This window comes from Parasteatoda tepidariorum, chromosome 4 (genome assembly GCF_043381705.1).
Source record: "Parasteatoda tepidariorum isolate YZ-2023 chromosome 4, CAS_Ptep_4.0, whole genome shotgun sequence".
Lineage (NCBI taxonomy): Eukaryota > Metazoa > Arthropoda > Arachnida > Araneae > Theridiidae > Parasteatoda > Parasteatoda tepidariorum.
This window is the reverse complement of record NC_092207.1, coordinates 4,452,447-4,524,535: the sequence shown is the minus strand read 5'-3', so window position 1 is coordinate 4,524,535 and position 72,089 is coordinate 4,452,447. Positions and strand designations below refer to the sequence as shown.

At 28.5% G+C, this 72,089-nt stretch overlaps 3 protein-coding genes and 1 non-coding gene across 4 annotated transcripts; 2 read left to right on the top strand and 2 right to left on the bottom strand.

Annotated features, from left to right (window-relative positions):
- The first annotated feature begins 28,685 nt into the window (after window positions 1–28,685).
- On the top strand, window positions 28,686–39,998 carry LOC107444000 (Phenylalanyl-tRNA synthetase, mitochondrial). The gene is made up of 5 exons (XM_043041351.2): window positions 28,686–29,419; window positions 30,111–30,270; window positions 33,564–33,695; window positions 34,456–34,616; window positions 39,660–39,998. The coding sequence occupies exons 1-5, from the start codon at window positions 28,814–28,816 to the stop codon at window positions 39,942–39,944; spliced, it is 1,344 nt and encodes a 447-aa protein (XP_042897285.1). The 5' UTR covers window positions 28,686–28,813; the 3' UTR covers window positions 39,945–39,998.
- Window positions 39,999–41,731: 1,733 nt separating this feature from the next.
- Window positions 41,732–48,184, top strand: LOC107444019 (astacin-like metalloprotease toxin 5). The gene is made up of 6 exons (XM_016058069.3): window positions 41,732–41,888; window positions 43,961–44,031; window positions 44,720–44,807; window positions 45,534–45,642; window positions 46,341–46,516; window positions 47,899–48,184. The coding sequence occupies exons 1-6, from the start codon at window positions 41,816–41,818 to the stop codon at window positions 48,123–48,125; spliced, it is 744 nt and encodes a 247-aa protein (XP_015913555.1). The 5' UTR covers window positions 41,732–41,815; the 3' UTR covers window positions 48,126–48,184.
- A 4,635-nt stretch (window positions 48,185–52,819) lies between these two features.
- LOC107444028 (uncharacterized) lies at window positions 52,820–60,647 on the bottom strand. The gene is made up of 3 exons (XR_011636528.1): window positions 60,520–60,647; window positions 57,107–57,222; window positions 52,820–54,503 (listed from the first exon to the last, which is right to left on the bottom strand). It is a non-coding gene; the product is annotated as an uncharacterized protein (transcript).
- A 4,365-nt stretch (window positions 60,648–65,012) lies between these two features.
- On the bottom strand, window positions 65,013–71,892 carry LOC107443922 (uncharacterized). Its single transcript, XM_043041352.2, has 4 exons — window positions 71,259–71,892; window positions 68,431–68,622; window positions 66,645–66,794; window positions 65,013–65,165 (listed from the first exon to the last, which is right to left on the bottom strand). Exons 1-3 carry the CDS (start codon window positions 71,620–71,622, stop codon window positions 66,673–66,675), a joined length of 678 nt encoding a protein of 225 aa, XP_042897286.1. The 5' UTR covers window positions 71,623–71,892; the 3' UTR covers window positions 65,013–65,165; window positions 66,645–66,672.
- Window positions 71,893–72,089: the final 197 nt, after the last annotated feature.

Below are 72,089 nucleotides of genomic sequence, written 5' to 3'. Positions count from 1 at the left end.
ACTGTACATCCAAGTTAGCTTATCTAACATTCAAAATATAGACGAATGTTAAATTTTAATTAAAAAAAAACAATAATGTTTAAAAGAATTTTTAAACTTTCTTGGTAAATTTATAAAAACTGCCTGCTCTAACACCTCCTAGAAAAGGAAAGGGCAAACTATTTTGGTCGAGGGCAAAGAATCGAAGAAAAAAAAGTTTGGTGGGCCAAGTAAAAACTTGTAAAATAAAAAAAAAATTAGGTACAAATTTTATTTTAAATATTTAATGAGTTGAATGAAATTGCGATCTCATTTTTAAAAGTTGATTATACATTGAGCTTCGAAGTGAGCTTCATCGAGTTCATATTCTTCNCGGTTGCAAAGATTATTATTTTATTGCTTCAAATTTGAATGTTATATGCATTTTTAACAACAAATATTGTTGTTATGAAATGATTGTTATTAAATGATAGAATTCACTAAAAGTATATAAATATGCAATAAATGTAATAATTTTGTTATAAAAATCATAAACGAGGTTTATCTATTGTCAATACATTGGTCACTTTCATTTACACCTGAAAAAACAGTTTAAAAACATAATTTTTGTAACTGGGCGGGGCTACCCGACACATTTTGAAGAGAGCTGAAAATTAATTTCTATTTTTTTAAGTTAAACTATTCTTTTTTGGTTTATTCTTCTTGCATTATTTAATTAGATGATAAAACAATATAAACATACAAAAATATTGATTATTACTCAATATTATACAGAAATATAAGCAATACTCCTTAAGTGAGCTGGGCTACCCGTCTCTCCCCTACTTATTTTAAGGAACGCAACATATCACTGAAGCAAACATAGCACTGTTTTTCTGGGCATGAGATATTAAATTTAGGAAACTAGCTTTTGGTAGTGGTTTGTAAAACTCAAACTTTGGCATATTTAGAAACAACTGCTTCAGATAATTGTTAGATTGCAACTCAATTAATTCAGGCTGCAAATCCGACCTCACTGTTTCACAATTTACGTTGAAAGGCATGGTAAAAAAATACCTAATTCTGATTGAATGGCGCTGAAATCTTGAAATCTGCGTTCAAATTCAAAATGGAGTTTTTTCAAGCCATCTTCATAATTTTAAGAGATTCCTTATTTACTGAGGGTATTGAATTTAACCTCGAGAAATGAGACAAGTCGTTATTAGCTAGCTGCCAGCAAACAGATTAAAATTCAGTTTAAAAGCTTTGAGATGGGCCCAAATATCATCGATGAATTAATTTTTCCCTTGCATCTTAACATTCCAGCTGTTCATGTAACAAAGAGGATCTGTTAAAAAGGCAAACTCTGAAAGCCATTCTGTATCTTCTAATATATAATTATTCTATATAAAAAAAGGTCATCAGTTCTTTGTTAAAAAAGAAAGAACAAAAATAGCTTTAAACAAAGCAGACAAGAAAATGGATGTATATTGTTTATATTCGCCACGGATCGGCAAGTTAAAATTCAATCCGGGCCGGATAAAACCTTCCGGTGGGCCACAGTTGAACCGCCAGAAGAAAGGCCTCAGCACGGATTAATTTAGCAGTTCGACTTCACGAACATAAACTGCGCAGTGGATGAAAATAAGAAAGATGTCACTACGTTCGAACTACTAAGTTGCGCAGTGGTGGTAAATAGGAAAGATATCATTACGTTTGGACTACTAAAGGATCAAATTTCTTGTTCACGGTAACCCGTGCTGAGGCCTTCTCGTTTCTAGGAGGTATTGGTCTAGCCCCCTTAGATACTAATTTAATTTTTTTCATGTTTGATTAGAGGTGTTTTATTTAAAATTACATTTTATCTTACTACATAAATAGTGAAAAAATAAAAACCATATTAGTTCAAAATATTGTGAACTTCTGCAAAAACATCAAAAGAAAAGAACTAAGTATCAATATCTTTCACGTACACGATATAAACCTGTTGTGACAAGAAATATTTTTTTACAGATTAATCAGCAACCATAGGAAACTATTACAAATAATGCATAAAATTCATTTGCATATCTTTTCAATTAACTTTTCAACTTCACTAATTCAGATTATTGCTAAACAAATTTGCATTTGGAATTAATATATTTTTTTTCAATTGCTCTATCAAACAAAGGCTAATGTGAGGCCGGAATAGCCTGGTCGGTAGGGAGCTGGGCCCATGTCCGAGAGTTCGTGGGTTCGAACCCCGCCAGCCGAAGACTCTCCGTGTAGTAAATGGTGACAGATGCACGTTAAATCTGTGGAGCTCAATGTTCCCATAACAAATCAATACCTCTGGGGGTACTGGATTGGAGATCGATCGTTCTCTGATTCAGGTCAAAATTACGATCTGTGGATGACTGAATGGATGTGTGAATGGGTCCGCCCTATAAAACGGGCTGCGTGTGTGGCTGAAGATGAATTCTTGGCCATAGGATAGCCCCGCTGAAAAGCAAGAAACTCACACTCTGCCTCAAATTTGCTCGGTTTCACCAAGCAGGCTAGCCCGTGTGGCAAGTAGAATTAGAAACAACAACAACAACAAGGCTAATGTGCCAAATTAAATTTGAAATGAAGGTGCATTGTAGAAGCGGTACACACTATATGAAAAAAGAGAAGGAGGGGTCGAAAATATGAAAAAATTAAAGTGTGACATAATTTATGCATGACTCCTTACACCAGTAAAATTTATCAAAATGTTTGTACCAGAGAGGAAAATAAATCTAGAAAGATTTAATCTCCAGGAAGAGAAACATTTTTGGTCATTTCATTGCTAAATTGCTGGAAAGAGAACACTTTTCCTTAAAATGTTTTCTGGAGTAGCAATAAAGACAAACTAAGCATTTCTAAAGAATCATATTGCAAAGAGATGTTTTCTGATAGAAGATACTATGATTTTATCGTTTACAACCACGCCGTCAGGCGGAGAAATAAGACGCCAGTTTTCTAATTATTCTATTGATTTTTATACACGCTCTCCTATATATTCATGTAGTACATTCTGAAAAAAAGAATTGCGGAAGTTCTTAAACTTGCTTACTACTTAAGTTTTGTATTTATTTTCGGAAAAGTGATACGAAAAAGTCTGTGGTAAATAGATTGGTAAATATATATAAATATATATATATATATATATCTTACACTCTAATTACAAGCAAAAATATATTTTTGTATTTATTAATAATAAAAAACAGTCTAGTAATTACTAATAAAATCTGCTAGATTATATTTGTAATAATATTATATTTAAATTAGCTTTATACCAAAATATAAAATCCAAAAAAGTAGTTTGAAATTTTTTTCCATTGATATTCAAAAATTTATCTGTGCGGGTGGGTGACCACTTGGGTAAGTCTGCGTAGGGACCGAGGGTGTGGGGTATTGGTCTTCGTTAAATTTTTCGATCGTGAAGTGCTTGACTTCCTCTGCAGGTGGTTGGGCTAACGAAGCGGGGGTGCCATCCCCTCTGCTGAGGATCAAAATTGTGATGGCAAGTTTTCGGATCATCCTCATGGTATGTTTCCCAGACCGTCGCCAATAGCCCATTGTGCAGCTCTAGTGCGACGTAAATAAACAACAAAAACAATCAAAGAATTTTTAATAATTTATTTTATGAATTAAAGAAATTTCATTGATGAATAAGTTTTTCTCTTAGATCTAAGTAATCGCAAATAAGTGCGGAAAAATTATTGTTAGGAAGTGAGTCGTGTTGTTAAGATTTTACCATTAACGAGGAAAAAGTGTTGGCTTTTTATGTAATTAATTTAGCTTTATTAAATTTTTTTAGAAACAGAAACAAATATTTATTGACAGTATAAGCGTACTCGTAACGTGCGACATTCACGTACGTTTCGTATCCAAGTTCTAAAAATTTTTATATTGCAAACCAAACAAAACATAACCACTGTTGCCATTCTTAATTTAAAATCTATACGTGCTTACAAAAGACAGGGGTGTTTCATGCTGTATTTCATAAACATAAATTGTTATAATGTTAAATATATTTTCTTTTGTTCTGACCTACATTAATACAAAATAATAAAATATAAAAAAAAATATGAAAATTGTGTGTAATAAACAATTCTGCGTCAGAGGGTTAAAAATATATTCAATTGTTTTTATTTAAAAAGACGACGAATAAAACATATCTAAGAAAAATAATTTTTGGAGATCTTAGAGTAAACAAGTTTCCTTTTCTTTTATTTAAATAGTGGCATCAGGGGTAGAAATTACTAAAAACTCATTCTCTGGTCAGAAGTCTATAATCGGTATAGTTTGTCTACGGTAGGAACTCCCCCGGCCACTAAGTCTGAGGCCGTCTGCTGCTATGGAAACAAGAATATCGCATTTCAGGGAAGGTAGCTTCTCTTCACTCTAGGGCTCACACAATAGACCGAAGAAAAAGATTCCCTTTCTCTCGCCAACCGAAGCCAAAACCTGTCCTAAGCAATGATCCCACACTCCTACTGAAATAGTTATACCTCGTTACCCTAGTCACCGCCACGGATCCAGACGAATGGCTTGGGGAGTACTTACTTCAGACAAACTATCCACATTTTCACGAGTCCGTGTATGTCGCTATTAGAAGGCTTTAAAAAAATGTTAATGAGCTTAATCCGAGCTGCGATGGCTCAGGGGATCGAGCGTTTGCCTTCCAATGAGGTGAACCGGGGTTCGATCCCGGTGATGGTTGGTCGTTACGAATTCCGCATCCGGCTTGCATGGATCACAGTGCTGAAGTGAAATATCCTCAGAGGAAGACGAATCATGGGTCAGACTCCCCTCGACGCCAGGCTAACCGTGGGAGATCTCGTAGTCTTCCTCTCCATGTAACGCGAATGAGGGTTTGTTCCATCAAAAAGTACTAAACGAAGGCAAATTTCTCCCAATACTCGATCCAGGAGTTCCCTTGTCTTCTGGATTGGGTTCAAAATTACAAGGCTACGGAGTTGTACATTAGTAGCCATAAACACAAAAATTGAGTCGGCTGTTCAACGACGGTTATGAAATCAAATGTATAATGAACCTAATCCGAATCAAGGTGTAATATCGCAACCAAAAACACAGATCAAAATATGGAATTGAAACAGTATAACATTATACTTCACATTGATTGCTAGACCATTGATAATTATTTTATGACTCGGTTTAACGGACCATCATGAATTTCCAGTCCAATTGATAGTACCCTTATTATTATTTCTCTTAGTTGAGTGAAGCATTGTATCCACTTCAACATATTTGAAATAAACACTTAATATGAATCATACGAAAAATCCTTTAAGCAGTAGCTAAAGGGAAAAAAAACTATTCATTTGGTTTTAAATATGTCTTACACTTTTCACAAAACAGAGCAGCATAAAAATTTAGATGTTCATGAGTCAAAATGTCATCAATAAATGAAGGGTTTAAATCTTGAACAAAGACAATCACTATTTGTAGCGAATTCCTTACAAAAACATCTAAACACACATTTTGCGTCTAGTTAATGCTATTTTTTTATTATTTAATATTATCATACGCTATACTAACCAATACTGGTTAAGCACACCGGTTTTCCATTAACTACGTTAATGAAAAAACTTATACAATTAGTACAATATTTATAAAAAGAAATATTTTTAAATAGACATTTGAGGATGTAATTTTTTTTTTATCTAATATTAATTTTAGTTTTTGTTACTAAGCATAATAGTTAAATCTTGCATTATGTGTTAATTGCTTGTAATGCTTAACTCCCGTTATAGAAAATCAATTAAAATCATTTTTAATTTATTTTTCAAGTCATTTTTAGTTTTTTGGACTTATAAGTTAACTATAGAAGACTTTAGCCAATAACTAAAAATGGGAATTATTACCAATAGTAAAAAATGATGAAAACTTACATGTTTTGTTCACTATTCGAAGCGTTAAACTCCTTAAGAAAGACATTTAAACGCATGTATTTCTCTAGATAATACTAATTTTAATTAGTCAGTCCTTTTTTGATTTCAAAATTATTCTACTTGCTTCGTTCCAGGTGATGTTATGACCAGCGAAGCTCTCTGAAATAGAATTTCCCTTAACATCGCCAGTTTTGACTCAAGGATGGATTTTTTTTTTCTTCTCCACTTTCACGATTTAAATTAGGAAAAGTTATAAAAATAAATTCCCTCCATTAAATAAATAAAAAAATAGGCTCATGAAATAAACACTGAAGGTTAGAAACGCATTCGAAAAAGTTCAGCAAAATATTTTAACTTAACTTTACCAAAGTTTTACCCATCGTTTTCGAAATGCGTAAGACTGTTAATTTATATTTTGACGAGCCTCTTGAACTCTCGCCAAGTTGGTCAATTAGATGAGCAATTTGTTTCATTTATGGTAACCTGTACAGTACCTTTAAGGTAAATTGATATTTCCTATTTTACTGCACATATTAAATAAAATGCATTTTGATACATATTTCTGCCATATATATAAATTTTAATTAATTTTTGCTCTTGGCTTCATTTTATTTGGCTCCAATTATTAAAAAATTGCCAGTTTTCGCCAAGGGGCACCTCTAAATATAATTTTACCGTGTATGACACAATCTAATAGAAAAATCTGACTCCTTGCAAATATTTTATTTGTTTTGTTCATTTGCGTCGCACTACAGCTGCACAATGGGCTATTGGCGACGGTCTGGGAAACCTCCCTGGGGATGATCCGAAGACATGCCATCACAATTTTGATCCTCCGCAGAGGGGATGGCACCCCCGCTTCGGTAGCCCGACGACCTGCACGCGAAGTCGAGCACTTCACGGTGGAACAGTTTAACAAGGACCAACACCGCACACCCTCGGTCCCTACGCAAACTGATCCAAGTGATCACCCACCCGCACACTGACTGCAGCCAGTGATACTTGACTTCGGTGATCTGCTAGGAACCGTGTCTTAATGATCAGTCAACTGCGGGACTCCTTGCTAATATCGATGACATTTTCTAGTGCATCAAACTAATTGGAAAATTCTCTATTAGTTTTCTATTCAGCCTGATTATCATGCTTATTACAATAAGCCAGGATGCCTTTAGGCTAATTAGAAATTTATGAAGATTTCCACAATCAGTTGGAATTAGTTTTGCATATTACAATGTGATGCGTATCATTACTGACGCTTTGAATAAAAGAGTTTAGCGAATCAGATAAATTCAAGATTGATTGATATTTTTTTCTGATAAGCGTAAAAATATCTGGACTCATTAGCAAATGGCCTTAATTAATCAGACTGATTAAGCAAGGAATGATATATATTTTCCGTTTAGACTAAATTATATAATTCCGTTGCAATATGCCAGAAAAGTGCTAGGTTGAGTAAGAAAAAAAAAAGATTCTTGAGACTTTTCCAATTAGTTTCTAAAACTTTTCCAATTAACTTAATAATTTTTTCAAAATTGACAGCAAATAGCCGGTTTTTCCAATTAGCTTACGTCGTATATGTCCCAAAAAAATTTGCCAACCTTCTACAGTCCAACGTCAAGTCTGACATGACAATGCTGGGTGAGAAGTAGAATAATAAATCTTTTGATTTTAACTTTGAAAGATCAATTAACCGCTGCATTTCTCAAGAATTAAATATTATATCGAACTTAAATAATAATAAAAAAAATCCTTTGTGCTTTCTAAATTTAAAGACGTTATAATTTTTTAATTGACTTTTAAAAGTGTTTGAACCTCAAAGGGACATCAGCTATTTGGAAGCTCTTCGCCATTTTTAGGGTTTGAAAATTTTAGTTCTTTTAAATTATAATTTACTCGTAAAAGGAAGCATTAGTCGTAAAACTGTTCTATTTCTAGTTTTTTATTAAGATAAAGTTGATAGTTATCTTTTTTTTAAGAAACCAATTTAGCATTTAGAGATCTGAAAAGGAAGATTTTTTTTTACATAGATATATTTAATTTGAAAAGTAATATGTTGTGATAGTCACAAATGCATTAAATCTTAGAAAGTCGTCTTATTATTGCTACTACATTTAAAAATTTTCCTGGTTAAACGCATGCACTAAAAATAGAACGATTTTAACTATTTAGTTCCAAACTTTGCTTTTTATTTATTTATTTTATAGAACTCTCTTTTCTCTAGACCAGAGGTCGCCAAAGTGGTCTATATAGACCCCCAGGGGTCTATTTAACATAAGCTGAGCCAGGGGGTCGAATGGGGGTCGATCCGAACCGGAAGGGTCGATTGGTCAAAAGATTATCAGTATTTTTCTGATATTTGACAATTAGAAATAAAAGAAGAAGACTTGGAAATCTATACAGGTAATCTTCAAAAATTGAGCGACGATTTTAAACTGCGTTTTGTTGATTTGGAAAACATTGACATTCCTGATTGGATTATTGTGCCATTTTCAGCTCAAATTGAAAACGTGGACATCAACCTGCAAGATGAGTTTGCTGAATTATTATCGGATCTTGAAGCTAAGACGCTTTTTAAAAATTTAACAATAAGCAAATGTTGGACAAAAATAAATTTAATGCAAAAATGTGTAAGACTTTACGAAATAGCTCAGCCATTTATGATAGCATTTCCAAGTTCCTATATGGTTGAAGCCGGTTTCAGTCACGTAAATTCAATCTTAACTAAGAACAGAAATAAATTAAATGTGGAATTTCGAGAGGATTTAAGATTAAAATTGACCAATTTTGAACCCAATATAACGAACCTTGCAAAAAAAAAAAAAAAAAAAAAAACACCAGGCACACCCATGTCATTGATTAAGAAGCAATAAATCTGTAGTTACTTTACTTATTATTTCGACTTACTTATAATTATTTGTTATTTCATAAATATTTATATTTCAACATTAATATATTTTTCATAAACTATTGTTACACTATGTACTATTACTTTAATAAATGTTCAAAATCATAAAATAAATGTACAAACACAGTATCTAATAGAGTTTTATTTTAATTAACAGAAAACTACTTTTATGAGGATCGATGGAGATTTCGAAAAATTATGTAGGGGTCGATGATCAAAAAAGTTTGGCAACCCCTGCTCTAGACAATAGTATTATGTTTCTTTCTCGAATATCTTTTTTTTTTTTTATTTTAACTTAGAATTTTTACCTATTTTTTATTTTCTGTTATTTATTTGAAAAAATTAATAATTGATAAATAAGAGAAGATTCGTAGATTAAAAATCTTTTGTTTTGACTTTTTGCGAATTAAGAAAAATTAATATTTTGTTCATATCTTTTTTTTTTTTTTTTTAATATACATAATGATTCATGGAATGGAATGCATTTGCTATGACTTTGTGAATGGAGAAAAATTAATCATAGGTAACTAATGATTTGCAGTTTAGAATTTATTTGCTATGACTTTGTGAATGGAGAAAAATTAATCATAGGTAACTAATGATTTGTAGTTTAGAATTTATTTGCTATGACTTTGTGAATGGAAAAAAATTAATCATAGGTAACAAATGATTTGTAGTTTAGAATTCATTTGCTATGACTTTGTAAACGGGGAAAAATAAATCATAGGTAATTAATGATTTTTTGTTTAGAATTAATTTGCTATGACTTAGTGAATGGAAAAATATTAATCATGGGTAACTAATGATTTGCAGTTTAGAATTCATTTGCTGTGACTTTGTAAACGGAGAAAAATTAATCATAGGTAACTACTGATTTGTTGTTTAGAATTCATTTGCTATGACTTAGCGAAAATTCATTCGCTATAACTGGCGAAAAGAGAAAAATCCAAAGAATCAAATAAAAACGGAAAATAATCGCTACAAATCGTTTCATACAGGGTCGAATTAATGTGTCACTACTACAATTTTTAAATTTATAATTAAAAAAACTGTTTAAAATTTTTAACTTTGAAAAACAGTGTTCGCTGTTATAAATGCTACAAATGGCCACCGGACAGGCACAAGATTTTCTAGTTTTGTCCCGTAAGAGAAAGGAACGCTGGTTTTAGGTTACTGGATTTAAGAGATTTTTCCTCATATTTACCTTGTTGATTAGATTTTACTGTTATTTTTTTAATCTATAAACACACATTCCTGTCAAAAAATAGCAAAACATTTTCAGGTTCGTTTACTTTTCTGTTAACAACAAAACACATCGTTCGTTTCTTGGTGAACGAGCTATATATAACTACCGAAGTAGAGAGAATGTCGTGATCTTGAATTAAAAGAGCAAAAGGTGTGAATGACCTGCACTTAAGAATGTCTACGGATCTTCTTGGCATTCTTTTTTTTAATTTCGAGAAATTCACCTTGAATTTGTTTCATGCATAAATGTTAACTCTTAACGAAATTGAAAAAAAAAATTTAAAGCTGACGTAATTGCATTCAGGAAACGATGTCTTGTTCAATATTTTTAAAACGAATTTACTTATATTTCTGATTACAGACGACATTTTTAGAATTTCCAATCTAAATATTTTTAAAATTCATTTTCAACTGGGATGCAAAAATCTTATATTGAAACCGAAGATTAAGAAAAGAAAAAAAAAATTGTCTATCTTCGATTTCTGATGTCAAAATCAATAAATAATTCCAAGTAGCATTTCTTAAAAATGTAAATTGATGACGAACCAAACCTATCATCATAACTGCATTTTGAGATGAGAATTAGAGGTTTGACAATCATTCTATTATTTCGCCATATTCTTAAAAATATTTTGAAAATTTATTACCTGTCAGACTATATTTCAGTGGTTTCAAACCAGGTTAAGTAAAAACATTTTCATATACACAATGAGATTCATATTTTAAAGTTTCAGCCATAACAATGACCGTGACTGTTTTATTCTACTTTACAAATTTATTTATCGTTCTAATAGCAGACGACAATTTTAGAATTTTCAATCCATAAGTTTTTAGCCTTCAGTTTAAAATGGGAATAAAAATTATATGCATTGAAACTAAATTTTACGAAAAAAAAAGCTGTTCATCTTCTATTTCTGAAGACGAAATCAATAAAAAATTCTATTACCATTTCTTAAAGATGTAAATGGATGATGAAACAAACCTACCATGTGTAGCGTCATGGCTGCATTTCGTGATGAGGATGAGAGGCTTACGAATCATTCGATTATTTCGCGTTGTCACCACATTCTTAAGAAAATTTTAAAGAAAAATTCCCCCGACGCACTGTCACATCGTCTCATTAATGAAATCATAAATAAATAATATTCCCCGATACAATCGATGATTAGATAATATTTAATGTTTTTGCGATAACAATGAACATGACTACTTTATTCTACTTTCCAAATTTACTAATCATTTTGATAGCAGATGATATTAATAGAATTTTTCAATCTTTTGATTCCATTTTAAAAAGAACTCGTTTCGACCACGTGTTTAACAGGAGTAATGAACGTGCCTGGCATCGATGTTTACTTGTCTAATTTGAATTCTACCCTAAAGAGTTCTCGGCCTTGACTTTCCTCAACTTCTTTCTATCTAAAATAAGATTTCGAAAAGAGCGAAGACAAGACAATAAAAGAAAATTCTTCTGGAACTTCTTGAAAATTACTTTGAAAGCATTTGCTTAATAACTTAAAATAAATAAATAAAAAAATATTAAACGGGCAGATTTTTAACAAATATTCTAACGATATTCAAGGGCACGTCTTTGAGTCCGAGAAGAAGAATATTCTAAATTCATTTTAATTAATTACCCTAACTTTAAATTTCTCTTAAACAAACTTTAAACTTAAAAAATTTAAATGTGTTAAAATCAGTCTTCAAATATTAGACAACACATGTATTCTTGCAGCATATATATTATTTTGTTTATACTTTCAGTTATTTAGCTTACAAAGCAGGGCCGAATTAAGACGCGGAACCCTAGGCCATTCAAATTTTTGGGGCCCTTAGATTAAATTTTTATCCATTCTAAGGTGGTCCCTAATCATTGGGGGCCCCAGGCCTGGCCTAGTGGGTAATCCGGCCCTTTAACAAAGACACTGTCCGTTTACTTTAGGTACATAATTAATATAATGTGATAGACGGTGAAACTGTCTTGTCTTAGCAAAATAAATACTAACATTGAAAATCTTTACTCACCGCTTTTTGCTCTTGAAAAAGAGAACTATCCTTTTAAAATAACTCAAAAGTAGGTAAGAAACTTGAGAATTTTACTGTTTCATTAATTCAATAGTACAACATAAAAACAATTCATTTAGAATAAAATTGATTGACATCAATTGCTTTTTATTTTTTAACAGACAGTGGGGAATATAAACGTTTTGATTTTAATTTCTTTAAAACGCTTTGTCTTCAAAAACGAGGAATTTCACATCGAAGTCTTCCAGTAGTTTTTTTCATGTTAAGACTTTAGTACAAATATGAGCAATAAATAAATAAATAAGTAAAATAAATAAATAATTAAGTAAAATAAACAATTAAGTAAATTAAATGAATAAAAGTAATAAATAAGTAATTAAAATAAAACAAAAATGCAATCGAAATCTAATTGCATAGCACAACACTTTTCGAAACATGGGAATTTTTTTTTACCTCTCCTCAAAGGAAAGAATTTTTCAGTTTTTTTATATTTACTGCTCTGAAGCTAAAATGCTAAATTAATTCATGGCTCCACTAAGGCAAATGAAACATTCGCCAAGACGTGAGTTGGGATTTAGTCATTTCATTAAGCACCAGTTGACGATATTGCATAACAAAACTTTATTGCAAGCCAACAAACAAAGAAAAGTCTGGAAACATCGTACGACTTTGGGAGCCATTTTCGACTTGAAACTTGACTAAAAATATCGTTTGCCACTTCTGAATCACGATGCAAAAGATGGCGTCTTTTTTTCACATTTTTTTTTTGTTGAACAATTCGAGTTAAGTAGTCAGATAGATCCCAAGAGAAATAAGTTTAAAGAAAGAACCGGAGAAATCAGCAGGTTTATGCTAAATTCTTAATGTTGTGTTTACTTTTAATTTTTTATCAAAGGAGAAAAAGATTTAAGGACTCTAGGACTCTTGAAAGCTTTACAATTTCAGTCTTGAAAAATAACTCTTAAATGTTTTCGCTTCCGAAATTGAATATTTCTTTTTAACTGCCAACATTTCATTTATGAACATATTCGTCCTAGGAGTGCATTTTTTTACTCTAGGACGAAATGCAGCATTTTGATACCCTATTAATTTTCATTAAAAAAAAAAATTTGAATCCATAATTAGAGATTCAATTTGCATTGAGAATAAAGCAATACCTGTAAAATACTATTTTAAAAAATGAATATATTGTATAGAGTTATCCCTGTTTCTCACCAAAAAATTAATATAAATAAAATAAAATAAACCATGCAGAATACCTTTAATTCTCGTGATAGGATTTTCAATGTACTAATAGGCAATCTTGGTCCAAAGAATTTACCTCAAATATTCTAACATAATTATACAATACATACAAACCATTGATTAATATAGTTCCAAAAATTAGACAAAACAACGTATAGTTTCTTAACGCTCCCTGTTTTCGACAGATTTGACAATTTCAACATTTAAAATGTGAGAAGCAATCGCTATTTATCCCAATATATGGAATAGGAGAGTGGTCTGAAGTTTGGTGCCTTTTATGTTAATTTAAATGCTTGAGTTTTACACTGTATCTCTGTAACTATTTAAACGTATCAAAAGAATTTTGCGCACAATTATAAAACTCATTTATACAAAGATTATTTCATACAAAAAAATGTTTTTTTTTTAAATATAACTATACTTATTATTTTATGTAATAATGGCGAGAAAAGTTTTAAATGGGAATGTGCGTAAAAAACAGGTGATTTTAAATAAAATAAAATTTAATGAAATTGATCAAAAATTTTCTTCATTATAAAATTTAAATTCCCACTTTTGAGGTATATAATTATTATAGAATTCTATAAAAATACGTATTCTTATCAGTTTAATTTTTTTTCCGACTGTTTTAAAATAAATTAATAAAAAAAATTATTTTTGAGTCGAATTTTCTGTGGATAACTAAGTTTTTTATTTAATGTATTGGCAAAATAAGCAAAAAAGAAAAAGTGAAATTAACATAAAGCTAAAGATGACCAAACTTTCGATAGCTTCCTGTCTGCGTTTAAAACAAATATTTCAGATTGTCACAATTCCCTCCCCCCCCCTTTTTATTTTAGTGGTTGAAAATCTTAATCTGTCGGAGGAAAAAAAATTTATTTAGAGAAAGTACTCTTTAACTGATTTTACTGCTATATTAAACAGTTGGCTTTCATTAGCACATTTAAGTTTAACCATTTACACCATTATGAATCAGAATATAAGTTATTAATCTATTATATTAGTTATTATATTCTATTACTATTTCTTATGGAGGGAGGCTGACTAAGAAATTATAACAGGAAAATCATGAGTTGGAATCATGAATTGATGTTCAATAATGCGCAAAAATATATTATTAAGTGATGGAAAATTCCTTAATGCTTTCATTATATAACGAAATCCCATCAATATATCAGTCTTTTATGAGAATCATGAAGGAAGGTAAAATTTAATTAATATTAAAATAGGTAATAAGACGTCCTTGAACTGAAAGGAAGTGGACAGCCGGTACGATTCTTCATTGTAAACTACTTGACATTTTAAAAATTAATTTTTTCAGTAGATTCCGATTGAATGGCCAACATATTTAGATTTTAAGATTATAGAGATTTCTGCGTCTCAACTCTCTCTCTCTATATATCTATATGTTACGGGCAATGTAATTATTTAGGTCAGTATTCATAATGCTTAGTTATTATGAATAATGACCATTAAAATTGGGCAATTTGATAAATTTGAATTACTTTACGATAATTTCTCACATTGCCCGGTCATTATAAATACCGCTATTATTTCTTTGGGCACTTTGATTAATTGACAGCAATGGGACAACCACGTGCGTGTGGTGTGATTCTGGCTGGCCAATGTTCACCGGTGAATGTTGACAATCAAATTAGTCGCTTTGGTGAATGTCCGAAATATTTATTACATCCAATTTGATACTAAATTATTCGTGGATATAATTACATTTATTCGATATTTTAATACTTACTGATGATAGATTAGAACAAACATCAGTGTTTGGAGTATCGGGCAAATATATACCGGGCAATGGCACTTGACTTTAAAAAAATATCAGTGTAGGGTATGCCGGGCAGTGGCACTTGACCTTAAAAAAACATCAGTGTAGAGTATACCGGGCAGTGGCACTTGACCTTAAAAAAACATCAGTGTAGGGTATACCGGGCAAATGTATACCGGACAGTGGCACTGAACCTTAAAAAAACATCGGTGTAGGGCAGAGGTGTCAAACTCGCGACCCGAGATGAACATATTTGTGGCCCAGTCAATATACCCGATGCAAAGTCAAAATAAAATAGAAATGTGAATTAGAAAGGAAACTAGCATATAAAATTATAATATACTTTATTTATAAACTATTCGGATCATTTTAAATTGTACACTCGAAAATTTAAAATTCTAATTGGCTTGCGGCACCTGCCCTTCCAGGGATACTGCATCGTATCAAAAATGCGCAGAAAAGAATTCAAATCTTAGAACAGAATTTGAAACAAGGTTTAAAGATTTTAATTTTTGGAAGTCAAATTTTGTTTGTTCTCTTCGATTTTGTCAGTAAATATAGGCTCAGTACCCAGTTGTATGCAAACGGAGTGATTGAGATTCAGTGCGACTCAAATTTGAAGGCAAAATTCATTGAAGTGGGTGTACCTAAATTTTACAAATATTTACCGGCAAGGTTAGAAAATACTTGAAAAGTCGCATATGAAATTATTTCCATGTTTGGAAGTACTTATCAGTGTGAGCAATTATTTTCTGTTATGAATGGAAATAAATCTCCTGTCCGAAACCGTATTAATAACGCTCACGTTGGGTCAATTTCGAAAGTAGTCTCGGCCAATAAAATTTCTCCCGACATAGGAGAGATAGTAGCAGAGAAGAGATGTCAAGTATCAAACAATAATTTAACTTTATATATGTTTATTACAATGTACTATTCAAAATAAAAATATTTGTGTCTATGAAGATTGATTTTTTTTTTGCGGCCCACCTAAAGTTAAGCATTGTTTATTTGGCCCAAGTTAGCTTTTGAGTTTGGCACCCCTGGTGTAGGGTATACCGGGCAGTGGCACTTGGTCTTAAAAAAACATCAGTGTAGGATATACCGGGCAACGGCACTTAACCAGACCTAGTATGACTAGACCTTTGGTAAATGTCCGAAATACATACTAAGTCTAGTGCCACTTTTGCTATAGCTTAAATATTTAAAAAAAATTAAACAAAGCGTTTGAATCAATTTTAAAATGATACCGAAATTATTGCATTAAAATTTAAAAAAAAACTATAAAAACTGCGCCAGATAAGAGTAATTGAAGTAATTGCTTTATACAGCGCATGTGCGGGAAAAAAATTATCCAGGCGCATCTAAAAGTGGATGAATATCTCAAGACACCCTGTGGATGTGTGTGTCACAAATTGCCCACTTGACTTTTAGCATTATACATAATGACCGGGCAATGTAATAATTGCAACATAATTTATCTTTTTGTCATATCCATTTGCGCACTTTTTAAATTGCCCGGGCATTATAAACAATGCCCAATTATTTACATTGCCCGTGACATATACATACATCATGCATCCTTCGACGAGGATTTAACTATCGATTATGTCAACCTTCATCTATTTAAAGGTACCTCTAGATGGAATCAAGTTAACATGTCATATATACTAGTGAATTGGTATTTAATATTTATAGTGGTAGTTACGCCACATTACATCCTACATCTTATCACGTCCACAGGTCACAATTGAGGAGATTTAATTATCGACTTTGTCAGCCTTCATCTATCCAAAGGTACCTCTAGAACAGGGGTTTCTAACTTATATGAGGCCGGGGGCGGAAATTAAAAACACCGGTCAAAAGGCGGGCCGCAACTTTATCAAAATTTTATATAGGACTTTTTTAAGTTTGAAGGAACATTAAATATTACAGTTAGATTTTTATCAAGTTGTACAAAACAAAAGTGTTATTTTGCAACACGATTATTTTTGTACTTGAATAAGTATTTTCTTGGATGCAAAACCTGATAAAATTTCTTTTTGCACCGTTGGTATGTTAAATTTCATAGAAACGGAGAAATAGTTTTTTTTTTTTTTTTTTTTAACGAAAGAAAAGTATTCTAAAGATATATAGATTTTTTACGAAAATTATCCGCAAAAAATGACAATTAATATATTTTAATTCGCGGGCCGCCAGTTGATAACTACTGCTATACTAGTGAATTGGTATTTAATATTTATAGTGGTAGTTATGCCACACTTCTTTTTCTAAATTTTTTTTGTTAAAGATACATTGTCTTTTGGATTTAATTAATTTTGTTTTTCATATAAAATTCGATTTTTTTAAACATTTTTTAAGAAAATTTATATTCAATTTAAATAATACACATTTCTATAATATAAGCAATTACCGTTAAATTAATTTGGTAATTTAACGAAATTTGAGGTAATTATGTATTAATATTTTTGGAGTGGGGAAGAGAGGGAGGGGGATCTTTTAAATTTTTTAAAGTAGAGATCTGAACATTTTACAAAATACACTACCCTACAATAATAGAATAGACACTTTCAGTTTTTGACATTTTCTAAAATCTCTCAAGCTATACTTAGAGAATTTATTTGTATTTTTAGAGTGATGTGATTTTTCATACTTAGCAATAAGGTTCAAAACTTTCAGAGATTTGAAGGACCGACAATAATTACGAAAAAAAACAAGTATTTTTGAACAACCTATGCCAGAAAATCAAACAATAAGTTTGTAACTCGCATCGATTACTTTGGTTAGTTACAATAACAGGATAAAATTTGGTAAACCTAGCTTAAATATTTACGGAGATATAGACATTTTTGTAAACAATTAATTTTTTCCTATTACGTTTTTTTTTTTTTAACAACTCAATATACGAACAAAATATTCAATATAATTTAACAATATTTTTGGAACAATTTTAAATTATGGACAAAATCATTGTTTTCAAATTTGAAAAATATTCTTCAAAAACTGAGTAAGATAGTACTTCTTTTATAATGCGCATGAGCAGAAAAATTATGAAAAAAATGTTTTATTCTCATCTTTTTGAAGTGAATCGTATTTGGCAACTAATTAAAAGAGTCTGATTTGAATATCTTAAAATTTAAAAAGTTGCAAGCGTTTTCTAAGTAGTTTTTGTAATTTTTAAAAGAAAGCTCTAATTGATAAGATGTTTTTCACATATTTCACGGTGTACCATAAGACAAAATTTAATGACAAATGATAATACCTTACAGTAATTGTCCGTACACGTAAATGTGTGGTATAAGATAAGAAAAAAAACATGATTTTCTGATGGAAGATCTCCCTTCAATGCCAGTGTCGTTTTTAATCAATCTTGTTTGATAGCACAAAATATAATTTGTGAAAAAACCCTTATCGTTTTCAGCCTTCTTTTAGAAACTACTTAGAAAATTGCTTGAAACTTTTTTAAATTTGTATGATATTCAAATCAGACTTTCTTCACTTTGCCAAATACTATTTCACTACAAAATTAAGAAATAATTTTTAATTTGTTTAGTGCAGGAGCAGTACCAGATAATTACTTTAAATACTCATATCTTGCACATTTATTTAACAATGCTTTTCTAATTTTAAAACAATAATTTTGTAAATAATTTTAAAGTGCTCCGAAAATATTGTTAAATTTTGCTGAATACTTTCAAAGTTATAATTCAAATATATACTAGAACCCCACCGCCAGTGAGGTGATTTTGTGTCCGCTTATTGGGCTACTTAAAATCGACTAAAGTTTTATTCCAGGACACCGTAAAAAAAAAAAAAAAATCCTTCTTGTTATCGAATACAAAAACAAAAATTCTAAAATATATCAAAGATCTTTATTTTACAATGCTTTATTTATTAATTTTTTTTGGAGGGGGGATCGGAGAGCCAAAACAATCCCAAATAAAAGTGCTAAAATTATAATCATAATTATATTATTATTATTGAACACGTAGGACATTGTTCTGCCACTGTGGAGGGTGGGGGTACGATTCTTATTACACCAAGCCCCTTACTAGGGCTCTATCTTCAGACCGATTGGAATAAATTGTAACATCACCACTATCGTGATGTATGTTGCAAAACTGTGGAACAAACATCACATATTTTAAAAAAAGGTGAGCTTTCTCAGATTTTCAAGACTACTATCGGCACTGAGTTAAGTTCCTGAACGCTTGCCTCACTCCCCTCACAAAAGAGGTCAGATTTTAGTTCAGAGACAATAGTCTCCTCTGTTGTCTCATTCTGAGACTCTTTAGGGTGACACAAAACTTAATTTTAAAAAACCTCACAGAGTCACCTAGATATTTACATGATGTTTCTTAATTACTGCCCTTAATATGTAAAATTTTTTTGGGAATGATTACTTTTTATATATACTTTTAAAATTCTAATCAAATATGAAGAAAAAGAAAATACACATAAGGGTGCACAAATTAATGCAGTTAAACATGGTCGCAGTGAACTGTCTGCGGATCCAGCAACAAGTTCACTATAAACAGTAGTTCACTATATCCAAATTCTTTGAAAAATTATTTTTTAGCATATGACAATAGCATTGTTGGAAATAGTGAATATGGAAATGCAGAATTTGTTTAAGAGATTATTAGCTGAATGAATGTTATAAATAAAGTATATAAAAGAAAAATTAGTGAATTAATTTTTTCATTTTATGGTAGAAATTATTACTTTTTGAGTGACTGCAATTCGATCTTTAGTAGAGTTTACCAATTTTCGTATAAACAACCAGCAAAGAATCCAGTATTTTCTGGTCCTCAGACCTTTCCCCAGGAAAAAAATAGATCTGAAGGGGAAGGAAATTTTCTTCAGACCCCTGTATCCATAATACTGCTCAGCGACCAACCACAGGACTTTCTATGCCACAGATTTTACGAGCATGTACTCAGTGGGTGTAAGCGAAGTCGATAATTGAACCCAAGACACTTTGGACCGAAGTCCGATTCTATAACCATTGGGCTACCACAGCCAAACTGACAAATGGATACCTACAGCGATATTTATGAATTCTTGTTTTCATCAAAAAAATCAAATGAGTAGTACTTAATAATTTCATTTGTGTTTTCTAAATAAAATAAGAGAAATGAATTTTCATAAACATGCCGAAAGGTCAGGAAAAATTTGCTGAATGGTGTAAATCTTTGGGAGGTTACAGGGACTTTATATTCTGGACTTTATATTACCTCTGGAAAGAGGCATTATATAAGCTTTGTTTAAATGCCTTTAATTGAGCTGAAAGATATTGTATAGTTTTAGTCAGGGTTCGTGATTTTTTTTATTTAAATCAGATTTTTTTTTTTTTATTCAAACACATTGTAAGAACTTTAATTTATGATTAAAAATACTTTATAAATGTTTAATCAAAATAAACTTAATAATAAAACAATATTATAAGAATATTTTAGAAGCTCTAACCTACTAACATAATTTTTCATTACAATACATAGCTTTGAATGCATAGCAATCATTTTGAAACAAATAATTAAAATTTGAAGACTAGATGAAATAGAGAATTTAATGAAAGTGGTCTGTCTAAGTTTTTCTGAGAGGCATTTATTTTGTGAAAATTTAGACATAATTTGTGAAAATTAAAAATAATGTTAAAAAATCAGCACAATAAAATGGATTTATTCGTTTCTTGCGAAACACAAATATAAAATTTAAAAAAAAAAGTATTTTGTGAAACTATTATTTTTCCTAAAGTTGAATTTGTAAAGGTACCCTAAGCAGTAGCAAATTTGGCTTATTAAATTAAAGTTTCATTTAGCAAACCATAATTGTAATTTAAAATTGTGTTTTTTATCTCTCTTGATTTTTAATATGACAAAATAAATGTAACTGATTGTGTTTATAAATGTAGTCATTCATCAAAAAATAAATATTTAATCGATATATTTTTATATTAAAATATTCATTTTTAATTCTATATCAAAATAGATAAGTTAAGCTAAAAAAGAAATTAGAAAATCTATGTACTCATTGGAGTTTTTTTTCACAAAATTTCTTTACAGANAGAAAATCTGATAATGTCAAAGATACTGTAAACATATTATGAGAAAAAAATACCAGTTACCAGTTAATAACTCTACTGCTTCAAATAGACTTTGAAAGGGAAGAATGACACTATATCAGGAAAAAATATCTGAATTCATTAGCCTTTTTTTCTTCTTCTATTTTTGGCATATTAGGGTAATTTCTTTTTAATATAACCTCAAGCTTTAGAAATATACATTTTCCACCAATGAAATATAATGTAGATTTTAATTCCATGCTGTTTCAATAAAAAGGTAGAATTTTACTTAGGATTTGAATTTTTTTTTTCGAAATTTATGTCTATTAATTACTTTCTACAGCTATGCAAGTCTATAATAAGACAGCATTAAATGTGTACTTTAATCTGTACTTTCAATCTCAAGAATCAAAAGATTTTTAAAAATGTAATTTCATATATGTTGGAATTTAACACACACCAAGAAAGAAAGTAATTTCGTTAACTAAAATTAATTAACGTAGCAATTTATTTAAAAGAAATTTTAAAACTAAGGAAAGAAAGAAAGAAAAGTATCAATAATTTAAAACACTGTTTTTTAATTTTAAAAATCAATATATATATATTGATTTTAAAATTGATATTAATCGGTTGATTTAAATCAATGATTTTTTTTAAAAAAAATCATTTGATTTAAATCAAGCTGATTTAAATCAACAAACCCTGGTTTTAATAACTTATAATGTTAATGATCAATTGCAAATCTTTAAATGTTTCTATAAGAAAAAAAAAGTTATTTTCAAAACTCTATTTTATGCAGGTGGAAAAAATAAACCCTCAAGGGAATTTCAATTATTATCCCCATAACATTAGGAAGAATAATTTTAAAAATATAAAATATATTTGTATAAATTTTTATTTCATATCAAATATTTATTACTGTTATTATTTTATAAAGGCATGCATAAAATTATCATTTTATTTATAGGCTACAAAATTCCTTCTCTAACAAAACATTAATTTTAAATAAAAACTTGGACATGTTAAGATTTTTTAAGTAGCTCTTAATTCACCACATTTTAATACACTATCATCAAAAGTTTGTATGCAACTAAAACAAAATTCAATATTACATAAATCTAATTTTCTTCTTTAAATCTAGTCAAAAGAAAACTATTAAAATGAAAATATTATTGTGTAATTTTTATTAGATTTTAATAAAATTTTTTTTTAACCAGTTATCATTGTTCTAACCTCCTAAAATTTAAACAGATTATAACAATGTTGGAATTATTAAATGTGGTATAATGATATGCATAAAAACGTAAAGGTGAGTAAATGTGTGTTTTAACCTATCACAGTTAAACTATCTGGTTATTATCAATCTGGTTATCTCTTAGTTCCTCAAAAATTTCATTTTTCAATTTTAAAAACTGTTAATGTTTATTTAAATTTACTTTGTTAAAAAAAAATTAGTTTAATTTTGATATAGTAAACTGAATTCTGAAGTACTTAATGAGAAACATTCTTCAAGAAGAAGGGGGAGAGAAAAAATACTGAAATTACAAGATTTCAGCTACAGGGGACGAAAAGTCCTTTGGTGTTAGACAGAGGAGATGTTTGTGTGGAGGTATAAGCTATAAATTATAAGACAAAAACTACAGCTAAATTTTCTCTTACCAAAATATTTTCCCTTAATAATTGTAATCAAGTGAATGTAATGTTTATTTTAAACTAAAATATGTAAAAAAAACTTAAATAAGTTGGGTAAAAACATCAAAGAAACTTTAAGCTGTTCAACTTCCACTTAATATTAAATTTGAAACATCTGATCATAGATTTTAAAAAAGATATCTATTAATGGTTCTATATACAAATGATCAGAACTTTTTCTTTAAAAAAAAAAAATACAAATTTTCAATTAACTTTCAAAAAAAATTATCAAAAAGGTCAGAAAATTTAATACTCTTATTGCAAAAACTTTTAAATTGTTGGACACAAAATATAGTATGAATTTCACTCTCAAGTTAAGGTAGCTCTGTCCAGATATTCATCTAATTATTAATCTAAGCAATCCTGAACTTTTAAAAAGAAATAAATCTTGAATTATTATAACTAAGTGAGTAAAATATCTTTTTTAATACATTTATATATATATATATATTTCAACAGAAAAAAAAAACAGTTATTTTAAGTGAAATTAAATATGTACTCAAATAACTAGATAAATATTCTTAGAATAACCAGAGAAATATTTTTTACATCAGGAAATATATTTTTGATTAAAATATTTTAATGAATTTTTAAATACTTAAAACGTTTTATATGGGATGATAAAACACTAAAGATAAGATGAATATTAATACAAATACACGTTTTGAATGCTTAAACCAATAATTAAATTAAATATAATCATTTAATGAATTTTCAAATGAAAATACATCATACACGATTAAATTAAAATAAAATATATACACACATATATACAATGATCAGCAAGCGGAAGACATGGCGCAGTAGATGACTCTACTTTAAAAATATTAAATTTAATAAGAGTTTTTGAAAGAGTGAAACAAATTATGCATATCTTTGCAACAAACTAACTCATATACATTAATATTTTGAGAAAAGGTCTTCAAAAATCGATCAGGTTTGTGTTTTCTTGTCCTTCAAATGTTTTTCAATTACATTTTCAGGATCCTTGAAAAGTTGACTAATTATGACCTAAAATAAGAAAATAACAATGATAGCTGTTATAATGAGATATGTTTATAGGTTTCAAAATCTAGATAAAAAGTGCATTCATTAATCAAGCCGCTAATGTCATACATAGACTAGTAGCGTTTTCGCGAATTTAAAAAAATATTTTGTTGATTTATTTGATTTGAATCGGATTTTTGAATTTTTTGAAGATATTTTAAAAACTTAAGTTCATAAATAGGTAAATTTTATAAACACAATTATAGTAATTAGATTATTACAAATAAAACATAACAATACATTTTTAACATAAAAACAAGTAACATAGTTATTGCATTACAAATTGTTGTACAGTAAGACACAATTCATGTAAATGCATGATTCAAGAGAATTGAAAATGCAATAGAAATGTATCAACTGCAACAGAAAAATTTTAATTTTTTAAATTTGAAAAGACAAAATAAAGAATGTTTTCTTACATCTTTACTTTATTGTAGGTTTACAAATATTTCTAGATTTAGAAATTAGAAAAACTTAACTAACTTAATTTATTTAAAAAAAAAAAGGGAAAAAACTATTCTTAAGATAGAGAAATATGCTTGCAATGTTAAAATAAATTGTAATTTTGAAGTTTTAAAACTACGAATTAAAAGAATATCCGTATGAAATGCAAACAAAAAGGGAAAGGGATTTTACAGCTTATCTTAAAAGTTATGTGGCTGCAAAAATCAATTCAAGGTCATTTCCCCCATTAAATGCATTAACAAGTTTGAAATGCTCTGAAATATTGTAGGAAATAGGGAAAGTGGATTTAAAAGAAAAGTTCGTTAAATAGAAAATTCATTTCGCTATTTGGAAGCTATTTTACGACTAAATTTTCAAAATGTTATTGGTTCCTCGAATAAAATCGCAAAATGGAAGTTCATTAAATAGAAGTCCGACTGTATATCATAACTGATAGGAAAGCTTTTGACTGTGGTAAGAAGTAATATTCTAGTAATTTCATAACATTAATTTATAGCTGGTGAAGATCCTTTCCATGAATATATTTGAGGATGGTGTTGAATCTCAAAAATCTTCCTCGGAATGGTAGAAGACATATTTGACATTCTTATTTTTATGAAGCAACAGAAGAAAAAATAAAGCAGCAGTTTTACTAAATGTCTCTCCTTATGAGACATTTATTTTTTATTTTCTACACATAAATCAGTTAATTTAATATTAGAAATTAACTGGCAATGTAAAGTTGTTGCATAGAAAGTCCCTGCCTTAGTTATTTTTAGAAAATTTTAAATGTATTACTACAGCATCTATTTTTATTATTTTTTTTAAAGTTTTCATTATGTTTAATCAATATTACAAAAGCATGTGTAAATCGGTAAACTTTTTTCATATTATTTTTATTTTTTTGTGAAAAATCTCTTTTCTAGTTGTTTAAACTCATCTTAATGACTTTTTTTTTTCTTTTCTGAATATGTTTGCATTCTTAAATTTGTGATGAACAGTAAATGAATAAATGTGTATTTTATTTTCATAAATTGAACAATAATTTATATTTCCAGATAGTTAATTTAATAGTTTGATTTTTAAATTGTTTTATTGCATACATATGTGAAAAAATATTTATACTAAGGACTTTAAGTAATATTTAAAATTGTACACAACTATTTCAATTACATTTAACATTCTTAAGTACATAACATTTATTTATCCATATTTAACATTTTACATTTAAACTACATGTTTCACTCTCAGAAAAAATTTTATATTCTTAAAAATTACTAGATGTCTTATAAAAAATAAAGAAGAAATCAGATTTAAACTATAAAAAATCAAACTGTTTTTATTTTTCTTAACAAAAATCATGCTTTTTAGAAATCCTNAAATAAAGTTAGTCATTATATGGAAAATATAAATTAAGCCACTTTACATTAACTAAACTTGGTCTAAAAAGGAACTTGTAGCCTTTTAACTTGTTTTCTGAACAATCTTAAATAAATAAGAATGTTATTTAAAGAAGAACATTAAAAGTAATAAAAAAATCTTTCTATTTTTTAACCTTGGAGGGAAAAAAAAATACTGTTACATCAGAAAGTTAAGCTGTCTAGTACTTTTATACTGGTCATCTGCTCATTTGCTTACAGATTATTTCAGAGCAAGCCTGAACTTGAACCATACCAATTTGTTTTGCAACTTTATTTTAAAGACATAAATTCAGAGATTGTTGTGAAAATGTTCTATTTTTATAACAATAATTTTTTTATCCATAATATCTAAAAAATACTCACAAGGAAAGACGCAATTTCATAGAATCAAATTAAACAAGAAAAACACATTAACCTTCCGCGTACGGCTCAGTTTTTATACTCTCAATAGTTCAATGACACCGAATCTCAATGTTTAAAAGGTCGAGACTTAGTCAGACTTCGCTCTCTCTCGATTTGTTTGTAAAAGTTACGATGAAAGATTCTTCTGTAGGAAGAGTCCATGCACTGGCACAAGACTCAGTCATGTGTAATTAAGGGGACCGATACTCACCCATCAAAACATTGATATGCCACAGGTTGTGCACCCCTAATAAATAATTTACTTAAGTAATGTAGAATCAAAATTTAATTGTGACAAACATAAATCAAAAACAAACAAAATGCAGTACGAAAACAAACCTGTCTTTTAATTATTTCTAGATTACTCTTGCCATATGTAATTAAATCAGCTAATTTCTCTTGATCTGTGACATCTTTGTAATCCTTGAAAGCATCTTTGATTCGACGTAAAGAGTAAGTTCTATAAAAGAATAATGCATTTTTAAGTACTTGAACTTATTAAACTTAATATTTAATAAATTTAAACACAATAAAGATTATGCGCGAAAAATAACTAAAATAATATCAATAACAAATAAATTATAATTTTAAAAGAAAATAAATATTAAATTTATACAAATAAAGTTAGTCATTATAATATGCAAGCAATAAATTATAAAATTTTAACCAAAAAAGAAAATATCATTTCTATTCCTTTGTCTTTTAGGCATAAGGAAATTCATCTTGAATGAAAAGGTTAAAAAAAATATGAAGGAAACAATATCCTTTTCTGTTAGCTACTCCCAAATCATAAATTGAATTAGCATGATATTTTTGGAAAATAATAATCTATTTAGGTATTTTTTAAAAGAATATTGGTTCCAGTTAGGTATCCATAAAATTTGAAATTCTCCTTGGTATAGAAGAGATATCTTTACCACTAAATGCTACAACATATTGTAAGCTAAATATTTAAATCTTGAAATATTTTTGGCAAAATGTACGTTATTCAGTTATAAGGTTCAAAACAAAACTATTTCATTTTAATAGTTTGATTAATGCTTAATGAACAATTTAAGATCTTTAAAAAAATATTTTTAATATGCGTTAAACTTAATTTGGTACTTTTCAGTTAGCTATATACCAGATGAAAAATCTTAGGCACGACATAAAAGTTTTAAAGTTTTGCGAAAAAAGGTAGTTAAGTAAATATAACCAGGAATATTATTACTAATTTAACTTTAAATTCATTAAATGTATTCTAGTTACAAATATTATAACAATAAACTCAAATTAATGTTGGAAAAGTTTAAGAAAAATCACCCAGTTTTATCTGGTATCTGCTAATAGATAAGTACCTAAAATTTTTATCTCCTTCCATAAAGCTCAGTTATTTTAAAGCAATATTTAAATTCCTTTTTCCAAAAAAATTAAATACCTGATATTTTTTTAAAGAATATGCCCAGATTTCTGTGATTAATGTTTATAATAAGACTATATATTATAACACAAAATTCAAGAAAACAATATGGCTAATTACAGACGACTGATACATGCATAAATGATTTGGAAGGTTTCAAACAGACTGACGCGCCAGGCAAAATTTATCCTGGCTCTGTAACTAATAATTCTTATACTAGTAATATTCATAGTTAATAATTCTTATAGTAAGAGTACTTTATGAATAGGTCTCTTATATTTAACAGAGTCTTAAAACATTCCTATTGCTTAAAGAATCTCATAAATTATGAGAGTCTTTAAACAATTCATTTTATCACCAAGATATTACCATCTTACTTTTCAAAAGATATTAATAATGATTGAAAAAAAGTCTATATTTTTCCTATCCCTTAGAAATGCTGCAAAAGTGATGAAAAATAATTAAAATTTAACTTTAAATTTACTTAATTAAGATAGCAACGAAATGAAATGAAATAAGTAGCTAAAATAAAAAGAATAAAAAAGTAATGACACTTAAAACACGGGTAAATAAACAAAATATTAGCTACAAAAAGATTGTTTTTGTCTAATTTGAGAATATCATTAAGGTGTCAAAAAGAAGATGCTCATGGTATCAAACTATAAATCAAGAATAAAGAAATTAAATTAAACACAAGAAACAATAGGCAATAAATATTTCATTCTTAAATCGCAGAAGAAATCTCCGTATGATTTTCACACTAACAGTTGGATTAATGAAATGATAAAATAGTATAATATTACAACTACAAATAAATAAAAAAAATTTATGTCAAACCTATACATATAACTAGAAAATTTTCCGGCTTCTCTTAATAAATTTTTATATAATCGTAACACTTCCATCCTGCGCGACGCCATTCAATTCAAATTGTAAACAAAAATTTTGTTGCCATATTTGTAAAGTGCTGATAGTTATATATATTATACATATATTTTTTTGTTTCTACACCAAAAATCTTTTTCAATTTTAAATATTTTTTATGAAAATATGCTTCTAATTACTAACCACAATCTATAGTTTCCAATAAATAATTTATAAAAATTATTTCCTTTCAAAAATCCCTAAGTCACTTTCACTTTCATTTGTGTGTTTTGGTTTTTGTTTATTCTATGGTTCGGTAGTTGATTGAAACAGAAAAGAAAGGTTTCTTTTAATTAATTTTCCTGATGTAAGCTATTTTAGGATAGAATCTGTCATTAATTATGTTGTCTTCATTCGTGTCTTCACTTTGTAAAGTTCACAAGGACTCATTTTTACTCTTACGATTAGTAAAACTAAATATTAGAAATGTTACAAACGATTCTACCAAATTGTCAAATACTGCAACAGCAGCAAAAAACGATATTATATCTGTGTTCGGAAACTCATATAAAGGAGATGAATTTACAAACGTTACTTCTCATATTCTTTCGTTTCTTTCAAAAGACTTGCATCATATTAAAAACCATCCTTTGCATTTAATCAAACAGAGAATAATTCGTTATATGTACGGAAATTACGTAAATTGGAGAGGTACTCCACTTTTCTCAGTTTACGATCGTCTGCTTCCAGTTGTCACCATAGAACAGAATTTTGACTCATTGTTAGTTCCTCCAGGACATCCAAGTAGAAGTAAAAGTGATTCGTATTATTTAAATTCTAATTTTCTTTTGCGACCTCATACGTCTGCTCACCAGCATGAGTTAATAAAATCAGGACTAGATCATTTTTTAGTTATCGGAGATGTTTATAGAAGAGATGAAATTGACTCAAAACATTACCCTGTTTTTCATCAATGTGAAGGTGTTCGCCTGTTATCATCTCATGAGGTTTTGTTATCAATTTTGTTATTTAAGTTTGAAAACTAATGGGAAGATTTCTGTTAGGGGTACCTACACCGAAATTTTGTAGCAACCAAGATATGGCACCTTAAAAACATCACAGAGGGGGGCAAATTTGAATGATATTTTTAATTCACCCCCTTGGAAACCACTTCCCATTTTATTTTTGCCAGCAAAAAAAAAAACTTTAGAGCTTTGGTGAAAGTAGTTGACTAGAACAGGTACCAATACAGAAATGTTCCCAAAGTTATATTTAAACTATTAATTTTTAGAAACAATTTATGTTTTATAAAAATAAAGCTGTGCAATTTTTTCATTGTGTAAGGTCGAACTTATGTGGGGGAAAAAAATGCAGGCAGGTAACATAAGGTATTTAAGATACCAAAAATTATGAATTCTGTTATTTTATTCGTGCATCTTAATTCACAATTTAAATAGCTTAAAGATGTTTTTTCAAGCTGTGTATTGATATTTTATTTTTATAACTGTTGTAGTTCTGAATAGATAATTTAGCTTTTGTTCTTGCTTCTGTTGAAATTCACATGACTTTTTAATATTTATTGAGATGAATTGATTTTTCAAATAGTCAATATTTTATAAAATTTGTTGTATGTATTTATTTGCATTTTTATAGCTTTATGAATTCCGTGTAATGTTCATTATTTTTTCTTAAAAACAGGTATTCAATAAAGTGCCTGGTGGTGAACAATTAAAGATATTTGAAAATGTTTCTAGAGATTCTATTAAACAAGGGTGTCATACTTTGGAAGCTGTTAAAGTAATGGAAAAAGACCTGAAGGACTGTTTATCTGGCTTAGTAAAAAAATTCTTTGGGAAAGGTTTGTATCCTTTTTTGTGTGTTTCAATGTGTTTAAAATTTCCAACCAATTAATTATGTTTTTTATAAAAAAAAAAAAAAATTTGCTTGTATACTATAATATATGCTATTTAAAATTTTTGCCTGTCTGAGTTTCACTTATATTTATTGTCAGAATTTGTAAATGTAATTTTTATAGTAAACTTTTAAAAAGATTGTCTGTGTGTATGGAATTTATGTGAACAAAACTTTCATGATTATTTTTAATTATTTTATAGTTTTGAAAATACCATACATTAATATTAATATTATTCTTAAATTAGAAGAGTAACTTTTATAGTGTATCAGATTTGAAATATATTTTTATTTTAAACACATAAATTATCGCTAACAATTGGACCATCAACTGTTTTTTTAATTTGACTTTTGTTTAAATTTTACTGTTCCATGATTTTAAAGGCATAACTTGTTTTAATTAATTATAGCTATTTCCCATGTATCGGATTTTTTTATTTTCCTTTTTTGAAAATTAAAGTTTGCATTAAATTATGATTTATTAACTGCTTTACTAAAAATTCAAACGGATAGTAAATATTTTATTTTTTATTAGTTTATGGAAATAATTTTGATAATGCTAGAAAAATTCTGTTCACAGAACCAAATCCTAGAATGGCAAAATATTAAGAAGGAAACAATGTGACTATATCTCAATTTTCATTACTGTTCTAGTTCTCCCAGATTCAATTAATTATTTAAAAATAAATTACTTTGCAATTAGCAAAAAAATATGATAAGCTCTTTGCACACAATGAATATGTGCTAGTAATAGTATAATACATTATATATTAGTTATAGTGTATAAAATATACACAAATTTAAAATGAAAAATCTGTACTCTAGTAATAATAAAATAAATATACATTGCTAAAGTGTTATTTTGAAATCTGCTATTGTTAACTTTGATTATTACCATTTATCTTTTAAAATTCTAGTTAATTTTGTAGCAATGATGTTATGAGAAGATATAAATTCATACTAGGTATTTAAAATTGTTTCTTCAATTTTGGCTAGATTTATTATCCATTCTATTATATTTACTATCTATCTTAGATGTTAAAATATGAGCTAATTTTTTTTAATAAGATTAGCCTGTTTTAATAGAAAAATGTAATATAAAAACATCATACAACAAAATATAGTGTAATGATTCAAGTATTGTATCATCAAATATTATAGAGTATAAACGCATTGTGTAATAAAGTATTGTATGCCGATTCAAGTATTACATCATCATATATTTGGTATTGTATGCTGATTCAAATATTACATCCTCAAATATTGCTTCACATTTTAGTATTGCATGCCTCATCAAGTAAGCTATTTTCACGGGGGGAAATGCTTTAAAGTATGGTAGGAATGAAAATACATATTTTTAATGTCTAAAACGAAGACACTGTTTTTGTTTCAATAGTTATTGCAGCCATATTTAAAACTTAAAGTAAAATTATAATTTTTAAATTTCAAAAACATTCATTATATTTTTATGTATAAATGTTATATAATGTGTAAGATCTCAAATCGTATTTACAGGAAAATATGTATCTAGTTCCAAAATAAAGTGAGACTTTAGTAAGCGGACATCCTCATATCCAAGAAAGTTACCTGCATTGGAAAGGTGTCTGCTTAAGGGCAGGACATGTTAATTGACAAAACTAATGCTTGAAACTACATAATATATATTTAAAATAATACCTACTATATAATATTTATGTAAACTTAATTCATAATATCACATTGTTTAAGATTCAAAGAAAACTGTATAAAAATAAAAATTGACATTTTGCATTGGTGCAACTGGAAAGCTGTTTGCATAGGAGACTTGCCTGTTTAAGAGCAGGATTTGTTAGTTGACAAAACTAATGCTCTTAACTAAATAATATTTATTTAAAATAATACATACATGATATTTATTTAATCTTAATACATAAAATTATATTGATCAAGATTCAAAGAAAACTTTTTAAAAATAAAGATTCACATTTTACTTTCGTGCAACTGTAAAAAAAAGAAAAAGAAAGTTGAATTATTTGCAGTTTGTTTTGAATAGTCCTGGCTCTTCAGATCAATTTGATGCATTTTCAATTCATTTAATGTTTTCTCTCCAATTTAATCATTTGGGGGAAGGAAAAGGTTCTTAACTCTTCAGTAACCTCCTGAACTATTGTTGGACATTTTATAATTGAATTATTAATGAATGATTCCAAATTTAGTACATTAACTCAAATATCTCCCTGATTAATGATATGTGTTTCAGTTTCAAAAGCAGAGGTAATACTTATCTGCTACGTATCTTTTCTCTTTCACCTTTTGGAAAAAAGCAGTTGTTGTAATGGACAATACAATCATATCAATAAGAACTTGAAATAATGCAATGTAATAAATGTCATAGTTTATATACTTTAAAATTAATATATATATATTTTTTTCTATAAGAAAATCATTTGCATTTTTAATTTCACACATATCAGAAGCAATTAAAGCAGTTATTTATGTTACAGTTTCTTGAGGAAAAAGAATGTTAACAAATTTCTTACTTTGCTTCTTAAAATGCAAATTACCATTTTAGATATTTTAATAAATTAGTTTAAAGTTATTTGAATTTTTGATCCACTAACATAGTGTTACAGTAGTTTGGACCATTTGTAATGATTTCTTAAGAGGTATTCACATTATTATCACCTTATTATTCTAACTTAATTCAAAGTGAATAATTCTTTACATTTTAAAAATAATACCTTTTCTAATTGTACTTTATCCATTTCTATTTAAAATGTAATGGTGATTCTTTATCCTCATGTTACTCTATTTTAATTAATATTTATTTTTTTTCTTATTAAAAATATTTTATTGATTGGTTAATTTGAATTGTAAGGTGCAAATTGAATTTATTTTTATACAAATACTTTTAAATGTATTGGTTACCTTTATAAAAATTGCTGGAAAAAAATTAGAAATATGAATATATTGATTAATAATAAATATTTTAGCATATGATTAAAAGTATTGTATTGAGAATGTTGAACAATTCATTGTTTTATTTCAAAGGTGATTAAAAATTCTTGTCTTCAAAATTAGACAGTGATCCAAAAAAAGATTAGAAATTTATCATATTTACTGTTCTTCTATAAAAAATATGAAACACAAAAGTTTATTTTGTTTTTACATACTAAACTATTGTTTTACTATTGTTTTTTGCATACTAAATTTTTGCTCTAATTTTTTAGAATTATTAATTACATGAAAATAACATTTCAGATATTGAGTATAAATGGACGGAGTCGTATTTCCCTTTTACACATCCTTCCTGGGAACTTGAAATATTACATGATGGGGAATGGCTGGAAATTCTTGGCTGCGGAATAATGGAACAAGAAATTCTGAACAAAGGTACATAATTACATTTGTTAGTATGTCCTTTCTTTTAAACATATTATTAATTTATTAATATTATTTTATGATTTGATATTCCATTGAACAGTGTTGTTTTCTCACAATCTTTAAAATCAAATTTTTTTATAGTTCTTTATCTCAATTTATTATCCTAGGCTATAATTTTTTTTTCTGTACAAAAATTTGTCTTCTTAGTGTAAAGTAAAATTAACAGCCACCACAAGGAGACTGAACATAAAAAATGGCAATTACCAAATTGTCTGTCAGTCACCACTCAATTGCCCCCTTTTTTTAAAATTGAAAATGCAATATCATTGTGCATTTTATTATTGTTTTTTTTTAATAAACGTGAAATTACGAGAATTTTATAATATTCTGAAAATTACTTTATAACTGCTTGTTTCTGAACAATTTTCTTCATTTTGAGAAATGCTTCTAAAGTTCTTTACATTCATTAAAAAATTGCTGATAATTATTATCAACAGTTTTTTCAATTGTATAAAAATGTTCTATCTCTTTAGTAGTGGCCACATATTTTAAAAAAGTAGCCACTGTTAAAATTGCCAACACTGGCCTCTTGCAAAACTTCCTATTTTTATCCTATATTCCTGTGTCCTCAACTTTAGAATTTCTTACAATAAATTATTTAATGTATCATCATATATGGTGTTAAGGATTCATTAATTTAACTGAGCGTTAACTTTATTTCAACATATTTTTTAAAAGGAAAAGATAATAAACAATTAATTATTTATAGCCGGTGCAACAGAAAAAATTGGATGGGCATTTGGAATCGGTCTGGAAAGATTGGCCATGAGACTGTATGACATACCAGATGTCAGACTTTTCTGGAGTCAAGATTCTGGATTTTTATCACAATTTGACGTGAAAGAGATAGATACTCCTATTCAGTACAAAGTTAGAATAAGTTTCAATTTCTTATAATTTTATTCAATTTATTTTTACTTTTTTAATATTTAGTTTATTTGAGTTTATGTACACTTAAAATTTAATGAAAATTTTAAAAATTGTTTACTTTTTTAGTTATAAAAAAGTTGATTGTTTTTGTGATATAAAAATTATTAATGAGATAATAATTTGCCCTTATAAATATTCTATTCATAAAATATTCTATTTTATGAATAGAAAAATTATTTAGACTTTTGTTTAATGTTTAAACTTTCCTGATATAATCCATTGTGGAATTTTTATTGTGTACTTCTTATTTAATATTATTTTGTAATATAATTCAAATAGGTTTGTTGTTCAAGTTGATTGTTCAAGTAGATTTGTTATTTTTCGTACATGTTGATCATTCCTAGAATTAGGTGGTGCAACAATTAGGAATTCCATAAATAATCTATGTATTAAATTAGGGAAATAAAAAACAATTTTATTTTCAATTAAGAGTTTAGGGTTTGTAATTGCCCTGATTTTCCTTATGAAAGATATTTTGACCTTATTTATCCTGAATTTTAGTTTTTTGTTCTGATTATTGTGTGTGTTTAGTATATCCCATTTTCCATGATCACAATCGCGAATTTTAAAATAATCCATATGAAAAACTCCATATTTGATAGTTCAAATTTGAGGATCCACTAACTATATACATAGCTCAGACATACATTTACACAAGATTCATTGTTTTCCAACTTTTTAGGAATTCAGACATTTTATGAACAAGAAACTCATTTAACAATTTTACATTATCAAATTTTAATGTTGATGAATTCAAGGACCATCTGCTTATTTACTATTTTCAGTAAATGCAGTAACAAATCTAGTAGGGTAGAGTTTTGTAGTTTCACAATTATTGATTCATCTCATTCTTCTTTTTTTTAAAAATTTCAATCAACAATACAGTGAATATATCATGAAATTTCTAAATTGTGAATGTATGGATTATCTACTAATTTTCTTTTCTAAAAAAATGTTTAGTAAAATATTCAGTATGTTTTTGCTTCAGTTATTTTTATTTCAAGATTATTGAAGCCCTACTTTTAAATAATGTAATTAAAAAACTCAATTGAAAAAATTTAAATATTTGTATGAGGAAATATTAAGTAATTTATGGTTATTTAATGAACTGGTCTATAAAAATTTTCTATATATTTATCTCAAACTATTATGAATTGTTTAGTGCTACATTATTAAAGTTATTCTAGAAAGTGTTTAAATTTTCTCCATTAAACAGTAATATATATTCTGAAATGAAAAATAATATACTTTTGAGGAAAAATTTGTATTTATTATACTTAAGTAGACCAAACTTTATGTTTTCTTTGTTTTATTTTCTGGCCTTTTTATAAGTAGACTTGTATATGTTCCAAAAAATGACCTAATGTTTCTAAATAAAAGAAACAAAGGAAATAAAAATATGACCACCGAAGCCGGCGTCTTCAGGGGGTACCGGCCTCGGTAGCCATTAAAAACAAAACCATTTCTAATTGAGGGAGAAGCAAATGCTTAAAATATCTCCCTCAGTACCCAGATGGTTTTGTATTGAGGTCCAGGAGAAACAAGATACATTCCTGGACCCCTATACAAAACCATCGGGGTACTGAGGGAGATATTTTAAGCATTTGCTTCTCCCTCAATTAGAAATGGTTTTGATTTTAATGGCTATCGAGGCCGGTACCCCCTGAACACGTCGGCTTCGGTGGTCATATTTTTATTTTTATTTCCTTCGTTTCTTTTATTCATACTTTTTTCTGAAATTTCTGCTGCTTATTAGCGCGTTTTTTTTTTTTTCGAAGAAGTTTTTTTCAAAGAAGTTTTATCCTTTTCGAATTTAATTATTTGTGCTTTCTTTCAATACTGATGTTTCTAAAAATATTTTGTCCCGACTTTTTCTTTTGATCACTACCAGGTATGTGAGCCTTTATTTCAAGGACACTCGCGATACGAAAATAAAATTTGTCAAAGAAAAAATGAAGAAAAAAATAGTATTAATCAAATGATTTAATAAATATCGAATTTTTCAAATAATATATTTAAAATTTTTAAAAATATATTAATAAATTATAATATTTTAAGAATTTCCTTTGGACGTATGTACTTTAGGAAAAAAATATTAAAGTTCAATGAATTGAATTGAGTGAAGTTCAATAAAATACAAAAGTTACTTTGGAAAAAGTGTTAATTAATTTAATTAGCATAATTTAATTGATTAGCATTATAAATTTGTAAAATTAATTAATATTAACATTATTTAATTAGTTAATTAATTATTTAAAATTTTGATACTGTGTCAGATTTCCTAGCCTAATTTAAAAGTAACTTTGATTAAAAAAAAAAAAGAAGTTGCACTGACATCACTTTTTTTTTAGAGAAAGAAAAACAAATAAAGCTAATAGTCTTAACTATTTGTACTCTGGTTTCCCTATAGTAGAGTTTCACTTATTAGAAATAATGTATAGCAAGAATTTTAGTAAAGTATAAAGCAATTTTAACTGCATAAAATGTTTAAAACTGATACTTTTAAATGCAAATTATAAAGTTAATAAATCCAGGTTAACCACTGAACAGGGAAATCGGAGTGAAAAGGGAAAAATTGGCGAAATTTGTACACTTAAAAATGAGAAGGAATTTAATTGAAATGCCCAAATTTGAGGTAAAAGTACCTAAAAATCCTATTTGTTGCCTATTGTACCTAAAAATCCTATTTGTTGCCTAAGTTGTTGCAAATTATTAAAAATATTTTCTGATGCCCGATTTTAGTTAAATCTATATCAATAAATAGATACCTACTAAAACATTTTTTTGTCTTATTAATGCATTATGCATTTATAAAATTTTATAAGATTATAATCAATACTTTAACAAAAAGTTAATTTAACATTCATTTGAAAGCATTGCAAACAAACAATTTTACAAATTCTGAAGATATTTTCTGGAGCTCATTTTAGGTTTAATCTATATCAATGATAGATAACTATTAAAAGTATTTTACTTATTTAAGCATTTGTGTTTATTGTATTAATAAAATTATATAAAAATTTTATCAATAATTTTTTTAGCTAAAAGTTACACACATTAGAAAATGTTTTAATTAAACAATTCAGCAAATTTTGAAAGATTTTTTCTGACGTTAAATTTTTGCTTAATTTATATCAATAAATAGATATCTATACTAAAAGTTTTTGTTTTATTAATGCATTTATATTTTTAGAATTTATAAAATAATATAAAATTTTTATCAATATTTTTTAAGGAAAATTTATTCCAACACTGACTAATCAAAACTCTTTGTCTTCAGTGTAATGAAAACAGTAAATTGTTATGGACATTTATACAAACTGACCCCAAATGTTTCCCATCTGACTAAAAATTACTTATAGCTACGACAGATTTCTTATTATTTGCAATAAATAGCAGCAGTGTGAAATTTGTTTGTGGTACACTATATCTCTGTATAGCTATCTACCTGAATCTTTCACATATCTTTCACATTCTTTTTTCAAAAAAGATTAATTTTCAAGTTCAGTAGTAAGTTAAATGTTTTATAATGTATTTCATGTGTAAGATTAAGACATGATTAAAAATTTTAAAAAGAAATCTATGCAGCAAGGTACAAAAATAATAAAACTAGGATCTTTGATAAAGTTAATCTAGAAACTCATGAAATTTTTTCTTTCTGAATTTGTACCTCCACACTAAAATTTTTACATTAAAAAGTTCTGGCTACCTCCAGGTCTAGTTTACTAATTTTTAAATAAATATTCAACTATGTACTTTAAGTATTGTTTGAACAAACATTGTTGATTTAAAATAATAATAATAATATGCTCTTACACAGATCTTACTTTTTTCTTGGATAGTTATTTTCTTGAGTTGAAATAATACCAAAATAATTTTAACCACTTTTTACCATATTTAATTCATGATTTAATATTATATTAAACTATGTATGATAGCAATCTTTTTTTATTATATAAAACAGCAAAGCTTTAGTTTTAATAAAAAAATATATATAATTTTGTGTTAAATATGTTCAAATTTATGATAGACTTCTCACTAAAAAAATTTATAAACAAATTAGTAATATTTTTATATGTATATAGGTAATCATGCATTAGTAAAAAGTAATACAAAATATGTTATGTATTCAATTTAACTATAAGAAAAAAGAAAGTTATTAACTGATATACAAAAATAATGTTTATGTAATTTGCATACTTATTTACATTATGTTAATTTAACATACTTTTGTTGTCAAATTTACCCACTTATATTTTATGCTAGATATTCAATTCAACTAAATAAAGAAAATTCAATTTAAATTCAATTAATTCAAAATTAAAATTAAATTTTAGTATAATTTCTATACTAGTTATTTCAAAACCAGTTTAAACTATATTTAAAAATTTTGCAGAAGAAACATTAAACTTCTCACTTTCTTTTATTCAAGCATATGTTATTAAACTAACGGATATAAAATGAAATAAAATGTTTTACACCATAAAAAGTTAGTTGTGGAGCAAAAAATAAATAAACTAGTTTTGAACAAATGACAGCGATGTGACTGCTTCTCTGTGTAAACCAAATTATAACAGCTAATTAGCATTTGAACGTAATTTGAAACTTATGTAATTAGCTGTGTCTGAAATTGATCCAAAAAATACTATGCTTTTTGCCAAATTTATATTTTTGGGTAAGTTTGTATAATTTCTAAGTTAATTTTTGGGCTAAATTTTTGTAATATAAAATAATAATATATTTCTGAGAGAAGTAAAATTGGCATCAAAATTATCTGATATAAATTGTTTAAAAATACTAGCAACCCACAAATTATCAGATTTTAATGAATGGAACTTCAGGTGAGATTTAAAGGAGAGAAAAAAGTTAATCACACTGGTTTCAATATGACATTCTCATTTATCTTTAATATGTTTCATATTTATAAAATTTTATTCTTCTTCCCTAAACTTTTTTTAAAGACTTAATATGATTTCGTTGCAGGAAGTCAGCAAATACCCCCAATGCACCAATGACATATCATTTTGGGTACCTAAAGACTATCACCCGAATGACTTTTATGACATTGCGAGGAGCGTCGGAGGAGAAATTATTGAACAAGTCTACAAAGTGGATGAGTTCTTCCACCCCAAACACAAGAGGCAGAGTTTCTGCTACCGCATTGTATACAGACACATGGAACGCACACTTACGCAGAAAGAAGTGAATGCAATTCACAAAGAAATTGAAGTTGCCGCTGTAAAATTATTGAAAGTAGAAATAAGGTGAAATATTTGTAACGACTGATGTTTAGGTTTAATAAAAGTGTGTTTTAATATTGTTTACGGTTGTGTTCATTTACTAAATAGCTTTATAAACATTGAACGAGTTTTATTCATTACAATATAAGATGATATTTTAAGTCCATTAGCACATCGTGTGGTTTCTTTACTGCAGTGGCATAAAAAATTTGGTGTATTCTGTAAGCAAACTGAGCAATCGTATGCCCCTGTAAAAGAAATGTTACCACTTGAGGAGACAAAAATTTTCTTTAATGAAATGAAATAAAAAAAAGTTATATATATATATATATATACAAAAATAAAAACCGGAGTCAATTGTTAAAAACCGGTTAAATTGCTTTTTTTACAAGTGGAAATGGTAAAAATCTAATTGTTAATGAAAAAATATTTATATTTTCTTTCTTTAAATGTAAACAACATTTCAATTTTATTAAGCATTATTTGTGGCCCCTCCCAGAAAATTTTTTTTAACTTTGTTTGGAAATAATACTATCTGCTTAAAAAAAATTAAACTTTGTTTGAAAATAATACTATCTGCTTAAAAAAAATTAAACTTTGTTTGGAAATAATACTATCTGATTAAAAAAAATTAAACTTTGTTTGGAAATAATACTATCTGCTTAAAAAAAATTAAACTTTGTTTGGAAATAATACTATCTGATTAAAAAAAATGATAAACAATAAGAATAATTATAACTTTAAAGTCTTTCAATTGCATGAAATGGATGACCTCTTATTGAACGAAAGCCTGGATTGGTTGCCTGCTTGACCCCTTCTTTCCTGACCACTGCTTGACTTCTAACCTTTAGATAATGAGTAAAAGTTTTCAGTAGCCACAATGGATGATATAATGCAAACAATATAACTTTACTCAAATGAAAAAACTTGAACTTGTGATGAAAAACTTAAACTTGTAACAGCTCAATTTTTTTGAAAAAAATGTAAGTTGTTTCACACAATCAATCTTCTTATGAAACAAAGCAATAATCGTTGCTGCAAGGAAAGAAATTACTTCTGTCACATTGCTCTGTAGTTCACTTTTTGTTGTTGCTGTCGTCGGCCTTTAAGGCAGAGGGTTCTTGTTTTCCAGTGGCGCCATCTGTGGCCAAGAATTCGACTTCTGCCACACCCGTTTATAGGGTGGACCTATTCATAGATCCACAGATAGTAATTTTGACCTGAACCAGAGAACAACTAATCTCCGATTCAGTACCCCCAGAGGTATAATTTGTTTTGGGAACATGGAGGACTGTGTAACCCGACAGATTTAACGTACACCATTTACTACAAGGGGAGTCTTGGTTGGATTCGAACTCCCGTTCTCACGAACGTGAGTCCAGCGCCCTGGCTATTCCGACCTTGAAGTTCACTTGTAGTAGGTATATGGTAAGGTTTCTTAAATACTATATCTTGTCTCATTTTTAAAAGATTCTTATCCATTATTTTTGTATCAATAGAATATTAGAAAGAAAAAAAAATCATTCTGAAGTTAACTCTCTAAATCATAGTATTGATCTTTCATTTTACAATAATTTTTAATAGACTCTTTTAACATCTATTGCGTTGCCAATCACCATATGCAAATATGTGCGAGTTAGAAAGTTGCTTTGAATATATATATATATATAAATTAAAATTAGTATTAAAGGGCAGAATTGATTATTTAAAAACACAGTCCTTAAATAAGAAATTGTTTAGTTATTCCGTTTTATTTTGCGCAATATACATTTTTTGTAATCGTCTTTAATGCTTCTTGATTTTCTGAGAAAAATAGCACCTGTTATTTTTTAATATGAAATCAGAGTGTAGTGATAATTATGCTACTGCATTTCAATTGATTTCCATACCAGCCGTTTGATGAAAATGCTCTTTCCAAAAATAGTGGCGATTTTCTTATCTTTATTCTGTAGAAGTTTTGGATTTCCATCCCGTAAGTTTTCAAAATGTTGCGTTAAAATGTTTGTTTAATCATTTATAGTTACGTAAAAAGCCAATTTTTTTGAAATTGTTTTTGTCTCATTCACTGCCTGTCGTTAACGTGACAATATTTATTATTATTTTGTCATTAAGGGACAAGTATTACAATCTTTTATGCAAATTTAGTAGTAAATTTAGTACTCAATTTCATCAACACTTAGAAACATGACATATTTTGGTTTACACAGGCAACCAACCTTTAATATAATTGATGTTAATTTATTCTGTAATATCTTAACATTTATTAGATATTTTAATAGATACCCAATAGATTAGGGGGGAAAATCAGTGTAGTGAATACCGGGCAATGGAACTCTTAAACATAAAAATTGAGTATACCCGTTATTATCTACACCTGCCCGTGTCCCCAACACTAAAATTATATTATTTAAAATTCAATTTCTCAGGAACAATTCAACCAATTTCGTTCAAATTTTGTATCTTACCAAGCGAAATTAGATGATTTAAAATTACGTAAAAAAATTGCACCCCTGATAATTAAAAATTTTTTTGATTAGTTTTAAATAAAATGATAAATATTTATTGAAATTTATTTTTTTAGAGAAATTTATCTTTACATAAACGAATTTTATAATTGTGTGCAGAAATTTTACAATTTTCTAAAGAAGATTTCGAGATATGGTGAAAATTGCAAAAAGTAAAAATAACATTAAGGGATCCAAACTTTGGACGGCTCTCCTGACCAAACTATTAGGACCTTATTTCCCAGATTGTGGCTGCCTCTATAAATTGGAAGTCAGAAATCCAAATCCGTCGAAAAAAAGGTTTGCTTATTCAGAGAAAGTACGTTTTTGTGTCTGATTCCTTAACTTAAAATATCGTTTTCCCTAATTAATTCAGATATTTGAGGTCATACCCCTCGAACCATTAAGATGAAGTGCTAGAAGAGGAAGATCCCATCATTAGATCAGAAGTTACTTATGGTGGTTCGTTTTTTTATTTATTTTTGCGCTCTCTACAAAGGCTATGAAACTCTCCAAAGATAATCTAAGCAGAACGTGAAGATGAAGTTATTCAAGGTTATTATAATTATTCTTTTGCACATTTAATGTAGAATTTATTTTATTTTACTTTACAACCGTCGTTGTACAGCCGACCACCCAATTTTATGGGTTTACGACTACTAATATTCAACTACGTAGCCTTGTAATTTTGAACCCAATCCAGAAGACAAAGGGAACTCTTGGATCGAGTATTGGGAGAAATTTGCCTTCGTGGAGGACTTTTTGATGGAGCTAAGACGCATTTGCGTTACATGGAGAGGATGACCATGAGAACCTCCCGCGATTAGCCTGACGGCAATCAAATCCACGATCCGTCTACCACTGAGGATATTTCACGTCAGCACTGTGGTCGGTGNTTTTGATGGAGCTAAGCCGCATTTGCGTTACATGGAGAGGATGACCATGAGAACCTCCCGCGATTAGCCTGACGGTAATCAAACCCACGATCCGTCTACCACTGAGGATATTTCACGTCAGCACTGTGGTCGGTGCAAACCGGATCCGGAATTCGTATCGACTGGGATTCGAACCCAGGCGAACGCTCTATCCCCTGAGCCATCGCGGCTCATGTAGGATTTATTGTTAACAACCCAAGTAGCACATAACATTNTTTCTAATATTAGATCATATCTTTTTGCTACCTGGGAAGAGCAGTAAACATTTATAATTGGGTAAGGTTAAAACACTCTTCTATCTACTCCGTTATAAACGCTCTCTTAAACAAGCATAAACATGAGAGTATAACAATTGCAAGATAAATACATAGATCTCATTTGTTATCAAATTTAGAAAAACGAAAAATTATTCCTATTGTAATAATAAAGACGTATTTTTCCCCTACTAACTTTTTAAAAAAAATCTTTGAGAGGCGGTGTAGGTTTTTTCTACAAGAAACGTAGCTTAACTTATCTCTCAATAAATTCTTAAATTATATACAACTTGCTTTCTAATACTTTATTACTGAAACGGAAATCTAATGATTTTTCTTTTATTCTTGAAGCGCATCTTGGAAACCTACCTTTGGAAAATCCAGATTTGTTGGGTGGTGATATCCTTGGAATTCCAGACTTCGTAAGAATCTTTTTAATAAGAACTTTTTTTAATTTCGATCTGACGATCTTAAGGTGAAGGAAAAGAATAAATATGAAGGAGGTGGAAAATTTATGAATAATTTCTTATCTTAACTATTTCATTAGTTTTATAAAGTTTTTTTTCCACAAGAATTTAAATTATAAAATCACTTGGCAATACCCTCCAACTATTACGGAACCTCCGTAGTTTCAGAAATTATTTTTTATAAAAGGTAACAAATGAAATGCATTATTTTTTTTTTTTAAATGAAAAGAATTTTGTTTATTATTGTGTATACGTTTAACAGATATGTGAAATATCAAACTGACAAATGGTCACGTTCTTGATTTGATAACGGCATGTCACCATAAGACGCGCCATTCTTAGAGATCCAATCAAATCCAATACTCAAGTGTCGTCATATAGTTGTTTTTTTTCTCAAGAACGAATGTTCTCTTTATTTATGGAAATATGTCGCCAAGTTTAGGGTTCCAGTAAGGCTGCGAAACTACTATAATCTTTTTGTTTAATAATTCTATGTTATATATCGTAAGAGATAGCACTGATTAAATTTCTGTGAGGCGAGTTTAAAAGCTTTTAGATTGTTTTGAAAGCATATTCATGTAATTTGATAACTAAATAAAACGACTATGTTGTTTGAATCTAGATTTGTTTACTTTTCCTTTAGGATAGAAGCGCTACTGTACATCCTGAATATTTGTGGCCAAATGGCGTTGTGCCATATGTTGAAGATCCAAGTCTGAGAGAAACAGTGTGTAAGTAATTTAATTAAACAGCAAAATATACATATTTAGTAAATAGTCAGTTATGATGAAACACAAATGCTATAAAAAACTGTTGAATCATTATTGAGGAAGATGAGATGAAAAACTTTAAAAACTGTTTTATAGCTTGAAGAACTGTTTTTAATAATCGAATTTCATCTCTTCTCTGTTTCTTTATAGATACTCGTTTGATTTCGAGAAAGACTTTCTTCTGAGTTAAATTTTATTTTGGAGTTAAGATGCGATTTTTTTAAAATTTCTTTTAAGGCAAGGACTCTCAAACGATTAAGTTTTAATTTGGAGTTCTAATGTGAGGTTTTTGTTAATTTATTTTTCGGCGAGGATTTTAAAAAGATAATTGAGGAAGATGAAATTTTCGAAAAATGGGTAAAATATTAATTTTGGTCTATAATGTGATTTTTGATTCATTTTTATTTTCTGCGAGGATTCTAAAACTCTATTGTGATTTTTTATAGAGATTTATTTTTCATTTATTTATTTTAATTCATTTTTTAAGGAGTTATAATATGATTTTTTGTTTTTCATTTTCGGTAAGGATTCTAGAACGATTAAATTGTAGCTCAGATGTGATTTTAATTTTCTGCGAGAATTCTAAAAATGTATAATAAGGAGTCTACAGGCAGCACGGAATTAATTTCAACTACTTCTAAGCTTGATTTTTTCTTTCTTTTTTTTTTTTTTTTAAATTATCCTTAGTTTTTCTGAGATTGGAAGGTGCAATTGAACAATATGAGAAAAATACCTGCATTCGTTTTATTAAACGAACAACTGAGAAAGATTATCTAAGACTATTCCCTGGAGAAGGGTAAGTTCTTTATTCTACTTACTTTGCGATAACACTGATACACAATGATATTTTTGATGAAAATTTATGCATTACCACGTTAAAAATAATAAAGCAAAACCAAGATAAAAATTTTAAAAAATCCCTATTGAGGAAGGTAAGATTCAAAATAAACTCTTTGCCTTTCAACTTATCTCTACTTCCTTCAGCAAGCAGACAAATTTCACTGAAGGAAGTTACAGTATAGTTTGTCTAAGCTAAGAACTCCTCCCGTCACAAAGTCTGAATGGAATGGAAACAAGAATGGTGCATTTTAGGGAGGGTAGCTTCACTCTAGGACTAACACAATAGACCGAAGAAAGATATTCCCTTTCTCTCGCCGTCCCGAGACGAAACCACTCCAAAACAGTGACCCCACACCCCTACATGAAATAGTCATACCTCGTTACCATAGTCACCGCCACGAGTCCAGACGAACGTCTAGAGGAGTTCTTATTTTAGACAAACTATAGTTATTGTTAGATAGCATTTTCTTTACGTAGTCGTTTTAACATAAAGTTTTGATTTATGTATAATTTTAGACTTCATTTTCCAGGGATTATAGAAATGGACATTATTAAAGGCGTTGATTATGCTATGTTAAGGAAACTTATTTTTTAAAAAATCGTTTTATGTAGAAAGAAAGTTAAATGTTATTGAGTTAACGGTTCCTTTTGCAGATGTTATTCTCACGTTGGAAGAACAGGTGGTGCTCAGCCTCTTTCTCTCGGTCATGGATGTGGCTTTACGGCAACCATTGTTCATGAACTAGGACATGCTATAGGATTTTTCCACGAACAGAACAGATCTGATAGAGATGACTATCTAGTCATATACTGGAAAAATATTAAAGAAGGTCAAGTCACTGTTTGTTATTAATTCATTTGCATATTTGAGCTAAAACACATCATTCAACTTTTAGTGTGTATATAAGTTCAAATCATAGTGGTAGAAATCTTTTATGAAATGACCACTTGGTGGCTCATTGTATAATTATATTTTTATTTTATAACTGTCGTTGAGCAGCCGACCCAATTTTTTGGGATTACGTGTACTAATGTTCAACTCCGTAGCCTTGTAATTTTGAACCCAATCCAGAAGACATGGGAACTCCTGGATCAAGTATCGGAAGAAATTTTTCTTCGTGGAGGACTTTTTGATGGAACTAACCCGCATTTGCGTTACATGGAGAGGGAAACCACGAAAACTCCCCACGGTTAGCCTGACGGCAAGGGGCTCTAACCCAAGATCCGTCTACCACTGAGGATATTTTACATCAGCAGTGGTCGGTGCAAGACAGATGCGGAATTCGTATCGACCAGACATCGCTGGGATTCGAAACAGGATCACCTCATTGGAAAACGAACGCACTATCCCCTGAGCCATCCCGGCTCTTGGTGGCTCATTATAATAATATATAGACGAAGTGCTATTTTTTAGACATAAAAACCGCGTCTGAATTCTTAACTTTGTGGCTCTCTCCTGATATTCGCCAAATATGTATTTTGAGCTCAGCTTTTTTTAAAACCCGACGTTTCGTACTTAGATTATAAAGTAATAATAAATCGTGCTTTTTTTTTCCACCGTTCCAAAAAAGCAGAATAGTAGTTCCGTATTTCTAAGATTTGTGTTTATTGCGAGAAAAGATTAAAAAATGAAAAAAAAAAGAGGATTCGCAAAATATCGAAATATATTTTAAAGTGAAAATTGGGTGGGGTACAGGGAGTTTTCGTTTGAACTCTATGTCTCGAGTCGTCTTTCTATGTCTTGAGACTTGTGACATGAGAATGTGGACTTAAGTACGTTTCCGATTGTTTAAATCTGACATAATGACTGATTGAGTCGCGATGGCTCAGGGGATAGAGCGTTCGCCTTCCAATGAGGTGAACCGGGGTCTGATCCCAGCGATGGCTGGTAGATACGAATTCCGCATCCAGCTTGCACCGACCACAGTGAATATCCTCAGTGGTAGACGGATCATGGGTTAGAGTCCCTTTGTCACGAGGCGAACCGTGGGATGTTCTCGTGGTCTTCCTCTCCATGTAACGCAAATGCGGGTTAGCTCCATCAAAAAAGTCGGCCACGAAGGCAAAATTTCTCCCAATGCTTGATCCAGGAGTTGCCTTGCCTTCTGGATTGGGTACGAAATTACAAGGTTGCACATTGGTAGTTAAACTCAAAAAATTGGATCGGTTATAAAATAAAATAATGACTAAATTACATCCTATTATTCTGCAGGACTCGAAGATCAATTTTTCAAACTAAAACCTGAAGAGAATCAGTTGCTGACCGAGTTTGATTACGATTCCATCATGTTGTATGGTTCGTACACTTTCTCCAAAGACCGTAAGAATCTGAAGACAATGGAAGGAAAAGGAGGAAGATTATTACCAGAAGTTGTCGTCAAGTATAATCTAAGCAAGACTGACATCAAAAGAATAAACATGTTGTACAAGTGCAAATAAACTCTCCAAATGTAATCGAATAAAAAATGACTACAAAAGAATAAAAATGCTAATAAACTCTCCAATATAATTTAAGAAAAACTGACATTAAAAGCAAAACATGATGAAATATGCATAAAAAAGGTTCTGATTGGAATAACTTTTTGAATAATCGTATAGTATTTTAAAAAGAGTCATATTTTCAAAACTCGATTTCACACGAACTATTCGACCTATAGCACTCAATTTTTTTTTTCATCTAAAAATACATACATTAAAATCATGTACAAATTTGTATCCTTACAAATTAAAGTTTATTTGATTATCTTTAAATAAATTAATAATAAAATTTTTTTTAAAAGAATAGAGCTACGTTTGGATAAAGAAATTTTGTGATTGTGTGAAAATTCTGCAATTCGCTAAAAAGGTTTTCGAGATATGGCGAAATACTCAAAAAATAAAATTAACATTAAGGGATCCAAACTTTAGACAGCTCATCTGGGTAAACTATTGGGAGCAATTAATCGTTCTTATAGAAAAGAAAAGAAAATTTAAGGAAAAGGAATATTTTATTTACGTTACAATATTAAAAAAATATATATATATAAAATATAATTTTTAAAACATTGACCATTAATGGGGGTCGAACTCCGGACCCTCAGGTCTAGCAAATTGTTGCTTCCTATGCCTAAAAAACTGTTGTGCAAATATTGCATAGAATAACCAAAATAATAGTTAAAAGTTACAAATGTTTTTGCCTAAAGTGTTCGATAGTACTATTTTCGGTTCGTAACTTAGTGTCAGTCCTTCAAACCTCTAAAAGCTTAAAACTTCATTGATAATTGTGACAGGGTGCGTAGCCATATTTTTCTACAAAAAATAAGCACTTTAAAAATATTATTAATAACTTTTCAAACAAAAAAAAAATCATAATTAGCATCTGTGCACTAATAAAAAATTTTTTTTCTCTGTCTTTCAAAGTTCTTAATTTATAAACATAAAATCAATAAAATTCAAAAAAATTTTCAAGAGCTACATAAAAATGATAAAATACATAGTTTCTGAAAAATATTGCAGAGAACTTTGTGGAAATCATGCATTTGTTGTAATTGTGAACAAACAACAGTCGACACAGCAAATAAAAAAAGTTTTTTTAGTAGCACTTTTTAAAACCGCTACGTACCCTGCGTGAGAAACCACGTGTTGATGTCCTCAGCAGTTTTAAAATGATTCTGTTAGTAATTTCTTCAGAAATATGAGTCTAGAAGTGTTTCCATTATTTTGTCCACCCCGTGCACGCTAAACTTTGAAGTCATTGACAGTTTAATTTTTAACTGTAGTCAGCAGTTTAAGTTAAGATATACACGGAAATTGATATTAGTATAGAACTTTTATACGGTTGTTAGATTGACCTTACAAAGGGTCAGATTTTTCTATACATCAATAGGCCTTAGTAACATGACTCTTTACATTTTCTTAGCTAATTTAATAATTATTAAAATACAGTCTTTGTGGAATAGATTTCAACTGATTACACGGTTAATATAAGCCTTCTTTTTTTAGAGATTTGAATATATAATTCATTTAATATGTGTACACAATAGGCTATAGATTATTCACCTTATGTACTCAGCAAAAATTCTGTATTATTCAGCTACCTGGTAAAAAAATGAGCAATATAGAAACAGGTTGTTCGCAAGATTCATAACTTGTGGTGTAGGCAAAAAAGGGGGCTGTAATAAATGCGATTATTTGTACATCTTTTTCTATCCAGTTATTTGCACGTTTGTGTTGTATATTAAATCTTAGTATATTTGTGTAATCATTATCATAAAATTTGAAATATTGAATTATAATAGAGAGGGATAGTAAAGAGTCTTAAACTATATACTACATAGGGGAAAATAGGGTAATATCGGGTAGTAAAAAGAGATCAAAATTCATGTAAAAAAAAAGTTATTAAATACAACTTTTTTACACTATTTCTGCGCAATGTAGCAGAAATTCCACAAGAAAATTGTAATCAATAACAAACTGTAAACAAAGAAAATTAAAAAATGAAAATAATAAGCTGACGTTGTCAGTAAGCAAGAGCTCCAGAAAAAAGTGATTACTCAAATACAAAATTCGGGCATTGTAATAAAAATATTATTTTTTTTTTTAAACCATGAGGGATTTTATAACAAAATGTTGAAAAAAGGATCGAAAAACATAGATTTACAAAGTGCAAATTGTATGCCTCAATAAGTAATGACTCAAATGTGGAATTCAAAATTGTTTTTAATTGGAATTTTTTTTTATTTTTTATTCAGAGGCATCTGCGGGTTGTGCACTCCTATATTTCAGAAGTGTATTGTGTTTATCAAATGGAAATTTAGTTTCTCTTTGGCGTTGTTATTGCTGACAAAAATGAAAACATGTTTATGGCATAAATTTTATTTACATAAAACATAATACTGACTACATCTACACACAATAAAAAAATATCACAATACAATGGGTTTTGACTTATAACCTACAATTCGGAAACAGTAGTAAATAAATATTTTGATTATAAATTTTTAAATTCCTTTAAGAAAATAAAAATAATTCTTTTTTACTTCAATCACAAATTCAAATCAATTTTCAAATACGTAAATATATTGATACGGAAATTCAGACTATTTTGAAACAAAATTGATTCAGAAAACCTAAAATATGACAGTCGAAAACTAGATGAAATTGGCAGCACATGTTTAAATAAAACTAGTATGTCGAAGGAAACTATATTTTGATACTTTAGTACTTTTTCAATCATTGACGTGAAGTAGATACTATTAAGTTGAAAATCAGAAATTTTGTACAGATACTTCTGCTAAGCAATGGCAAGTTTTATATCCTATTGTGAGCTGACAAACAAAATCTACAATTTTCTGAATCTTAATCTTTTAAATCATAACTTTGGTCACATTGATTCATGGTTATAAAGAAACTGCATACTCTTTAATGATGGTAGCTGTTTATTTTCCAACACTACCACAAAAAAGTTCAATTTTTTTGGACTTTTTTGACCTTTCCTAAAAACATACAACTTTCTCATAGAATAGCATGAAAGAACAGGTGAAAGTACATCAAACACTCAATTTAATACATTAAAATAAACATAGATTTAAAAAAAAGAGAGAAAGGAAAAAACATTAGTCATATAAAATGAAAAGTTAAAAGAGATTACATTTTTTCAATCAGCATAATAAAATATATATATATTTCACTTAAAAGACAATGACAGATAGCGATTGTCATAGCATGAAAGTTTGCCAAGTATTTGTTCATTAAATATGTAATAAAAGTCTTTTTTGCAATAAAAAAAAATCAATTGTGTTATAAATTAAATTAAAAAAAGGTTAATACTTTGTCTAGAGTAGAGATATTTCTAGTCTACAAATTGTCTCTGTCATGTTACCAGAATCAAGGCTATCTAACTCAGGGTTCAATAGTACAGCAGTTTATCACTCAATATACATACACCCATAAAAACAATTATTTACTTTTCTCTAAAAAAAATTTCTAGTATAATGCAAGTACTCATATAACAGTATTTATCCAGGGTTCGCATAAGTAGGCCCAGGCAACTTAGCGAACCTGGGCGGGTATCTTCAGGTGGGCCCACATGAAGAAACCTACTTTTTCTAAAGTGGTTTTTTTCTTTCAAAATTTATTATCAATAAGTTTTGGTTCAAAATCAAAATAAATTTGAATTATTGTCCTTTGAACAAGAATTGCAAATAATGGAAGATAATTTAACTTGATGCATTCAACTTGTTTAAAAAACACACTGACATGCCTTTAATTATGGAAAAGAGAAGCATCTGTTCTTGATAGAGGGACTCCTAAATTCTTACGAATATTTTTTCATTTAAATTATTATTATAGATTTTATAAATAAAATTTCATTACGTATACGAAATTTTTAAAAAAAAAAAAAAATATCTAGGCTAATTACAGTGAATTACATTATACTTAAATCAAACTGCTTCATTTATGAAAAATTATCAGTTTCCATGAAATGAAATTATTTATGTATCTTGAAAATTTTATTGAACTCTAAAATATATTTTATAAATTAACTTTATATATTTATTTACTGCTTCCTATGCCACATTAATGATAGCAAAAATCAATAACTTATTTAAAATAGACTTAATTATAGTGTTTTAAAATAATAAATATTATAATCGTAAAAAGAAAACTGGAAATAATTCCAGATTGTTAAGGGTTAATAACATCTATGAAACTAATTCATATACCATTTTTAATGATTACATTAAATTGAGTAAGCATTAGAATTTTTTTCTGTTTGTTTTTAACATAATTAAAATATATATTAAATAAATTAAGTTTTTAAAACATAAAAAATGTGTCCTAAATAAATTTAGGAAAAACATTGAAAAAATAGTTAGAAAAACTAGTTTTTATACTTCGCTGTTGACGATATGCACCATCTATTCAGTTGAAAACTGAAAAATTGCTTCTATGAACTATAGTGATACTGAAAATTCAGTATTCTTAAAAGCCCTAATTTTCCATTTTCGAAAAATTAAACAGTTTTTAAGGTTAATTATTTTTAATTGGCTTTATAAAATACTTGGATGTTCTTATTCTGCGTTTTGTACTGATCTTTTATTCTACATAATATAAACTGCAGGGCAATTGCATCAAGAAGAGATGTCAAGAGAAATCTCATGTAACAGGCCCTGGCCAACACTGTCCTTAAAATCTATTCTTTTACACAAAATCCTTTAAATGCTCAAGAAATATTTAAAAACAAATGGAATACTAATGAGTAATGAGTTTGTACAGCTTAAAAAGATGAATCTTTTGAGAATGAACACTTCAGGCGTATTTGAACTTCCTACCTTGGACATGTAATGATATGAATACGACTTCCAATATAAAAAGATGCAGGGTTGCCACTCATATCTGTAAAAAAAAAATTCCTGCACATATTATACACAATACACATAGTTGCCAACACAGATAGGGAAAAATCTAGTAGATTTTACGAAATAATATAAATTTCAAGATAATTGTTGCTAAATATACTAAATATTTTACATTTAGGGATTTTTAAAGTCATCAAAATAGAAAAACTGCAATATTTTCCAGCTATAATTTCACATTAAATGCTCTTGAAATGCTATGTATTATGTTTACTCATTATTTTGAATAGTAATAGGTATTTATTTTATCAAAGATAGTTAACAGAATTTTATAAAGGAGGCTCGCTTTATCATGTATCAGTGCCACTTATTTAAATATTCAGACAAGCAACAATCTGCAAGGGATTTTTTTAAAGGAAACTTACACAATTTTAGGGAATTTTCTAAAATGTACAAAACCAGGAAAACTTTTATTAAACCAGTAGACCAGGAGAAACTGGCAAAATCCAGTAGAGTTGGCAACTAAGCATTCACTGTGCTCTTGTGAACTATCTTAGGATAAAGATGCTAGTTTTAGTCGCTGTAAAAACTTGGGAGAAATAAGAAACAGCTCACCATAAAACAAATAATGCTATAATAAATGAAATAATATAATACAGCTGACTATTATCCTTAAATATCCCATTTATAGATTTGCACTTTTTAAAAGACAAAAATAAGAAATAAAATTCCCTGCTTTCCCCTCAGTTTGTAAGGAAAATTTTAAAATTCCCTGTATTTCCCGTTTTTTGGCAGATTTTAAAATATTTTCCAGGTTTTCCCTGTGGAGTGGCAACCCTGAGATGAATCTTTTGAAAGACACCTCACCATTTAAGAGATGGCATTAAGAACTATTCAAAGCTACCCAGCACAGCAACCTTAAGTTACTATCATTTTCCACAAAGGAACTTGTATTCATATCATTTGAAGATTCATTAAGGCTTGAAAGGGAATTTGATCTCTTAATGAGAGATACACCGGGTTGATTAGAACATGTGACTTCATCGATACGTGATGATTCTGTCCTGTTATTCTCTAAGTACTCATTGGAGGTGCTTTGTCTTTTAATCGGAGAATGTTTTTTGATGTGCGGTCTGGAGTAATTCTCAAATTGTCTTGCGGAATGGCGTTTCTTTGTAGGCATTTGATGAGCAACTGAATATAGATCTATCCCCATATCTTTTCTTATTTTCTCCAGCTTACGACGACGAAGGTTGGTAAACCAATCTTCAAGTTGTTTTGGAGTCAAATTGACCTTTTGACTTAAAGAGGTCTTTTCCTCTTCAGTTGGATAGGGTTCTACAATGTGGTCTCTCACCCAGCGTATCAAATATTCTGTGGTAGCTTTTGGGTGATTGCATCTTCTTTTACGAGGACGCATACTAGGGGATTCACTATTTTCACTACTAGATGATGCTGATGACATTGTTTACGTGTTATCCTGCAAATGAAAAATTAGCATATTACTAAATTACAGATGAAAAACAGTTCAAAATATTTATTTATTATTAAATCCATAAATACAAAGCTGCCAACTTGTAAAAAACAAAAATCGGAACCAGGGTTGGGGTTTTGGACGTCCTAAACTGGCTTTGGACAATTACGTGTGGGTTTAACTGTCTGAAACTGACTAAAACTGTCTCAAAGTGTTCAAAACCAAATGCATTGGTAAAAGGCAAAAATTCTATTTGTGTAACCATTGCACAGATACAAATTACATATATTAATAAATATTTGATAATTTTTATTCAATTTGTTTTAACTTCTTAAAGGAAAATAATATGATATAATAAGAAAAGATTTATAACTTTTGTACTCTATAATTCATTGAACAACAAAAGTGAATACCTTATCCCTTAAATAAGAATAAATATGTTTTTATACTGATAAATTATGTTTTGGCATAAGGATAAATAAATGCAATATTAAAAATAAACTTTTTTAATAAAATGAAAACTTGTGATGTTTCTTGTTCAAAAATTAACCTTTTATTTTTCCAAATTTTTTTTTAAAATTGTGACAAAATTTGAATAAAAGGGTATACAACAGTTTAAGTTTTGGACAAGACAGTTTAAACCTTGGTTTCAACCGTGGATTAATCCATTCTGTCCTAAACCTTGCCAACTGCGATTGGAGCACAAAGCAGGATAAGTCAATGAGGGGTAACCATGACACAAAGTGAAAAACCATGAAAATTGTATGCCTACAAAATCGATACCAATTTCTGAGCCATACATGTTTCACATTTAACATATTTTTAGAATTAACATTTTTAAATAAATTACTTACTAATGAAGAATATCACACCTTGATAGTAAATAATTCAATAAAAACTTTTTCTTTCCTTAAATCGTTATATTGGATTCTAAAATCGTGTGAATATAAATCGCAGCATTGGTTTTTTAAAAACACAAACTTTTTTAAAAATCTAACTTTTGCCTTAGATTCTATCATTTTATTACATATTCAAATCATTAATAAGTTGAAATAAATTTGGCATTCAAATAACTAAGACAGACAATGAGAAATAACATTCGTGCAGATTTCAAATGAATCTTTTTATGGATAAATTTTCAAATGATGGCAAATTCATAGTATTAATAACAGCAGAAAATTGGGATGAAAATATCCTTGAAAACATTATGATTCAGATGAAAATACTACAGATAAGTGGCGCCAATTTTTGGCATCTTGTGATAAATAAGGAAAAAAGGTCAAATGTTTGCACTACTTTAGGTAAATTTTACTTTTGTGTCCATCATACCTTAAGAACTTTTTAAGCAATTTGAAATTTTTTTTACACAAAATTATAAAATTATGCACAATCAACGATTACGCAAAAATATAATTTTTAAAAATTATTTATTACTTAAAAGTTTCGAATTTTAAGCCATACAAACTATTATATCATTTGAAAGAATGGAAGTTTAGATGCGAAAATCTACACAAAACCTAACCACTAAACTTGTAAATACAAATCAATCAATCAAAACATCTATTTTCACTAAGGATATAAGGAATAGCGATTTGGCTGAACACCAAATATTTCGCAAAAAAAAATCTGACGAGTATTCAACTGCCTAAGAGCAAATTATTCTTAAATGTTTTTTTATATATAAATAAGTTTAGTCACTAGTGAGAATTAATCAAAAGTTATATTATTGGTATGGGGTAAAAGAAAAGAAAACCATAATAGTCATCCATTAGATAAATTGAAAAACTGAAGTTGTAAAACTGGAAAAATAAATAAATAAAAATATAGAAAGAATGGAAATAGAAATTTAAAAAAAAAAAATTCAAGAATAAAGGAATCCATAAAACATTAAAAGAAATATAGTCTGCCAGAAAAACTTTTAAAAGTGCAGTGCTATCATAAAAATAAGATTATGCTCAAAGGTAAAAAATAAAAAGCAATCTTAAATGAGAAAAAATAAATAAAAAGAAAAGTTAATAAAAAAAAGCAAAAGAGAAACAGAAAAAAAATTTGAAAAGAATAAAGTTAGAAATGTTCTGTCAAAAAGCTGCACTATAATAAAAACAGAACAAAAATAAAATATTCATAATTTTCAAAAATGGTTAAAAAATGAGTAAATTGACTTGTTTGAATATAATTTTAAAAAAAATAATCAGCAGTACAAAACACGTGGTTTAGTAGTTACAATTATTTAGATTTTGCGTTTTCAATTGCCTTTCAGAACATACATTTGCAAGACGTGAGCAAGTTGTAGAACTTATTTAACAGATATGTCTCAAAACTCATGAAATTCCAAAATTTTTCTTTTATCAAATACTTTTCCGAAAAAAAATAAAAAAATACTTCTGAATATTTGGCAAAAGGACCGTTACATCCCTAATTCATATCACGCATTTTTAATTTAACATTTACCAACAGGACCAGACAGTAAAAGATTCGCATTGATATGAAGAAAAAATTTATATTGATTTTTATATGATTGATATTAAAATGGAATTGATTGCATTGAATGAAAAAAAAAGTCTAAAAAATTTAATAGGAATAAAGTAGTAAGTTAAAATTTGATATACCTGCAGCTGGTGTAAATATAAAATATTTATCTCAAAACTTTCTTGAATCACCGATTCTGATTGCTTTGACGCCTAAACTTTGAGCTAGCAACCAAGTTCTTGCATAATGGATTGATCTATAAACAAATATTTAACATGAAAGTGAAGTAGCATTAAAATAATAGAAAAGTACAAAAAAATATAAATTCAAAAGTTGATAACTTAATTATTTCTCAATATAATCGAAACCATCAATATGTCTTATAAAAAAAACACATCATAAATTATATACTTAATCTACTTCTTAAGAGTTTTGATCTTGATGGTAAAATTTAAATTGTTCACATGCTTTTAAAGTATGATTGCGGATGTCATAGCAGGTACAGGGATGAAGAACCACCTAGTGACAAACAGACAGGCGCCCCCGTGGCATAATTGCGGCGACACTGTAGCAGAACGTTACGAAGTCTTTCGCAGAAAGATTTTTCATTTGGGAAGGAAAAATTTTGGGTTTTAATTTCTGCATAATTTTCCGCAAAATCTTTTTTTCTGCAGAATTTTTTTTCAATGATGTTTATCTCGCACATCAAAGAGGAAATGATTTTTCTAGGCTCATTTGGGATTTAAATAAAATCCGCGATGAATAGCTTCAGCTGGAATTTCAAATTAATAATATAAAATAAAAAATTCAGAAACTATGAAAAAAGATAGTTCGCTCTAAAAATGTTCTTTCATTTTTTAAAAAAAGAACATTATGTTTTACACACACTTATATGAGTATATTCTTTTAAAGAGTCATATTCACGTGATTTCGTTACTGATCTTTATTTTGGAGTTACTGCACGGATTTACGATTTTTTAATTTTTGCACAAATTACAATTTATTATCGTTACATTTGTTTACGAATTTTAATTTTTGTAATGATTTACAAAATTCAAAAGAGGAAATAATTAGTGCATTTTTCCGCCTACAAAATGCGAGAAAGCGCCTATAATATTAGAATTAAAAATATTACTTTTACAATAAAAATTCTTTTATTCTATACTTCATTTTGTAAATAAAACATTTCTGTTACTTTATATTAACAATTATTATAATTTAAAGAAAGAGATCTTAAAGACAGATATTAATGCTTGGGAAGTTTGATGCAGAAAGCCAGAAAAAATTCTGCCATAGGGATGGGAGTCAATTTTAATATATTACCAAGCTGAACTTTTTCTGAATATTTGAAATTCAGCAATAACTACTTTTTTAAATAATAATTTAAATAAGTTGGTGTATTACACAAATAAAATATCCAAAAAAAAATTATTATAAGATTACTTTACTGAATAGCTAAAAATAGCACGATTAATATGCAAAAAATTAACAAAATCACATAGCAACTGTCAATCAGTGAATGACCGAATAAATTTTAAATAATTATTGAATTTTTAATTCAATCAATAAACTTTGTTCATGCTGAAATAAAGTTATAAAACCACTATTATAGAATACCACAAAAATATAATTTTTTAATAAAGGTTATGCTTAAAAAATTTTATACTTAGCAAACTTTGTATATCGCAAAGACAAAATCCGGTTCTAAAAGAATAAAATCCGGTGAACATGCCAAAATTTACAAATCAGTGCAAAAATTTATATTTGTTTAGTACTCCACGTAACCACCTGTTATAAAATTGCTTTGCAGTGTATACAAAACTAAACTGTCTTTTAGCGTATACAAAAACCAAATTTCCTTTGTTTAAAATTGTCATTCTTCAATGTATGCAATATTTTTATAGTAAATTTTCCAAATTTCTTCAGTCCAGACTCTACATATAATTTAAGATAAAACTCTGTTAAATGAACAAAATGCGAATTTTTCTTATTAATTTTCCACAGAACATTTTTCTTTATTTTCTTTTCAAACATTTTCTCAATTTCACAATAATTGAAAAAGAAAATTTATAAACCTTTTCAACTTATTAAAGAGCATAAGCTTTATGAAGGAGTGAAAAAATTTGGTTTACTGAACGATTTCTAATACGATTTGAATTTGTATGAAAATATATCAGGCTAATGTAGCTTATCTTTTATGACAATTTTTTTAAAAATTAAATAAAAAATAAGCTAAATGACTACCATATTTCAAAATTGTAGACAGGAAAAGAGAATAAACTAAATTGTAAGTTATTTAATGTGTTTATAAGTTCAAACCATTCATTGCAGTTTGTAAAAAACATTAAAATGGTTTAATAAACAAATAGATAAATTCTAATATAATTCAATTCAAAATTTTACAACACAATCAGGTACAAAATAGTTTGACACAATTAAAATAAAGCACATTTATATTTAGATAAAACCTTGTTTTCATTTAATTTTTAAAATTTTTGTTTCGCAATGCAAAATGGAAAAGTTAATTACTTATGCATTATAACAAGTAAAATTTTAATTTATTTCTATATTTTAAAAGAATACTTACTAGGAAATATAAATATTTTAGTCAAATAGTAATGAATAATATTTACAATTAAAAAAAAGAGTAAGGAATTTGACTGAGCTTCATTTCTTATTATATACAAAGCCAATTTTTTTTTACAAATTAAAATATTTTAACTCGAAAATTGCGCCAAAAAAGTAGAAAAATACTCCAAACTAGTTGTCAAGTTTAATAGAAAAAAGCTCAGAGACAGGATAGCAAGCAGCAACGAGTAGGTTTGCCGAAATTAACGCGATGATGCCAAGTCAAAACGCTACCATAGCCAAATTCACCGCCAAAATACACAGAGCAGGAGAAAGCTATTAGATGGCTAAGTTCATTAAAATCGTAATTATAACGTGATTAGAAATTCAGTGCGAAACAGTTGAATTTGAGCTCATAAAAATATAATCGCAAGTGAATTTAAAATAAATTAACAAAGCAACACTAATTTAATAATTTCCAACACTAACCACGTGCTAAGTGACAAGATGAAAACAAAACTTCCGGTTTCGTTTTTACACCTGTCAAATCTATCGTTAAAGTACTGTTGACAGTAACAAGAAAATCACAGAAATAGTAGAAAAACATTGATGCATATCGTTTTATGATAAGTATATAATGAAAAATTCGAAAACGAGTATAACAATTTATAAGTATTTATTATAAATATACACAACATGTGTTGTGAATAAATTATCATCCACGTGCTACCAACTTTAATCTTAAATCATTAATTTGAGTAACAATAAATGAAATTAATATGTAAATAAAACAACATGATCAATCAAATACTTGAAATAATTAAAGCTTTAACGATAGTTTACGGATAAAAAATCGACATTACACTTTATGACAATATGATAACAAGCACGTGTATGTAACTAACATTTGAGTTTTCAATTACAACACACGTATATGAAATACAAATTTGGCGTATAAAATAAAAGTTGTAAAATATTTACTTACTGATGAAAGATTCTTGATATTAAAGACAGAATTGAACAAAAATTAAGGTTTTTTGACACTAACTCCTGTATTAAGTTTTGACTCTCGGCGGCTCCGTGTGCGATGTAAACACAATGTCGATCTCGGCCAATGAAATTCTATCTCTTGGGAGCCAATCGTATTATAGCTCTGTCTTGACGTCATTAATCATCTNTTAGCTAAAGCAAAAATATATTACGTGGCTCAAAAGTTTGAAGTATTTACTTTAGTTTTCTCTTAATACAAATCTGAATACCGCGTTATCTTATGCTTCACTAGCCCCTCAGAGGATGACGTCACAAATCTACTGAGAGGCCTTGACTCTCGGTGGCTATGCATTAATGCTCTGATGTAAAAAGAGGGATTTTTCACTCTTGCTTATCTTTTTATTTATTTATTTTTTATGTTTTAATTTTATTAATTTTTTTTTCAATTTGTTTCATGGAATTTTAGATTTCTCAAAATCATAGGTGGAGTCCTGAATCTTTCTTGACATTTCAAAAATTTTTCAATGCCACTTTTTTAAAATTTATTATTTTTATAAAATTGTATAAATTTTGATAAAATAGATTTGTAATCACGGGTTTAAAAATTACTATAGGCTCATGCATCAGTAATATCAGAGATCTCTTTTTTAAAATAATTTTTATGAAGGTAGCCCATACTTAAGAGTAAGGGTGCTTGTAAGTTAATCTAAGTAAGTTAGATTAACGCTCGCCCCCCCCCTCTCCCAAGGCGTATAAGAGTTAATCTAACTTACTTAGAGTTAGATAGTTATATTCACAGTTAGAAATTTTTGAAAATTATTATTTTCAGAAGATAAAACATTGTGCAAAAAAATCATACGTTGTAAAAAAAGAAAGAAAAATTCCTTGCAAAAATTTGCACATAAAGTGGTGATGTGTTACTCGATTTAAAAATTAATTTAAAATTAAGGAAAAATTTCATTCAGGCCGTTGAGCCCAAGTTTAATGTAATTAAAGATTTATTTAATTGCAACTAGATATTTTATAAGAAATTAATTTATATGCGGATCATATTAAATATGTGCGGAAAGGAGTCATAAATTATATATTTTTTTAATTATATATCTCTTAAAGTATAGATTTTTTTGTGTTCTATCAATTAATTTGCTTTATTATTATTATTATTATTATATGTTTATGCGTGTAAAAGTGGCATAGGTGTAAAGATTTCATTGTTACGAAAATAAAACAGATAAAAAGTAATTTAGTTTTTCTTAAATTTTCTATAAAAAATATATTTATCCATAAAAAATTATCTTATAGACCAGGGATGGCGAACCCATGGCACGCGTGCCATTTATGGCACGGGACACAATATTTTGGGCTCTCCACTGATCACAATTGTTGTTACACTATGAATTGTTATTACACAAATGTTATTACGCTATGAAGCATATGTAACAATTAAATTAAAATTCACAAAAAACAAACAAAATATTAAACAATTATTAATAAAAAAAATAAAAAATTAATGCGAAAAAACAATTAATAACCGTAAAAAACAAGCTAACAAGAAATAACTAGCAAAAAAAATCAACAGTCCTGCTTAAACTAACATCTTAGAACCTAATTTAAGTTATTGGTCATCTAATCTGCAACAACAGAAGTCACATTGATGTTACTTTCAGTTGAATTACTTGTATAACTGAAACATTGCAAAAGGTATTTTTTTTCAATGTAAATAAGGAGTTTTGAGTTGATAGTATTTTGCATTTTTTTCCCAATAATCACGAAGTCAAAATTATTTGACGGCACGTCTATGACCTCATTAAGCAATTTTTTAGAGAAAATGGCACGTTGGTGTATAAAGGTTCGCCACCCCTGTTATAGACGATCCGGAAATTAACACAAAAAAAGATATTAACTCGTTAATTTTAATGCTTTGGAAGGCAATCACTAAAATATACAATTACTTTTAATTATTTTCTGTTGTTAAAACAAGTAATGTAAAAAAAAAAAAAAAAAAATTAAATCAATTTCTACTTAAATCAACAAAGAAACATTTTATTTTAGTTATTATTTATTAAATAATTAAAATTGCTCTCCCATATAAAACAAAAATTATTTAAATAAATTTAATGAATGAATTAATATTTCGATAAACTGTATTAACATCCAGTGTCCTTCACTAAAAGTTTAAAAAAATGTATTTGACCTTGAGTGAATGAATAAAAAATATTTTATTAAAGATTGAAAATGTGAACAAGATAATAGGGAAAGGGTGAACTAATAGAAGGAATTGAATAAAAAACAGAAATATTAAAGTGAACAGCACAGATGAGCGTGGAAGAGATCTTTCAATCCGTAATATTCATTACAATTTACAGCAAAAATCTTTGATACTCGTATCATTTTAAAACTAACAAAGTCTCGTTTATTTTTTTCCTCTATATTCTTCGCCATGAATAAATTTAAAGGAAGGAAATTACATGATGCATGGTTAATAGCAATGAAATAACTTCTATAACTTCGAAAAATACGAAAATTCATTTCTCAGAAAAAGAAATAATATTCATAAAATGAATAAATAAAATCATCTCAGAAATTTTATTTATTAAGATATATAAAAACATGTTACATTTTTTTATTTAGAATTTTTTCTTTAACAACAAGAGAAAAAGAGAAACATACACTCAGAAAAATTGATTCAAAATAAAATTTTATGATAGTTTAAATTTCGTACTCTGTATCGCAGCGTACTAGACGCATGACGCGATTTATAAATCGTCGATTTATAGGCTAATTTTTGAAACTGGCTAGAAGCGAAAACCTAAATTTGTAATCCTATTTTATTTTATTTTATAACCGTCGTTGAACAGCCGACCCAAGTTCATGGGTTTACGACTACTAACGTTCAACTCCGTAGCCTTGTAATTTTGAACCAATCCAGAAGACAAGGAAACTCCTGGATCAGTACCCCCAGAGGTATTGATTTGTTGTGGGAACATGGAGGACTTTGAGACTCGACAGATTTAACGTGCATCAGTCACCATTTACTACACGGGGAGTCTTTGGCCGGCGAGGATCGAACCCACGACCTCTTGGATATGGGCCCAGCACCCTACCGACTAGGCTATCCCGGCCCCTTGTAATCCTATTGCTCAAAATATCAATAGATATTCTTAAAAACTATGAACTTATTTAAAATTTTAATTTTTTTAATAATTTTGCAATACAGTTCTTCGCCAAAATATTAGACGTACTCTAAGATTCTATGTAAAATCTTAATTATCAGGTGGTACTATACAGCTTTATTGTTCTTACGCGACTGAAACCGGTTTGCACTTGCTTACGTTCGTGTGTCAGTTGGTTAACAATGTAATGCAATGTGTTAAAAATATATGCAAATGGGAAGTATATAAAAATCTCCTGAATAAAACCCCATTACACGTATATTTAAATATTAAAGTATTGCATATAAACTCGTGCAAAACACGTCATTATTAAAACACTACAGTGCGTCTANAAATAAAAGTTAGCTAGCCGTTGTTTTATTCCCCCCCCTAAGCACCTCACGTCACAATACTAATATAATACCTGATATAATACATATTCTATATTTATGTAATATATCGTCAAATTTATCCAATCGCCGAATTTATATTATATATCGTCTAATTTCACCAATTGATACACGAGCGTAAGCAAGTGCAAAGAGTCGCGTCAAAATCATAAAGCTGTATAGAGTATCACATGATAATTAAGATTTTGTATAGAATCTGATAGTGAATCTAATAATTTGACCGGGGGCTGTACAATAGGTTGAAATTAACTTAAAATTTAGAATAAAAACCATTGCTAACAATTTAACATTCGACCTTTTCTCTGACCACATTCTATTGTGAGGATCAGAAACTTGAGATTTTTGAAGTTAAATCTATACAGCGTGCCATTGAGGAACTTTTGATCTAATGATAGTCCTAGTACTCAATCTTAATGGTTTAAAGAGGTAATCTCAAATGTGCTAATTAATTAGTGCAGACGATGTCCTAAGTTATGAAATCGGACACAAAAAACGCAAGTCATGAATCGGACACAACAATTGTAGCATAAAACTACGATTGTTTTTAAGCCAATATTTCATTTCCATCTATTTTAGGAATTGTGAAAGTTATACTATTTGAAAGGATTCGTACTTGCCTGGAAAAAATAAATAACTGGTATCAATTTCGTTACAGAAAAACTAAAAATTTCTTAATATTAGCTTTGACTGTCGCATCAAAATTGCAGATCCGCCACCTTCGGATCTATATATATTTACTTAGAGAAAATAAAATATTCTGGTAGCTGCAAACAAAATATTTAAAATAAAGTATATGAATATTACTGTCACTTTTTAATTTTTTCCAGGTACATTATACGAACCCTCTTTGAGGAAGAAATATGAATTACTTTAAAAAAGTAGAAAAAAACAAATATCACACCAAGTTCTAAGAAAAACAAAATCAATTGGCCGAAAGGGTTTTATTATGTACAAAAAATTTTGGGCGCACAGTGCAACTCAGGATATATATGAATAAATAAGAATAAATATAAGAATAAATATAATAATAAAAATCAACATATATACAAATGTCTTCTCAGACTGCAAGTCTTCTTAGACTGTAAAAAAAATTAAGAATTAATTATTAATTTTTATTATTACAGAGTAATTTAAATAATATTTACAATAATTATTACTAAACTTTTTTCTAATCTTTATATTCTATTATGCGGTTTGTAAAAAATAAACAAAAAAGCAAAGAATGGTTAAGAACGTTCTAACATGTTCAAAACTCCATCAAATCTTAACCCCAATGTACCATGGGATCGAACTTTTAAAGCCTTTAATGATTCATCAGCACTCCTAAATATTTGGAGTTTGAATAATTCCATCAGCCAATCTGGGCTATCAGGAATCTCCGCGTTTACCTTTTTCTCCGCGTTGATTTCCACGATCGTTTTTCGTTAAAATGGGTGATTCAGTTTTAGTTGAAATGAAAACTAAAATCAAAATTACAGTTCCAGGACTTAGAGAAGTCAGCTTCTTATTCGCGAGAAAAAGGAGGTGATATTCAATACGTAAATTTAAATCTGTCAAATATGTTATGCAGGCATTTAAGATGTAATTTATATAATGAGTCATTGGATAAAAGAATTGTACAATCTTTAATTAAAAATTTGTATGATTTCCTTAATATGCTGTTTAAATGGTATTGTTGTGATGAAAGAAGTTGCCGCATTAACCCATTTTGTATTGAAATTGTTATTAACGGAGAATATTTTTTCAAATTTTATTTTATTTCATAACCTTCGTTGAACAGCCGATCTAATTTTTAGGTCTACGACTACTAATGTTTAATACCGTATCCTTGTAATTTTGAACCCAATCTAGAAAACAAAAGAACTCCTGTATCACGTATTGGAAGAAATTTGTCTTCGTGGAGGACTTTTTGAGGGAACTAACCGCATTTGCTTTACCTGGAGAGGAAAACCACGAAAACCTCCCATGGACAGCCTAACGGGAAAGGGAACTGTAACCCACGATCCGTCTACCACTGCGAATATTTTACGTCAGCACTGTGGTCGGTGCAAGCCGGTAGCGGAATTCGTATCAAACAGCTATCGCTGGGTTTCGAACCCGGTTCACCTCGTTGGAAGGCGAGAGCTCTATCCCCTGAGCCATCACGGCTCAATTTTAGGATATTAGAGATTCCCGAAAAACAAAATTATGTGATATTTTAATTTATTAAAGCAGATAACAATATGAAGGGGCATTTGAGTTATTTGTCTGCCTATAGTCACTAATAAATTTTCCTTGCATAGCCATTTCCATACTATCGGCATAGATTGCTGTAAGAAAAGTTTATTTGGTTTAGAAGTTTGCCGTTAGAAGTTAATTATAATTTCCCTTCTGTTTCATTGATGAATTAAGTTTCTTACGTAAAGTTTTAATAATAGTTTTCTTTTGCTCTTAATAAAATGCAGTTACAAAGGAAGCTAAAAACGAATTATCTATTTTATTGAAAAATTAAAATAAGACTAATTAAACTTGTGTTCAAACTTAACTTACATGTAAACTAAAATATATTTAAAGTTTACCTATTTTTGGCATGCCCTCATTTTCAACCTAAAGGTTGAATCTTTTTTGATACCCGTAAAACTTGCCCTTGTTCTCGAAGAAGTTCCAATATTTTTGACCTTTCGGTTTTGGCAAATGGGAATAGAAATCGATCTTCTTTTTGATCATTCCTGAGAAAAAAGAAACACAAAAGACGTTCAAGGGTATATCTAGTGATACATCTTGGTTATTATTTCAAAAATCAAGTGATTAGTAATTGTATATTACAAAAATAAGTGTTATTCAGTGTTCGTTAAGTGTTATTTTAGTACCTAAGCAAAAAATTATTCTTTTTTTTTAATAAAATGTTTCATGGTATTATTATAGGTACGATACAATATGCAATGCTTAGTAATGTTTAATCAGCACAAAAAAAATATCTTTCATGCTATAAAGTAATTAAACTCCGAAAATCACATCATAATCTCTAACAAATATGCGAAAATCATAAACGTATTAATGAGGGATTTATTTTAATCGAAATCGAGTGAATTTAAATTTGTATTTTAAAATCAAAAATTTTTTTTATCACTAAAAACTCATTAGGAATGTTTGGACAAAGTGAAAGCTGATAAATACTTTTTCGATCATAAATTCGAATTTACAATTCATTTCTCTAAATGAAAAGGTATTCCGCAACTTTTTTGTTGCGTGTAATCAATGTAATTTGATATTGTACAAACAAATCAAACTATACTTGTTTTTCTAAGATGTTCTCCCTTTTTACGGTATAAATCATACTGATAATTTATGTTCAAAAATGTCATGTTCACTAGTTCTGGGTTCATCGCTTTTAGCATACTTTGAATGCTGAATAAATTTTTATTTGCCTAATAAAGANATAATACTGATAATTTATGTTCAAAAATGTCATGTTCACTAGTTCTGGGTTCATCGTTTTTAGCATACTTTGAATGCAAAATAAATTTTTATTTGCCTGATAAAGAATAAATAAAAAGGAAGTTTTAAATCTAAGTTTTTCAAGGGAAATGAAAATATTAAAATGATTTTTTTTAATCACACTGACAACGAAAAACGTAAAGTACATCACTTTTGAAATACGTGAGGGGAATTTATTGTGGAGATATATTTACGAAGATAGTGATATACTACGTTTTTAACTTTTTATTGAGACCAAAATAGGTAAAAGAAAAACATTTTCTAAAAATTTTATTTGTTTTTATTGTTTTAGTTCATAGAAAACAGTTGGATTCCTGATTGTACATAATATTGGATAAATTATGTTAATGGCGGTTGAAAAAAGAAAAGAAAGAAAACGATTGCAAATTAAATTGTCTTCCAGCACATAGCTGCATCTCAAATTTTATTGCTTTAGCAATGTGGAAAAATTCGGAAATGTGAATTGCGAAAAAAAATTCTTTTCTCGATAATATGACGATAAATTTTATTTGTAGTGATCTGAAAACGATTCTCGATTGCGTTATTTTACTTCACCTACAGGAAGTTGAGTGCTTTAGCTAATCGGGAAGGCGGTCATACTTTTAGGTGCATGATTCCATGGCCGATGTTATGACAGCAAGTAAATAAAAACGCAAAAAAAATATTCCAATATTATTAAAATATATTATTATAGTTTTATACTAACTTAAACTAGTTTGAAAATCAACCATATAACCATTATTGTTTTTGTAGGAATTATATATGAAAATAAAATTCGATGTGCAAAACATTAAACTACGAAATAAGTAATGAAGTATTAACAATAATGGAAAAAAAATTAAATTAAATTTAAAATCCAAAACTCACTGCCGAAAGACAAATTCAACAATACGCTGTCCTCGTTGTTGTTATGGCATAAAGCAAGATGGTAAATTCCACTGTCACTCAGTTTATGTTTTTTGAAGGTAATGGTGACAGTATCATTAGCGACAGCAACTTCAAACTTTTTCACTCTCTTCCCTTTTCGGTAGAGTTTCACACTTGAACCAGGAATGATGTCTGGAAAAGAGTTAAAATACTAAATACAGTACTTGAATACTATTAATATTAACATAGGGTGTCTACGAATAACGCCTCCAGTTTTGAACGCAATACAAAATTTTATGAAATAAGAAGACAATGTTTTGTTGCATGTAACAAATCTGAAGGGATTGGATTTATTTCAAACCAGAATGTGGCTGAAAAAAACGTTGGATCTCTTAATGTTATTATTAGAATAACATTAAATTTTTTTCTGGTTAAAACATTTCTCCTGTAAATATTTTAATTATATTTTACAACGAAGGATTCTTTTTTTAGGGTATAAATAACGAGATTTATCTCTCTTTTTTATCGCATTAATTCTTAAAAATCATGTAAAACGTTTGTTTTCAATAACTTAAAAAAAAAAACTTTGTATTTTGTTGTTCAAACCTGTAAGTGGAACGTTTCATTGCACTGAAACAAAGAAATATAAAGTGAACAATTCGACTTGAATGCATTTTGTCTAATACATTTTGTTCTAATAAGTTTTCAGAGTTAAATAAATAAATAAAACAAGCTGTCGCAACCAGTATAAATGGTAAGGAAAGTTTAGGGAAACAAAGTGTTTTTATTTTTTCCCATGTATGAAAACATATTTGATATTTAAAAGTAATGTATTTAAAATTGTCCAGCCCATCTCTTGAAATTAAAGAGATTTTAAAACCCTTTCAATTTAAAACAACGTCTCCCTGTAATAATTAAATAGTTTTATTACTACTCTTCACGTTTTTGGGAGCAACTTTCACTTCAGAATGATTTCATCAATTGTGTGAAATTTTGGTACATATACAGTTAAAAAATATACTTTTTTAGTTTTTTCCCTCTAAATTTTAAATATCTCGATTCGAAAAATCTTTATGAAAAAGCTTTCATTTATTTTCAGATTTATGTATAATTGTAGACTAATAAGTTATATTTTATTACCAAGTATCACATTCATTGGACTGTATTACGTTTTAAATAAAAGTTAAATGATACTCAAAAAACTATCTTCATTTTATTCCTATGTTTAGTTTAAAATTAAATATTAGTCATAAATTAAAGGTATGATTATTTGGAAACCAACATGCTTCGAAGAACTAAACTGTATAAAATGTAAAGAGGATCGGTAAGTATGGCTACTTTTTTTTTCAGAGCTGATCTCCTGAAAATATAATTTGAGTTTCATGTGTGTCGTAGTAACCTGATGTAAAGCACTTCTGTGTTCGGCATTTAATGATCACTTTCGGGAGTATGTATTATGTTTTGTAATTGTTTTTATTAATAGATAATGATAAATTTGAATTGCAAGATCAAAAAATTTACATAATTTTTTAAATAAATTTGATATAAAACTAGACTCTCGGCACCAATTTTGACGTAAGTTCCAGTTGTTTTTATCTTCCCTTTTGGTTGTTACCTACAGTTCTTCAGTTCATCAGAAGGCGATATACCCGAAAACTTTAGTACCACTTTGATAACTTTTTTTTATTTAATTTTTTTTTTTTCGTGGTTTCCAATGCCACTTTCAATCACAACAAGTAAATCTGATTTTGAGTTTCTAGAGATTGGTTCTCACAAATTTCCTCAAAACTATACTTGTCGCCATTTTGGAATTTAGTACCAGTTGTTTAATCTTTCCACCATTAGGTTGTTACCTACAGTTCATAAGAAGGCGATATACCCGAAAACTTTAGTACCACTTTGATAACTTTTTTGCACTTCATTATTTTTTTTCGTGGTTTCCAATGCCACTTTCAATCACAAGTAAATCTGATTTTAAGTTTCTAGAGATTGGTTCTCACAAATTTCTTCAAATCCATACTTGTCGCCATTTTTGAATTAAGTACCAGTTGTTTTATTTTCCCCTATTTGGTTGTTACCAACAGTTTATAAGAAAGCGATAAACCAGAAATAATGTTGAAAAAATTTGAATTGTCAGATATAGAAAATTTACAAAATTTTATGGAAGGAGCAAAAAGAGAAATAAAGGAAAAGGAATAAAAACGTGGAAGGGAATATAAAATTTGAGCTTATTTGGTAGAAAAGTATTTGAGTTGTTAAAATTTAAAGAGGCCGTATTTTTAAAATTTCGAATCCTCAAGAACTATTTGACCAATTTCACTCACATTTTGTAATTTGAAGTTGCATTATTAAATAATTTCATAAAAGTAATAAAACGCTATTAATAATTATTTTTTGCATAGAATTATATTTGGATAAACTGAATATCATTAGTTTTATCTATTTTTTACAACTTATTATTGAAAAACTTATACTATTTAAATTATAATAATTAAATTTATAATTGTGTGCAAAACTTTTTCGATGCACTTAAAAAATTCTGGAGATTACACAAAAACAATTCTGGCTAATCGCACACAAAAAAATTAAGGGGATTGGTGTTGAATTTCGTAACTAGAAATACCATTTTGCACTTATTAATTTGAATATTTAAGGTTACCACCGTGAACCATTAAGATTGAGTTCTAGAACTTGAAATCATTAGATTAAAACTTATTCTGGGTGGTCCGCTTTTTTTTTCTACGCTGCACGTTAAGGCGAGTGGAAGTCATTTCTAAATCCATGTCTGTTATGAAAATATTTATTAAAAATAAATAATGATTACTCACTGCTCAGTTTGATTTCAGCTTTCAGTGGCGCATTAGTGCAACCAGATATTTCTGGTGGATGTATCAAACTATCATCACCACTGTAAGTCTGTTTAATTCCTGATTCCTCCCAGTCATTCCTGTACCACTCCGGTTCTTGTGACTCCACAAATGTGGACACAATACGAGGAGGGTCTTTCACCACAAAATCACTCAGTGACCTTTGGTCACCATGGCCAGATGTTATGCCAATCTCCTGTAATTGAGACCCGTGGGTCTCTTCAATCATACCAGCTGCAGGAAGCAGCTCAGGCATAGTTTTTTTCTTTCTGAGAAAGAACGTAAACCATCCTGATATGCAAATTGCATTCATTAGGCGATTCATTTTCAAAGCTTCACCTTTCAATGCTAATTCAAAGATAAGAATGAATGTTTTAAGAATTTCTTTTTACTTCTTTTATAGTATTGTTGACAATTATATTTCTCTCTAAGAATACTTTTTAATACCGACATTATTGAAACACTCATTACATACGTTTTAAACAATAGCCTTGAACAATCATTCAAGATTTTTTTGATTATTGCAAAACTTATATTTAAATTCTATGTCAACAGCCGTTTGACATTGTTGGAATTTTATATTTATATAAAATACTGATCAATCCATATATATATATTACCACTTTTAGTACCACTTAAATAACTTTTTTTTCACTTTATTTCATATCCCGTTAACCCTTAATTTCAATTATTCCTACACATTTCCCTTTCAGCAAGGGCAATAAATTTTAATTTATTATATTTTAATGATCACCAATAAATTTAATGATCTTAATTATTATTACTCAATAT

Bases quoted from the DNA above. Each gene is read 5' to 3' on its own strand.
- LOC107444000 (XM_043041351.2), top strand. From the start codon at position 28,814: ATGTTGTCTTCATTCGTGTCTTCACTTTGTAAAGTTCACAAGGACTCA. The intron at 29,420-30,110 runs GTTTTGTTATCA...TCTTAAAAACAG, and splicing joins GCCTGTTATCATCTCATGAG to GTATTCAATAAAGTGCCTGG. The intron at 34,617-39,659 runs GTTAGAATAAGT...ATTTCGTTGCAG, and splicing joins ATACTCCTATTCAGTACAAA to GAAGTCAGCAAATACCCCCA.
- LOC107444019 (XM_016058069.3), top strand. From the start codon at position 41,816: ATGAAAATGCTCTTTCCAAAAATAGTGGCGATTTTCTTATCTTTATTC. The intron at 41,889-43,960 runs GTAAGTTTTCAA...TTATTCTTGAAG, and splicing joins AAGTTTTGGATTTCCATCCC to CGCATCTTGGAAACCTACCT. The intron at 46,517-47,898 runs GTCAAGTCACTG...ATTATTCTGCAG, and splicing joins CTGGAAAAATATTAAAGAAG to GACTCGAAGATCAATTTTTC.
- LOC107443922 (XM_043041352.2), bottom strand. From the start codon at position 71,622: ATGAATCGCCTAATGAATGCAATTTGCATATCAGGATGGTTTACGTTC. The intron at 68,623-71,258 runs GTGAGTAATCAT...ACTCTTTTCCAG, and splicing joins AGCTGAAATCAAACTGAGCA to ACATCATTCCTGGTTCAAGT. The intron at 66,795-68,430 runs GTGAGTTTTGGA...CTTTTTTCTCAG, and splicing joins GTTGAATTTGTCTTTCGGCA to GAATGATCAAAAAGAAGATC.